Genomic DNA, 72089 nt, shown 5'->3' with positions numbered 1-72089 from the left:
GCCCTTCAGAATCTCGGATGCCGGTCCTGGACATGACCATAGACATGAAAAAGTAAATCTTAAGACAAGCAATAATCTCTCATAGCTCCACAGCTCAGGGTCGAGTGGATCGGTAGGGAAGCAGACTGAATCAGTAGGGCAGCACACGGGCAGGCTGCATCAGCACGGTGGTTCGGTGGCTCAGCGGATAGCAATGCAGCCTTGCGGTAACGTCATTCTGGGTTCGAATCCCGCCATGGGTTGATGATTTAATGGTCCGTTCTGACGTTGAAGATGATCTCCTGCATGGCCGTATACCTCTTGTTCAACCGTCAGACTTTTAACTTTCCTTTACACCCATTACAAACATTTGTCCTAACTATACAGGTCAGAGCAGCACCGAGAAGTAGTCAGCTAGCACGGTGGCTCAGTGGATAACAGCGCAGCCTTACAACGCTGGGGTCGTGAGTTCGAATCCCGCCGTGGGGAGCGGTTCGGTAAGTTGATGTCGGTACAGGGAAGCGCTCTGACTGTAAGAGGGGTCGATGGAGTGGTTCGATGGGCATTGTCTGAAGAGTTGGGTGCCTTAGAGGCGCTCATTGGGAGCAGCCAGTAAGATGGGGGGGTGGGTCTATAGGGGTTCAGACGTGGCGAGAGGACTGTAAGAAGGTACCCTGTGACATAGAAGCGAACCTTGGGGCGTAGCCTGTGTGGAAGGGGTAAATTGTGGGGAGAAGCCAGGAAGGTAGGCTAAGCCGTAGGGGTGTGGACGCGACGGAGGTGGCCCATAGCAACGAGGACTGGGACATGTGGGTAAGACAGAGGACGGCTATGGGTGGGGAGTGAGAAGGCACCCTGTGAGATAGAGGAGAAGCTTGGGTGAATGGTCGGAAGTAGCCTGTAAAATAGGCTGAGCCGTCAGGGTGTAGATGCCGTAATGGAGATGGCCAAGAGGAAGGCACTGTGTGAGATAGAGGAGGACCTTGGAAGATAGGGAGCAGGAGCAAGCGTGGGAGCAGACTGTAAAAGAGGCTGGTCTGGGACAGAAGTACTGAGTGTACAATGGGGAAGCCTTGTTCACGCCCCCGTCACAGGATCATCGTCAATCACGCCGCCCTACAGACTCAGCCTCCTCGACTATTTTCCTCTATCGCTGACTCAGCCACGTCGCCAACCTCACCACCCGCCCACACTATTGCCTTCTAGCGCTCCCTTCCGGACTACGCCGCATCTCTTAGCTCAACCACGTTGCTCACCCACACCATGGTCCCCTATCGTTCTCCCCACCTCCACCACCCTACCTCAGGAACATCGCCAACCTAATCTCCCCCTAATTTTTCCTCTCCCCTATCGCTTCCCCCAGACCAGGCACATCATCTTTCACTTACTTTTTCTCATGGAACGTTCTTAGTGTCTCTCCACCCAATTTGTCGCTCTTTCACGCAGTAGTCTCCTTGGCGGGATTCGAACTCAGGACGCCGGCGTTGTAAGACGGAGCTGCTATCCTCTGAGCCACCGCGCTAGCTGAGGAATCTTCTGGACAAGACAATATACATCAAAAAAGTCCTATACAAGCAATAGTCTATCCGAACTATCCAGCTCAGGGATCAGTAGGGCAGCTCATTGAATCAGTAGCTCAGCACATTGACTAAGGAAAGGAGAAAGGCACAGCGGTTTAGTGGCTCGGTGGACAGCAGCGCAGCTCAGCTGCGACGGGGTCTTTGGTTCGAAACCCAGCCCACAAACCACCTGCCAACCATCAGACTTTGAGCTTTATTTTTAGCCCTTCACAATCTCAGATGCCGGTCCTGGACATGACCATAGACATGAAAAAGTAAATCTTAAGACAAGCAATAATCTATCATAACTCGACAGCTCAGGGTCGAGTGGATCGGTAGGGAAGCAGACCGAATCGGTAGGGAAGCAAACTGAATCAGTAGGGCAGCACACGGGCAGGTAGCACCAGCACGGTGGCTCGGCGGCTCAGCGGATAGCAACGCAGCCTAGCGACGCCGCCATCCTGGGTTCGAATCCCGGCAAGGCGTTTGCGACGAAAGTGTATTTTGGCAAAATCCATCCGTTTACCCATCAGACTTGGAACTTTATTTTTAGCCCTTCAGAATCTCGGATGCCGGTCCTGGACATGACCATAGACATGAAAAAGTAAATCTTAAGACAAGCAATAATCTCTCATAGCTCCACAGCTCAGGGTCGAGTGGATCGGTAAGGAAGCAGACTGAATCAGTAATGCATGCATAACGGAAACCCAGGTTAGGGCATTGTCTCGGCGGCTCAGCGGATAGCAGCGCAGCCTAGCGCCGCCGCCAACCTGGGTTCGAATCCCGGCAATGCGTTTGCGACGAAAGTGTGTTTTGGCAAAATCCATCCGTTTACCCAACAGACTTGGAACTTTATTTTTCGCCCTTCAGAATCTCGGATGCCGGTCCTGGACATGACCATAGACATGAAAAAGTAAATCTTAAGACAAGCAATAATCTCTCATAGCTCCCCAGCTCAGGGTCGAGTGGATCGGTAGGGAAGCAGACTGAATCAGTAATGCATGCATAACGGAAAGCCAGGTCAGGGCATTGTCTCGGCGGCTCAGCGGATAGCAACGCAGCCTAGCGCCGCCGCCACCCTGGGTTCGAATCCCGGCAAGGCGTTTGCGACGAAAGTATGTTTTGGCAAAATCCATCCGTTTACCCAACAGACTTGGAACTTTATTTTTCGCCCTTCAGAATCTCGGATGCCGGTCCTGGACATGACCATAGACATGAAAAAGTAAATCTTAAGACAAGCAATAATCTCTCATAGCTCCACAGCTCAGGGTCGAGGGGATCGGTAGGGAAGCAGACTGAATCAGTAATGCATGCATAACGGAAAGCCAGGTCAGGGCATTGTCTCGGCGGCTCAGCGGATAGCAACGCAGCCTAGCGCCGCCGCCACCCTGGGTTCGAATCCCGGCAAGGCGTTTGCGACGAAAGTGTGTTTTGGCAAAATCCATCCGTTTACCCAACAGACTTGGAACTTTATTTTTCGCCCTTCAGAATCTCGGATGCCGGTCCTGGACATGACCATAGACATGAAAAAGTAAATCTTAAGACAAGCAATAATCTCTCATAGCTCCACAGCTCAGGGTCGAGTGGATCGGTAGGGAAGCAGACTGAATCAGTAGGGCAGCACACGGGCAGGCTGCATCAGCACGGTGGTTCGGTGGCTCAGCGGATAGCAATGCAGCCTTGCGGTAACGTCATTCTGGGTTCGAATCCCGCCATGGGTTGATGATTTAATGGTCCGTTCTGACGTTGAAGATGATCTCCTGCATGGCCGTATACCTCTTGTTCAACCGTCAGACTTTTAACTTTCCTTTACACCCATTACAAACATTTGTCCTAACTATACAGGTCAGAGCAGCACCGAGAAGTAGTCAGCTAGCACGGTGGCTCAGTGGATAACAGCGCAGCCTTACAACGCTGGGGTCGTGAGTTCGAATCCCGCCGTGGGGAGCGGTTCGGTAAGTTGATGTCGGTACAGGGAAGCGCTCTGACTGTAAGAGGGGTCGATGGAGTGGTTCGATGGGCATTGTCTGAAGAGTTGGGTGCCTTAGAGGCGCTCATTGGGAGCAGCCAGTAAGATGGGGGGGTGGGTCTATAGGGGTTCAGACGTGGCGAGAGGACTGTAAGAAGGTACCCTGTGACATAGAAGCGAACCTTGGGGCGTAGCCTGTGTGGAAGGGGTAAATTGTGGGGAGAAGCCAGGAAGGTAGGCTAAGCCGTAGGGGTGTGGACGCGACGGAGGTGGCCCATAGCAACGAGGACTGGGACATGTGGGTAAGACAGAGGACGGCTATGGGTGGGGAGTGAGAAGGCACCCTGTGAGATAGAGGAGAAGCTTGGGTGAATGGTCGGAAGTAGCCTGTAAAATAGGCTGAGCCGTCAGGGTGTAGATGCCGTAATGGAGATGGCCAAGAGGAAGGCACTGTGTGAGATAGAGGAGGACCTTGGAAGATAGGGAGCAGGAGCAAGCGTGGGAGCAGACTGTAAAAGAGGCTGGTCTGGGACAGAAGTACTGAGTGTACAATGGGGAAGCCTTGTTCACGCCCCCGTCACAGGATCATCGTCAATCACGCCGCCCTACAGACTCAGCCTCCTCGACTATTTTCCTCTATCGCTGACTCAGCCACGTCGCCAACCTCACCACCCGCCCACACTATTGCCTTCTAGCGCTCCCTTCCGGACTACGCCGCATCTCTTAGCTCAACCACGTTGCTCACCCACACCATGGTCCCCTATCGTTCTCCCCACCTCCACCACCCTACCTCAGGAACATCGCCAACCTAATCTCCCCCTAATTTTTCCTCTCCCCTATCGCTTCCCCCAGACCAGGCACATCATCTTTCACTTACTTTTTCTCATGGAACGTTCTTAGTGTCTCTCCACCCAATTTGTCGCTCTTTCACGCAGTAGTCTCCTTGGCGGGATTCGAACTCAGGACGCCGGCGTTGTAAGACGGAGCTGCTATCCTCTGAGCCACCGCGCTAGCTGAGGAATCTTCTGGACAAGACAATATACATCAAAAAAGTCCTATACAAGCAATAGTCTATCCGAACTATCCAGCTCAGGGATCAGTAGGGCAGCTCATTGAATCAGTAGCTCAGCACATTGACTAAGGAAAGGAGAAAGGCACAGCGGTTTAGTGGCTCGGTGGACAGCAGCGCAGCTCAGCTGCGACGGGGTCTTTGGTTCGAAACCCAGCCCACAAACCACCTGCCAACCATCAGACTTTGAACTTTATTTTTAGCCCTTCACAATCTCAGATGCCGGTCCTGGACATGACCATAGACATGAAAAAGTAAATCTTAAGACAAGCAATAATCTATCATAACTCGACAGCTCAGGGTCGAGTGGATCGGTAGGGAAGCAGACCGAATCGGTAGGGAAGCAAACTGAATCAGTAGGGCAGCACACGGGCAGGTAGCACCAGCACGGTGGCTCGGCGGCTCAGCGGATAGCAACGCAGCCTAGCGACGCCGCCATCCTGGGTTCGAATCCCGGCAAGGCGTTTGCGACGAAAGTGTATTTTGGCAAAATCCATCCGTTTACCCATCAGACTTGGAACTTTATTTTTAGCCCTTCAGAATCTCGGATGCCGGTCCTGGACATGACCATAGACATGAAAAAGTAAATCTTAAGACAAGCAATAATCTCTCATAGCTCCACAGCTCAGGGTCGAGTGGATCGGTAAGGAAGCAGACTGAATCAGTAATGCATGCATAACGGAAACCCAGGTCAGGGCATTGTCTCGGCGGCTCAGCGGATAGCAGCGCAGCCTAGCGCCGCCGCCAACCTGGGTTCGAATCCCGGCAATGCGTTTGCGACGAAAGTGTGTTTTGGCAAAATCCATCCGTTTACCCAACAGACTTGGAACTTTATTTTTCGCCCTTCAGAATCTCGGATGCCGGTCCTGGACATGACCATAGACATGAAAAAGTAAATCTTAAGACAAGCAATAATCTCTCATAGCTCCCCAGCTCAGGGTCGAGTGGATCGGTAGGGAAGCAGACTGAATCAGTAATGCATGCATAACGGAAAGCCAGGTCAGGGCATTGTCTCGGCGGCTCAGCGGATAGCAACGCAGCCTAGCGCCGCCGCCACCCTGGGTTCGAATCCCGGCAAGGCGTTTGCGACGAAAGTATGTTTTGGCAAAATCCATCCGTTTACCCAACAGACTTGGAACTTTATTTTTCGCCCTTCAGAATCTCGGATGCCGGTCCTGGACATGACCATAGACATGAAAAAGTAAATCTTAAGACAAGCAATAATCTCTCATAGCTCCACAGCTCAGGGTCGAGGGGATCGGTAGGGAAGCAGACTGAATCAGTAATGCATGCATAACGGAAAGCCAGGTCAGGGCATTGTCTCGGCGGCTCAGCGGATAGCAACGCAGCCTAGCGCCGCCGCCACCCTGGGTTCGAATCCCGGCAAGGCGTTTGCGACGAAAGTGTGTTTTGGCAAAATCCATCCGTTTACCCAACAGACTTGGAACTTTATTTTTCGCCCTTCAGAATCTCGGATGCCGGTCCTGGACATGACCATAGACATGAAAAAGTAAATCTTAAGACAAGCAATAATCTCTCATAGCTCCACAGCTCAGGGTCGAGTGGATCGGTAGGGAAGCAGACTGAATCAGTAGGGCAGCACACGGGCAGGCTGCATCAGCACGGTGGTTCGGTGGCTCAGCGGATAGCAATGCAGCCTTGCGGTAACGTCATTCTGGGTTCGAATCCCGCCATGGGTTGATGATTTAATGGTCCGTTCTGACGTTGAAGATGATCTCCTGCATGGCCGTATACCTCTTGTTCAACCGTCAGACTTTTAACTTTCCTTTACACCCATTACAAACATTTGTCCTAACTATACAGGTCAGAGCAGCACCGAGAAGTAGTCAGCTAGCACGGTGGCTCAGTGGATAACAGCGCAGCCTTACAACGCTGGGGTCGTGAGTTCGAATCCCGCCGTGGGGAGCGGTTCGGTAAGTTGATGTCGGTACAGGGAAGCGCTCTGACTGTAAGAGGGGTCGATGGAGTGGTTCGATGGGCATTGTCTGAAGAGTTGGGTGCCTTAGAGGCGCTCATTGGGAGCAGCCAGTAAGATGGGGGGGTGGGTCTATAGGGGTTCAGACGTGGCGAGAGGACTGTAAGAAGGTACCCTGTGACATAGAAGCAAACCTTGGGGCGTAGCCTGTGTGGAAGGGGTAAATTGTGGGGAGAAGCCAGGAAGGTAGACTAAGCCGTAGGGGTGTGGACGCGACGGAGGTGGCCCATAGCAACGAGGACTGGGACATGTGGGTAAGACAGAGGACGGCTATGGGTGGGGAGTGAGAAGGCACCCTGTGAGATAGAGGAGAAGCTTGGGTGAATGGTCGGAAGTAGCCTGTAAAATAGGCTGAGCCGTCAGGGTGTAGATGCCGTAATGGAGATGGCCAAGAGGAAGGCACTGTGTGAGATAGAGGAGGACCTTGGAAGATAGGGAGCAGGAGCAAGCGTGGGAGCAGACTGTAAAAGAGGCTGGTCTGGGACAGAAGTACTGAGTGTACAATGGGGAAGCCTTGTTCACGCCCCCGTCACAGGATCATCGTCAATCACACCGCCCTACAGACTCAGCCTCCTCGACTATTTTCCTCTATCGCTGACTCAGCCACGTCGCCAACCTCACCACCCGCCCACACTATTGCCTTCTAGCGCTCCCTTCCGGACTACGCCGCATCTCTTAGCTCAACCACGTTGCTCACCCACACCATGGTCCCCTATCGTTCTCCCCACCTCCACCACCCTACCTCAGGAACATCGCCAACCTAATCTCCCCCTAATTTTTCCTCTCCCCTATCGCTTCCCCCAGACCAGGCACATCATCTTTCACTTACTTTTTCTCATGGAACGTTCTTAGTGTCTCTCCACCCAATTTGTCGCTCTTTCACGCAGTAGTCTCCTTGGCGGGATTCGAACTCAGGACGCCGGCGTTGTAAGACGGAGCTGCTATCCTCTGAGCCACCGCGCTAGCTGAGGAATCTTCTGGACAAGACAATATACATCAAAAAAGTCCTATACAAGCAATAGTCTATCCGAACTATCCAGCTCAGGGATCAGTAGGGCAGCTCATTGAATCAGTAGCTCAGCACATTGACTAAGGAAAGGAGAAAGGCACAGCGGTTTAGTGGCTCGGTGGACAGCAGCGCAGCTCAGCTGCGACGGGGTCTTTGGTTCGAAACCCAGCCCACAAACCACCTGCCAACCATCAGACTTTGAACTTTATTTTTAGCCCTTCACAATCTCAGATGCCGGTCCTGGACATGACCATAGACATGAAAAAGTAAATCTTAAGACAAGCAATAATCTATCATAACTCGACAGCTCAGGGTCGAGTGGATCGGTAGGGAAGCAGACCGAATCGGTAGGGAAGCAAACTGAATCAGTAGGGCAGCACACGGGCAGGTAGCACCAGCACGGTGGCTCGGCGGCTCAGCGGATAGCAACGCAGCCTAGCGACGCCGCCATCCTGGGTTCGAATCCCGGCAAGGCGTTTGCGACGAAAGTGTATTTTGGCAAAATCCATCCGTTTACCCATCAGACTTGGAACTTTATTTTTAGCCCTTCAGAATCTCGGATGCCGGTCCTGGACATGACCATAGACATGAAAAAGTAAATCTTAAGACAAGCAATAATCTCTCATAGCTCCACAGCTCAGGGTCGAGTGGATCGGTAAGGAAGCAGACTGAATCAGTAATGCATGCATAACGGAAACCCAGGTCAGGGCATTGTCTCGGCGGCTCAGCGGATAGCAGCGCAGCCTAGCGCCGCCGCCAACCTGGGTTCGAATCCCGGCAATGCGTTTGCGACGAAAGTGTGTTTTGGCAAAATCCATCCGTTTACCCAACAGACTTGGAACTTTATTTTTCGCCCTTCAGAATCTCGGATGCCGGTCCTGGACATGACCATAGACATGAAAAAGTAAATCTTAAGACAAGCAATAATCTCTCATAGCTCCCCAGCTCAGGGTCGAGTGGATCGGTAGGGAAGCAGACTGAATCAGTAATGCATGCATAACGGAAAGCCAGGTCAGGGCATTGTCTCGGCGGCTCAGCGGATAGCAACGCAGCCTAGCGCCGCCGCCACCCTGGGTTCGAATCCCGGCAAGGCGTTTGCGACGAAAGTATGTTTTGGCAAAATCCATCCGTTTACCCAACAGACTTGGAACTTTATTTTTCGCCCTTCAGAATCTCGGATGCCGGTCCTGGACATGACCATAGACATGAAAAAGTAAATCTTAAGACAAGCAATAATCTCTCATAGCTCCACAGCTCAGGGTCGAGGGGATCGGTAGGGAAGCAGACTGAATCAGTAATGCATGCATAACGGAAAGCCAGGTCAGGGCATTGTCTCGGCGGCTCAGCGGATAGCAACGCAGCCTAGCGCCGCCGCCACCCTGGGTTCGAATCCCGGCAAGGCGTTTGCGACGAAAGTGTGTTTTGGCAAAATCCATCCGTTTACCCAACAGACTTGGAACTTTATTTTTCGCCCTTCAGAATCTCGGATGCCGGTCCTGGACATGACCATAGACATGAAAAAGTAAATCTTAAGACAAGCAATAATCTCTCATAGCTCCACAGCTCAGGGTCGAGTGGATCGGTAGGGAAGCAGACTGAATCAGTAGGGCAGCACACGGGCAGGCTGCATCAGCACGGTGGTTCGGTGGCTCAGCGGATAGCAATGCAGCCTTGCGGTAACGTCATTCTGGGTTCGAATCCCGCCATGGGTTGATGATTTAATGGTCCGTTCTGACGTTGAAGATGATCTCCTGCATGGCCGTATACCTCTTGTTCAACCGTCAGACTTTTAACTTTCCTTTACACCCATTACAAACATTTGTCCTAACTATACAGGTCAGAGCAGCACCGAGAAGTAGTCAGCTAGCACGGTGGCTCAGTGGATAACAGCGCAGCCTTACAACGCTGGGGTCGTGAGTTCGAATCCCGCCGTGGGGAGCGGTTCGGTAAGTTGATGTCGGTACAGGGAAGCGCTCTGACTGTAAGAGGGGTCGATGGAGTGGTTCGATGGGCATTGTCTGAAGAGTTGGGTGCCTTAGAGGCGCTCATTGGGAGCAGCCAGTAAGATGGGGGGGTGGGTCTATAGGGGTTCAGACGTGGCGAGAGGACTGTAAGAAGGTACCCTGTGACATAGAAGCGAACCTTGGGGCGTAGCCTGTGTGGAAGGGGTAAATTGTGGGGAGAAGCCAGGAAGGTAGGCTAAGCCGTAGGGGTGTGGACGCGACGGAGGTGGCCCATAGCAACGAGGACTGGGACATGTGGGTAAGACAGAGGACGGCTATGGGTGGGGAGTGAGAAGGCACCCTGTGAGATAGAGGAGAAGCTTGGGTGAATGGTCGGAAGTAGCCTGTAAAATAGGCTGAGCCGTCAGGGTGTAGATGCCGTAATGGAGATGGCCAAGAGGAAGGCACTGTGTGAGATAGAGGAGGACCTTGGAAGATAGGGAGCAGGAGCAAGCGTGGGAGCAGACTGTAAAAGAGGCTGGTCTGGGACAGAAGTACTGAGTGTACAATGGGGAAGCCTTGTTCACGCCCCCGTCACAGGATCATCGTCAATCACGCCGCCCTACAGACTCAGCCTCCTCGACTATTTTCCTCTATCGCTGACTCAGCCACGTCGCCAACCTCACCACCCGCCCACACTATTGCCTTCTAGCGCTCCCTTCCGGACTACGCCGCATCTCTTAGCTCAACCACGTTGCTCACCCACACCATGGTCCCCTATCGTTCTCCCCACCTCCACCACCCTACCTCAGGAACATCGCCAACCTAATCTCCCCCTAATTTTTCCTCTCCCCTATCGCTTCCCCCAGACCAGGCACATCATCTTTCACTTACTTTTTCTCATGGAACGTTCTTAGTGTCTCTCCACCCAATTTGTCGCTCTTTCACGCAGTAGTCTCCTTGGCGGGATTCGAACTCAGGACGCCGGCGTTGTAAGACGGAGCTGCTATCCTCTGAGCCACCGCGCTAGCTGAGGAATCTTCTGGACAAGACAATATACATCAAAAAAGTCCTATACAAGCAATAGTCTATCCGAACTATCCAGCTCAGGGATCAGTAGGGCAGCTCATTGAATCAGTAGCTCAGCACATTGACTAAGGAAAGGAGAAAGGCACAGCGGTTTAGTGGCTCGGTGGACAGCAGCGCAGCTCAGCTGCGACGGGGTCTTTGGTTCGAAACCCAGCCCACAAACCACCTGCCAACCATCAGACTTTGAACTTTATTTTTAGCCCTTCACAATCTCAGATGCCGGTCCTGGACATGACCATAGACATGAAAAAGTAAATCTTAAGACAAGCAATAATCTATCATAACTCGACAGCTCAGGGTCGAGTGGATCGGTAGGGAAGCAGACCGAATCGGTAGGGAAGCAAACTGAATCAGTAGGGCAGCACACGGGCAGGTAGCACCAGCACGGTGGCTCGGCGGCTCAGCGGATAGCAACGCAGCCTAGCGACGCCGCCATCCTGGGTTCGAATCCCGGCAAGGCGTTTGCGACGAAAGTGTATTTTGGCAAAATCCATCCGTTTACCCATCAGACTTGGAACTTTATTTTTAGCCCTTCAGAATCTCGGATGCCGGTCCTGGACATGACCATAGACATGAAAAAGTAAATCTTAAGACAAGCAATAATCTCTCATAGCTCCACAGCTCAGGGTCGAGTGGATCGGTAAGGAAGCAGACTGAATCAGTAATGCATGCATAACGGAAACCCAGGTCAGGGCATTGTCTCGGCGGCTCAGCGGATAGCAGCGCAGCCTAGCGCCGCCGCCAACCTGGGTTCGAATCCCGGCAATGCGTTTGCGACGAAAGTGTGTTTTGGCAAAATCCATCCGTTTACCCAACAGACTTGGAACTTTATTTTTCGCCCTTCAGAATCTCGGATGCCGGTCCTGGACATGACCATAGACATGAAAAAGTAAATCTTAAGACAAGCAATAATCTCTCATAGCTCCCCAGCTCAGGGTCGAGTGGATCGGTAGGGAAGCAGACTGAATCAGTAATGCATGCATAACGGAAAGCCAGGTCAGGGCATTGTCTCGGCGGCTCAGCGGATAGCAACGCAGCCTAGCGACGCCGCCATCCTGGGTTCGAATCCCGGCAAGGCGTTTGCGACGAAAGTGTATTTTGGCAAAATCCATCCGTTTACCCATCAGACTTGGAACTTTATTTTTAGCCCTTCAGAATCTCGGATGCCGGTCCTGGACATGACCATAGACATGAAAAAGTAAATCTTAAGACAAGCAATAATCTCTCATAGCTCCACAGCTCAGGGTCGAGTGGATCGGTAAGGAAGCAGACTGAATCAGTAATGCATGCATAACGGAAACCCAGGTCAGGGCATTGTCTCGGCGGCTCAGCGGATAGCAGCGCAGCCTAGCGCCGCCGCCAACCTGGGTTCGAATCCCGGCAATGCGTTTGCGACGAAAGTGTGTTTTGGCAAAATCCATCCGTTTACCCAACAGACTTGGAACTTTATTTTTCGCCCTTCAGAATCTCGGATGCCGGTCCTGGACATGACCATAGACATGAAAAAGTAAATCTTAAGACAAGCAATAATCTCTCATAGCTCCCCAGCTCAGGGTCGAGTGGATCGGTAGGGAAGCAGACTGAATCAGTAATGCATGCATAACGGAAAGCCAGGTCAGGGCATTGTCTCGGCGGCTCAGCGGATAGCAACGCAGCCTAGCGCCGCCGCCACCCTGGGTTCGAATCCCGGCAAGGCGTTTGCGACGAAAGTATGTTTTGGCAAAATCCATCCGTTTACCCAACAGACTTGGAACTTTATTTTTCGCCCTTCAGAATCTCGGATGCCGGTCCTGGACATGACCATAGACATGAAAAAGTAAATCTTAAGACAAGCAATAATCTCTCATAGCTCCACAGCTCAGGGTCGAGGGGATCGGTAGGGAAGCAGACTGAATCAGTAATGCATGCATAACGGAAAGCCAGGTCAGGGCATTGTCTCGGCGGCTCAGCGGATAGCAACGCAGCCTAGCGCCGCCGCCACCCTGGGTTCGAATCCCGGCAAGGCGTTTGCGACGAAAGTGTGTTTTGGCAAAATCCATCCGTTTACCCAACAGACTTGGAACTTTATTTTTCGCCCTTCAGAATCTCGGATGCCGGTCCTGGACATGACCATAGACATGAAAAAGTAAATCTTAAGACAAGCAATAATCTCTCATAGCTCCACAGCTCAGGGTCGAGTGGATCGGTAGGGAAGCAGACTGAATCAGTAGGGCAGCACACGGGCAGGCTGCATCAGCACGGTGGTTCGGTGGCTCAGCGGATAGCAATGCAGCCTTGCGGTAACGTCATTCTGGGTTCGAATCCCGCCATGGGTTGATGATTTAATGGTCCGTTCTGACGTTGAAGATGATCTCCTGCATGGCCGTATACCTCTTGTTCAACCGTCAGACTTTTAACTTTCCTTTACACCCATTACAAACATTTGTCCTAACTATACAGGTCAGAGCAGCACCGAGAAGTAGTCAGCTAGCACGGTGGCTCAGTGGATAACAGCGCAGCCTTACAACGCTGGGGTCGTGAGTTCGAATCCCGCCGTGGGGAGCGGTTCGGTAAGTTGATGTCGGTACAGGGAAGCGCTCTGACTGTAAGAGGGGTCGATGGAGTGGTTCGATGGGCATTGTCTGAAGAGTTGGGTGCCTTAGAGGCGCTCATTGGGAGCAGCCAGTAAGATGGGGGGTGGGTCTATAGGGGTTCAGACGTGGCGAGAGGACTGTAAGAAGGTACCCTGTGACATAGAAGCGAACCTTGGGGCGTAGCCTGTGTGGAAGGGGTAAATTGTGGGGAGAAGCCAGGAAGGTAGGCTAAGCCGTAGGGGTGTGGACGCGACGGAGGTGGCCCATAGCAACGAGGACTGGGACATGTGGGTAAGACAGAGGACGGCTATGGGTGGGGAGTGAGAAGGCACCCTGTGAGATAGAGGAGAAGCTTGGGTGAATGGTCGGAAGTAGCCTGTAAAATAGGCTGAGCCGTCAGGGTGTAGATGCCGTAATGGAGATGGCCAAGAGGAAGGCACTGTGTGAGATAGAGGAGGACCTTGGAAGATAGGGAGCAGGAGCAAGCGTGGGAGCAGACTGTAAAAGAGGCTGGTCTGGGACAGAAGTACTGAGTGTACAATGGGGAAGCCTTGTTCACGACCCCGTCACAGGATCATCGTCAATCACGCCGCCCTACAGACTCAGCCTCCTCGACTATTTTCCTCTATCGCTGACTCAGCCACGTCGCCAACCTCACCACCCGCCCACACTATTGCCTTCTAGCGCTCCCTTCCGGACTACGCCGCATCTCTTAGCTCAACCACGTTGCTCACCCACACCATGGTCCCCTATCGTTCTCCCCACCTCCACCACCCTACCTCAGGAACATCGCCAACCTAATCTCCCCCTAATTTTTCCTCTCCCCTATCGCTTCCCCCAGACCAGGCACATCATCTTTCACTTACTTTTTCTCATGGAACGTTCTTAGTGTCTCTCCACCCAATTTGTCGCTCTTTCACGCAGTAGTCTCCTTGGCGGGATTCGAACTCAGGACGCCGGCGTTGTAAGACGGAGCTGCTATCCTCTGAGCCATCGCGCTAGCTGAGGAATCTTCTGGACAAGACAATATACATCAAAAAAGTCCTATACAAGCAATAGTCTATCCGAACTATCCAGCTCAGGGATCAGTAGGGCAGCTCATTGAATCAGTAGCTCAGCACATTGACTAAGGAAAGGAGAAAGGCACAGCGGTTTAGTGGCTCGGTGGACAGCAGCGCAGCTCAGCTGCGACGGGGTCTTTGGTTCGAAACCCAGCCCACAAACCACCTGCCAACCATCAGACTTTGAACTTTATTTTTAGCCCTTCACAATCTCAGATGCCGGTCCTGGACATGACCATAGACATGAAAAAGTAAATCTTAAGACAAGCAATAATCTATCATAACTCGACAGCTCAGGGTCGAGTGGATCGGTAGGGAAGCAGACCGAATCGGTAGGGAAGCAAACTGAATCAGTAGGGCAGCACACGGGCAGGTAGCACCAGCACGGTGGCTCGGCGGCTCAGCGGATAGCAACGCAGCCTAGCGACGCCGCCATCCTGGGTTCGAATCCCGGCAAGGCGTTTGCGACGAAAGTGTATTTTGGCAAAATCCATCCGTTTACCCATCAGACTTGGAACTTTATTTTTAGCCCTTCAGAATCTCGGATGCCGGTCCTGGACATGACCATAGACATGAAAAAGTAAATCTTAAGACAAGCAATAATCTCTCATAGCTCCACAGCTCAGGGTCGAGTGGATCGGTAAGGAAGCAGACTGAATCAGTAATGCATGCATAACGGAAACCCAGGTCAGGGCATTGTCTCGGCGGCTCAGCGGATAGCAGCGCAGCCTAGCGCCGCCGCCAACCTGGGTTCGAATCCCGGCAATGCGTTTGCGACGAAAGTGTGTTTTGGCAAAATCCATCCGTTTACCCAACAGACTTGGAACTTTATTTTTCGCCCTTCAGAATCTCGGATGCCGGTCCTGGACATGACCATAGACATGAAAAAGTAAATCTTAAGACAAGCAATAATCTCTCATAGCTCCCCAGCTCAGGGTCGAGTGGATCGGTAGGGAAGCAGACTGAATCAGTAATGCATGCATAACGGAAAGCCAGGTCAGGGCATTGTCTCGGCGGCTCAGCGGATAGCAACGCAGCCTAGCGCCGCCGCCACCCTGGGTTCGAATCCCGGCAAGGCGTTTGCGACGAAAGTATGTTTTGGCAAAATCCATCCGTTTACCCAACAGACTTGGAACTTTATTTTTCGCCCTTCAGAATCTCGGATGCCGGTCCTGGACATGACCATAGACATGAAAAAGTAAATCTTAAGACAAGCAATAATCTCTCATAGCTCCACAGCTCAGGGTCGAGGGGATCGGTAGGGAAGCAGACTGAATCAGTAATGCATGCATAACGGAAAGCCAGGTCAAGGCATTGTCTCGGCGGCTCAGCGGATAGCAACGCAGCCTAGCGCCGCCGCCACCCTGGGTTCGAATCCCGGCAAGGCGTTTGCGACGAAAGTGTGTTTTGGCAAAATCCATCCGTTTACCCAACAGACTTGGAACTTTATTTTTCGCCCTTCAGAATCTCGGATGCCGGTCCTGGACATGACCATAGACATGAAAAAGTAAATCTTAAGACAAGCAATAATCTCTCATAGCTCCACAGCTCAGGGTCGAGTGGATCGGTAGGGAAGCAGACTGAATCAGTAGGGCAGCACACGGGCAGGCTGCATCAGCACGGTGGTTCGGTGGCTCAGCGGATAGCAATGCAGCCTTGCGGTAACGTCATTCTGGGTTCGAATCCCGCCATGGGTTGATGATTTAATGGTCCGTTCTGACGTTGAAGATGATCTCCTGCATGGCCGTATACCTCTTGTTCAACCGTCAGACTTTTAACTTTCCTTTACACCCATTACAAACATTTGTCCTAACTATACAGGTCAGAGCAGCACCGAGAAGTAGTCAGCTAGCACGGTGGCTCAGTGGATAACAGCGCAGCCTTACAACGCTGGGGTCGTGAGTTCGAATCCCGCCGTGGGGAGCGGTTCGGTAAGTTGATGTCGGTACAGGGAAGCGCTCTGACTGTAAGAGGGGTCGATGGAGTGGTTCGATGGGCATTGTCTGAAGAGTTGGGTGCCTTAGAGGCGCTCATTGGGAGCAGCCAGTAAGATGGGGGGGGTGGGTCTATAGGGGTTCAGACGTGGCGAGAGGACTGTAAGAAGGTACCCTGTGACATAGAAGCGAACCTTGGGGCGTAGCCTGTGTGGAAGGGGTAAATTGTGGGGAGAAGCCAGGAAGGTAGGCTAAGCCGTAGGGGTGTGGACGCGACGGAGGTGGCCCATAGCAACGAGGACTGGGACATGTGGGTAAGACAGAGGACGGCTATGGGTGGGGAGTGAGAAGGCACCCTGTGAGATAGAGGAGAAGCTTGGGTGAATGGTCGGAAGTAGCCTGTAAAATAGGCTGAGCCGTCAGGGTGTAGATGCCGTAATGGAGATGGCCAAGAGGAAGGCACTGTGTGAGATAGAGGAGGACCTTGGAAGATAGGGAGCAGGAGCAAGCGTGGGAGCAGACTGTAAAAGAGGCTGGTCTGGGACAGAAGTACTGAGTGTACAATGGGGAAGCCTTGTTCACGCCCCCGTCACAGGATCATCGTCAATCACGCCGCCCTACAGACTCAGCCTCCTCGACTATTTTCCTCTATCGCTGACTCAGCCACGTCGCCAACCTCACCACCCGCCCACACTATTGCCTTCTAGCGCTCCCTTCCGGACTACGCCGCATCTCTTAGCTCAACCACGTTGCTCCCCCACACCATGGTCCCCTATCGTTCTCCCCACCTCCACCACCCTACCTCAGGAACATCGCCAACCTAATCTCCCCCTAATTTTTCCTCTCCCCTATCGCTTCCCCCAGACCAGGCACATCATCTTTCACTTACTTTTTCTCATGGAACGTTCTTAGTGTCTCTCCACCCAATTTGTCGCTCTTTCACGCAGTAGTCTCCTTGGCGGGATTCGAACTCAGGACGCCGGCGTTGTAAGACGGAGCTGCTATCCTCTGAGCCACCGCGCTAGCTGAGGAATCTTCTGGACAAGACAATATACATCAAAAAAGTCCTATACAAGCAATAGTCTATCCGAACTATCCAGCTCAGGGATCAGTAGGGCAGCTCATTGAATCAGTAGCTCAGCACATTGACTAAGGAAAGGAGAAAGGCACAGCGGTTTAGTGGCTCGGTGGACAGCAGCGCAGCTCAGCTGCGACGGGGTCTTTGGTTCGAAACCCAGCCCACAAACCACCTGCCAACCATCAGACTTTGAACTTTATTTTTAGCCCTTCACAATCTCAGATGCCGGTCCTGGACATGACCATAGACATGAAAAAGTAAATCTTAAGACAAGCAATAATCTATCATAACTCGACAGCTCAGGGTCGAGTGGATCGGTAGGGAAGCAGACCGAATCGGTAGGGAAGCAAACTGAATCAGTAGGGCAGCACACGGGCAGGTAGCACCAGCACGGTGGCTCGGCGGCTCAGCGGATAGCAACGCAGCCTAGCGACGCCGCCATCCTGGGTTCGAATCCCGGCAAGGCGTTTGCGACGAAAGTGTATTTTGGCAAAATCCATCCGTTTACCCATCAGACTTGGAACTTTATTTTTAGCCCTTCAGAATCTCGGATGCCGGTCCTGGACATGACCATAGACATGAAAAAGTAAATCTTAAGACAAGCAATAATCTCTCATAGCTCCACAGCTCAGGGTCGAGTGGATCGGTAAGGAAGCAGACTGAATCAGTAATGCATGCATAACGGAAACCCAGGTCAGGGCATTGTCTCGGCGGCTCAGCGGATAGCAGCGCAGCCTAGCGCCGCCGCCAACCTGGGTTCGAATCCCGGCAATGCGTTTGCGACGAAAGTTTGTTTTGGCAAAATCCATCCGTTTACCCAACAGACTTGGAACTTTATTTTTCGCCCTTCAGAATCTCGGATGCCGGTCCTGGACATGACCATAGACATGAAAAAGTAAATCTTAAGACAAGCAATAATCTCTCATAGCTCCCCAGCTCAGGGTCGAGTGGATCGGTAGGGAAGCAGACTGAATCAGTAATGCATGCATAACGGAAAGCCAGGTCAGGGCATTGTCTCGGCGGCTCAGCGGATAGCAACGCAGCCTAGCGCCGCCGCCACCCTGGGCTCGAATCCCGGCAAGGCGTTTGCGACGAAAGTATGTTTTGGCAAAATCCATCCGTTTACCCAACAGACTTGGAACTTTATTTTTCGCCCTTCAGAATCTCGGATGCCGGTCCTGGACATGACCATAGACATGAAAAAGTAAATCTTAAGACAAGCAATAATCTCTCATAGCTCCACAGCTCAGGGTCGAGGGGATCGGTAGGGAAGCAGACTGAATCAGTAATGCATGCATAACGGAAAGCCAGGTCAGGGCATTGTCTCGGCGGCTCAGCGGATAGCAACGCAGCCTAGCGCCGCCGCCACCCTGGGTTCGAATCCCGGCAAGGCGTTTGCGACGAAAGTGTGTTTTGGCAAAATCCATCCGTTTACCCAACAGACTTGGAACTTTATTTTTCGCCCTTCAGAATCTCGGATGCCGGTCCTGGACATGACCATAGACTGAAGAGTTGGGTGCCTTAGAGGCGCTCATTGGGAGCAGCCAGTAAGATGGGGGGGTGGGTCTATAGGGGTTCAGACGTGGCGAGAGGACTGTAAGAAGGTACCCTGTGACATAGAAGCGAACCTTGGGGCGTAGCCTGTGTGGAAGGGGTAAATTGTGGGGAGAAGCCAGGAAGGTAGGCTAAGCCGTAGGGGTGTGGACGCGACGGAGGTGGCCCATAGCAACGAGGACTGGGACATGTGGGTAAGACAGAGGACGGCTATGGGTGGGGAGTGAGAAGGCACCCTGTGAGATAGAGGAGAAGCTTGGGTGAATGGTCGGAAGTAGCCTGTAAAATAGGCTGAGCCGTCAGGGTGTAGATGCCGTAATGGAGATGGCCAAGAGGAAGGCACTGTGTGAGATAGAGGAGGACCTTGGAAGATAGGGAGCAGGAGCAAGCGTGGGAGCAGACTGTAAAAGAGGCTGGTCTGGGACAGAAGTACTGAGTGTACAATGGGGAAGCCTTGTTCACGCCCCCGTCACAGGATCATCGTCAATCACGCCGCCCTACAGACTCAGCCCCCTCGACTATTTTCCTCTATCGCTGACTCAGCCACGTCGCCAACCTCACCACCCGCCCACACTATTGCCTTCTAGCGCTCCCTTCCGGACTACGCCGCATCTCTTAGCTCAACCACGTTGCTCACCCACACCATGGTCCCCTATCGTTCTCCCCACCTCCACCACCCTACCTCAGGAACATCGCCAACCTAATCTCCCCCTAATTTTTCCTCTCCCCTATCGCTTCCCCCAGACCAGGCACATCATCTTTCACTTACTTTTTCTCATGGAACGTTCTTAGTGTCTCTCCACCCAATTTGTCGCTCTTTCACGCAGTAGTCTCCTTGGCGGGATTCGAACTCAGGACGCCGGCGTTGTAAGACGGAGCTGCTATCCTCTGAGCCACCGCGCTAGCTGAGGAATCTTCTGGACAAGACAATATACATCAAAAAAGTCCTATACAAGCAATAGTCTATCCGAACTATCCAGCTCAGGGATCAGTAGGGCAGCTCATTGAATCAGTAGCTCAGCACATTGACTAAGGAAAGGAGAAAGGCACAGCGGTTTAGTGGCTCGGTGGACAGCAGCGCAGCTCAGCTGCGACGGGGTCTTTGGTTCGAAACCCAGCCCACAAACCACCTGCCAACCATCAGACTTTGAACTTTATTTTTAGCCCTTCACAATCTCAGATGCCGGTCCTGGACATGACCATAGACATGAAAAAGTAAATCTTAAGACAAGCAATAATCTATCATAACTCGACAGCTCAGGGTCGAGTGGATCGGTAGGGAAGCAGACCGAATCGGTAGGGAAGCAAACTGAATCAGTAGGGCAGCACACGGGCAGGTAGCACCAGCACGGTGGCTCGGCGGCTCAGCGGATAGCAACGCAGCCTAGCAACGCCGCCATCCTGGGTTCGAATCCCGGCAAGGCGTTTGCGACGAAAGTGTATTTTGGCAAAATCCATCCGTTTACCCATCAGACTTGGAACTTTATTTTTAGCCCTTCAGAATCTCGGATGCCGGTCCTGGACATGACCATAGACATGAAAAAGTAAATCTTAAGACAAGCAATAATCTCTCATAGCTCCACAGCTCAGGGTCGAGTGGATCGGTAAGGAAGCAGACTGAATCAGTAATGCATGCATAACGGAAACCCAGGTCAGGGCATTGTCTCGGCGGCTCAGCGGATAGCAGCGCAGCCTAGCGCCGCCGCCAACCTGGGTTCGAATCCCGGCAATGCGTTTGCGACGAAAGTGTGTTTTGGCAAAATCCATCCGTTTACCCAACAGACTTGGAACTTTATTTTTCGCCCTTCAGAATCTCGGATGCCGGTCCTGGACATGACCATAGACATGAAAAAGTAAATCTTAAGACAAGCAATAATCTCTCATAGCTCCCCAGCTCAGGGTCGAGTGGATCGGTAGGGAAGCAGACTGAATCAGTAATGCATGCATAACGGAAAGCCAGGTCAGGGCATTGTCTCGGCGGCTCAGCGGATAGCAACGCAGCCTAGCGCCGCCGCCACCCTGGGTTCGAATCCCGGCAAGGCGTTTGCGACGAAAGTATGTTTTGGCAAAATCCATCCGTTTACCCAACAGACTTGGAACTTTATTTTTCGCCCTTCAGAATCTCGGATGCCGGTCCTGGACATGACCATAGACATGAAAAAGTAAATCTTAAGACAAGCAATAATCTCTCATAGCTCCACAGCTCAGGGTCGAGGGGATCGGTAGGGAAGCAGACTGAATCAGTAATGCATGCATAACGGAAAGCCAGGTCAGGGCATTGTCTCGGCGGCTCAGCGGATAGCAACGCAGCCTAGCGCCGCCGCCACCCTGGGTTCGAATCCCGGCAAGGCGTTTGCGACGAAAGTGTGTTTTGGCAAAATCCATCCGTTTACCCAACAGACTTGGAACTTTATTTTTCGCCCTTCAGAATCTCGGATGCCGGTCCTGGACATGACCATAGACATGAAAAAGTAAATCTTAAGACAAGCAATAATCTCTCATAGCTCCACAGCTCAGGGTCGAGTGGATCGGTAGGGAAGCAGACTGAATCAGTAGGGCAGCACACGGGCAGGCTGCATCAGCACGGTGGTTCGGTGGCTCAGCGGATAGCAATGCAGCCTTGCGGTAACGTCATTCTGGGTTCGAATCCCGCCATGGGTTGATGATTTAATGGTCCGTTCTGACGTTGAAGATGATCTCCTGCATGGCCGTATACCTCTTGTTCAACCGTCAGACTTTTAACTTTCCTTTACACCCATTACAAACATTTGTCCTAACTATACAGGTCAGAGCAGCACCGAGAAGTAGTCAGCTAGCACGGTGGCTCAGTGGATAACAGCGCAGCCTTACAACGCTGGGGTCGTGAGTTCGAATCCCGCCGTGGGGAGCGGTTCGGTAAGTTGATGTCGGTACAGGGAAGCGCTCTGACTGTAAGAGGGGTCGATGGAGTGGTTCGATGGGCATTGTCTGAAGAGTTGGGTGCCTTAGAGGCGCTCATTGGGAGCAGCCAGTAAGATGGGGGGGTGGGTCTATAGGGGTTCAGACGTGGCGAGAGGACTGTAAGAAGGTACCCTGTGACATAGAAGCGAACCTTGGGGCGTAGCCTGTGTGGAAGGGGTAAATTGTGGGGAGAAGCCAGGAAGGTAGGCTAAGCCGTAGGGGTGTGGACGCGACGGAGGTGGCCCATAGCAACGAGGACTGGGACATGTGGGTAAGACAGAGGACGGCTATGGGTGGGGAGTGAGAAGGCACCCTGTGAGATAGAGGAGAAGCTTGGGTGAATGGTCGGAAGTAGCCTGTAAAATAGGCTGAGCCGTCAGGGTGTAGATGCCGTAATGGAGATGGCCAAGAGGAAGGCACTGTGTGAGATAGAGGAGGACCTTGGAAGATAGGGAGCAGGAGCAAGCGTGGGAGCAGACTGTAAAAGAGGCTGGTCTGGGACAGAAGTACTGAGTGTACAATGGGGAAGCCTTGTTCACGCCCCCGTCACAGGATCATCGTCAATCACGCCGCCCTACAGACTCAGCCCCCTCGACTATTTTCCTCTATCGCTGACTCAGCCACGTCGCCAACCTCACCACCCGCCCACACTATTGCCTTCTAGCGCTCCCTTCCGGACTACGCCGCATCTCTTAGCTCAACCACGTTGCTCACCCACACCATGGTCCCCTATCGTTCTCCCCACCTCCACCACCCTACCTCAGGAACATCGCCAACCTAATCTCCCCCTAATTTTTCCTCTCCCCTATCGCTTCCCCCAGACCAGGCACATCATCTTTCACTTACTTTTTCTCATGGAACGTTCTTAGTGTCTCTCCACCCAATTTGTCGCTCTTTCACGCAGTAGTCTCCTTGGCGGGATTCGAACTCAGGACGCCGGCGTTGTAAGACGGAGCTGCTATCCTCTGAGCCACCGCGCTAGCTGAGGAATCTTCTGGACAAGACAATATACATCAAAAAAGTCCTATACAAGCAATAGTCTATCCGAACTATCCAGCTCAGGGATCAGTAGGGCAGCTCATTGAATCAGTAGCTCAGCACATTGACTAAGGAAAGGAGAAAGGCACAGCGGTTTAGTGGCTCGGTGGACAGCAGCGCAGCTCAGCTGCGACGGGGTCTTTGGTTCGAAACCCAGCCCACAAACCACCTGCCAACCATCAGACTTTGAACTTTATTTTTAGCCCTTCACAATCTCAGATGCCGGTCCTGGACATGACCATAGACATGAAAAAGTAAATCTTAAGACAAGCAATAATCTATCATAACTCGACAGCTCAGGGTCGAGTGGATCGGTAGGGAAGCAGACCGAATCGGTAGGGAAGCAAACTGAATCAGTAGGGCAGCACACGGGCAGGTAGCACCAGCACGGTGGCTCGGCGGCTCAGCGGATAGCAACGCAGCCTAGCGACGCCGCCATCCTGGGTTCGAATCCCGGCAAGGCGTTTGCGCCGAAAGTGTATTTTGGCAAAATCCATCCGTTTACCCATCAGACTTGGAACTTTATTTTTAGCCCTTCAGAATCTCGGATGCCGGTCCTGGACATGACCATAGACATGAAAAAGTAAATCTTAAGACAAGCAATAATCTCTCATAGCTCCACAGCTCAGGGTCGAGTGGATCGGTAAGGAAGCAGACTGAATCAGTAATGCATGCATAACGGAAACCCAGGTCAGGGCATTGTCTCGGCGGCTCAGCGGATAGCAGCGCAGCCTAGCGCCGCCGCCAACCTGGGTTCGAATCCCGGCAATGCGTTTGCGACGAAAGTGTGTTTTGGCAAAATCCATCCGTTTACCCAACAGACTTGGAACTTTATTTTTCGCCCTTCAGAATCTCGGATGCCGGTCCTGGACATGACCATAGACATGAAAAAGTAAATCTTAAGACAAGCAATAATCTCTCATAGCTCCCCAGCTCAGGGTCGAGTGGATCGGTAGGGAAGCAGACTGAATCAGTAATGCATGCATAACGGAAAGCCAGGTCAGGGCATTGTCTCGGCGGCTCAGCGGATAGCAACGCAGCCTAGCGCCGCCGCCACCCTGGGTTCGAATCCCGGCAAGGCGTTTGCGACGAAAGTATGTTTTGGCAAAATCCATCCGTTTACCCAACAGACTTGGAACTTTATTTTTCGCCCTTCAGAATCTCGGATGCCGGTCCTGGACATGACCATAGACATGAAAAAGTAAATCTTAAGACAAGCAATAATCTCTCATAGCTCCACAGCTCAGGGTCGAGTGGATCGGTAGGGAAGCAGACTGAATCAGTAGGGCAGCACACGGGCAGGCTGCATCAGCACGGTGGTTCGGTGGCTCAGCGGATAGCAATGCAGCCTTGCGGTAACGTCATTCTGGGTTCGAATCCCGCCATGGGTTGATGATTTAATGGTCCGTTCTGACGTTGAAGATGATCTCCTGCATGGCCGTATACCTCTTGTTCAACCGTCAGACTTTTAACTTTCCTTTACACCCATTACAAACATTTGTCCTAACTATACAGGTCAGAGCAGCACCGAGAAGTAGTCAGCTAGCACGGTGGCTCAGTGGATAACAGCGCAGCCTTACAACGCTGGGGTCGTGAGTTCGAATCCCGCCGTGGGGAGCGGTTCGGTAAGTTGATGTCGGTACAGGGAAGCGCTCTGACTGTAAGAGGGGTCGATGGAGTGGTTCGATGGGCATTGTCTGAAGAGTTGGGTGCCTTAGAGGCGCTCATTGGGAGCAGCCAGTAAGATGGGGGGGTGGGTCTATAGGGGTTCAGACGTGGCGAGAGGACTGTAAGAAGGTACCCTGTGACATAGAAGCGAACCTTGGGGCGTAGCCTGTGTGGAAGGGGTAAATTGTGGGGAGAAGCCAGGAAGGTAGGCTAAGCCGTAGGGGTGTGGACGCGACGGAGGTGGCCCATAGCAACGAGGACTGGGACATGTGGGTAAGACAGAGGACGGCTATGGGTGGGGAGTGAGAAGGCACCCTGTGAGATAGAGGAGAAGCTTGGGTGAATGGTCGGAAGTAGCCTGTAAAATAGGCTGAGCCGTCAGGGTGTAGATGCCGTAATGGAGATGGCCAAGAGGAAGGCACTGTGTGAGATAGAGGAGGACCTTGGAAGATAGGGAGCAGGAGCAAGCGTGGGAGCAGACTGTAAAAGAGGCTGGTCTGGGACAGAAGTACTGAGTGTACAATGGGGAAGCCTTGTTCACGCCCCCATCACAGGATCATCGTCAATCACGCCGCCCTACAGACTCAGCCCCCTCGACTATTTTCCTCTATCGCTGACTCAGCCACGTCGTCAACCTCACCACCCGCCCACACTATTGCCTTCTAGCGCTCCCTTCCGGACTACGCCGCATCTCTTAGCTCAACCACGTTGCTCACCCACACCATGGTCCCCTATCGTTCTCCCCACCTCCACCACCCTACCTCAGGAACATCGCCAACCTAATCTCCCCCTAATTTTTCCTCTCCCCTATCGCTTCCCCCAGACCGGGCACATCATCTTTCACTTACTTTTTCTCATGGAACGTTCTTAGTGTCTCTCCACCCAATTTGTCGCTCTTTCACGCAGTAGTCTCCTTGGCGGGATTCGAACTCAGGACGCCGGCGTTGTAAGACGGAGCTGCTATCCTCTGAGCCACCGCGCTAGCTGAGGAATCTTCTGGACAAGACAATATACATCAAAAAAGTCCTATACAAGCAATAGTCTATCCGAACTATCCAGCTCAGGGATCAGTAGGGCAGCTCATTGAATCAGTAGCTCAGCACATTGACTAAGGAAAGGAGAAAGGCACAGCGGTTTAGTGGCTCGGTGGACAGCAGCGCAGCTCAGCTGCGACGGGGTCTTTGGTTCGAAACCCAGCCCACAAACCACCTGCCAACCATCAGACTTTGAACTTTATTTTTAGCCCTTCACAATCTCAGATGCCGGTCCTGGACATGACCATAGACATGAAAAAGTAAATCTTAAGACAAGCAATAATCTATCATAACTCGACAGCTCAGGGTCGAGTGGATCGGTAGGGAAGCAGACCGAATCGGTAGGGAAGCAAACTGAATCAGTAGGGCAGCACACGGGCAGGTAGCACCAGCACGGTGGCTCGGCGGCTCAGCGGATAGCAACGCAGCCTAGCGACGCCGCCATCCTGGGTTCGAATCCCGGCAAGGCGTTTGCGCCGAAAGTGTATTTTGGCAAAATCCATCCGTTTACCCATCAGACTTGGAACTTTATTTTTAGCCCTTCAGAATCTCGGATGCCGGTCCTGGACATGACCATAGACATGAAAAAGTAAATCTTAAGACAAGCAATAATCTCTCATAGCTCCACAGCTCAGGGTCGAGTGGATCGGTAAGGAAGCAGACTGAATCAGTAATGCATGCATAACGGAAACCCAGGTCAGGGCATTGTCTCGGCGGCTCAGCGGATAGCAGCGCAGCCTAGCGCCGCCGCCAACCTGGGTTCGAATCCCGGCAATGCGTTTGCGACGAAAGTGTGTTTTGGCAAAATCCATCCGTTTACCCAACAGACTTGGAACTTTATTTTTCGCCCTTCAGAATCTCGGATGCCGGTCCTGGACATGACCATAGACATGAAAAAGTAAATCTTAAGACAAGCAATAATCTCTCATAGCTCCCCAGCTCAGGGTCGAGTGGATCGGTAGGGAAGCAGACTGAATCAGTAATGCATGCATAACGGAAAGCCAGGTCAGGGCATTGTCTCGGCGGCTCAGCGGATAGCAACGCAGCCTAGCGCCGCCGCCACCCTGGGTTCGAATCCCGGCAAGGCGTTTGCGACGAAAGTATGTTTTGGCAAAATCCATCCGTTTACCCAACAGACTTGGAACTTTATTTTTCGCCCTTCAGAATCTCGGATGCCGGTCCTGGACATGACCATAGACATGAAAAAGTAAATCTTAAGACAAGCAATAATCTCTCATAGCTCCACAGCTCAGGGTCGAGGGGATCGGTAGGGAAGCAGACTGAATCAGTAATGCATGCATAACGGAAAGCCAGGTCAGGGCATTGTCTCGGCGGCTCAGCGGATAGCAACGCAGCCTAGCGCCGCCGCCACCCTGGGTTCGAAGCCCGGCAAGGCGTTTGCGACGAAAGTGTGTTTTGGCAAAATCCATCCGTTTACCCAACAGACTTGGAACTTTATTTTTCGCCCTTCAGAATCTCGGATGCCGGTCCTGGACATGACCATAGACATGAAAAAGTAAATCTTAAGACAAGCAATAATCTCTCATAGCTCCACAGCTCAGGGTCGAGTGGATCGGTAGGGAAGCAGACTGAATCAGTAGGGCAGCACACGGGCAGGCTGCATCAGCACGGTGGTTCGGTGGCTCAGCGGATAGCAATGCAGCCTTGCGGTAACGTCATTCTGGGTTCGAATCCCGCCATGGGTTGATGATTTAATGGTCCGTTCTGACGTTGAAGATGATCTCCTGCATGGCCGTATACCTCTTGTTCAACCGTCAGACTTTTAACTTTCCTTTACACCCATTACAAACATTTGTCCTAACTATACAGGTCAGAGCAGCACCGAGAAGTAGTCAGCTAGCACGGTGGCTCAGTGGATAACAGCGCAGCCTTACAACGCTGGGGTCGTGAGTTCGAATCCCGCCGTGGGGAGCGGTTCGGTAAGTTGATGTCGGTACAGGGAAGCGCTCTGACTGTAAGAGGGGTCGATGGAGTGGTTCGATGGGCATTGTCTGAAGAGTTGGGTGCCTTAGAGGCGCTCATTGGGAGCAGCCAGTAAGATGGGGGGGTGGGTCTATAGGGGTTCAGACGTGGCGAGAGGACTGTAAGAAGGTACCCTGTGACATAGAAGCGAACCTTGGGGCGTAGCCTGTGTGGAAGGGGTAAATTGTGGGGAGAAGCCAGGAAGGTAGGCTAAGCCGTAGGGGTGTGGACGCGACGGAGGTGGCCCATAGCAACGAGGACTGGGACATGTGGGTAAGACAGAGGACGGCTATGGGTGGGGAGTGAGAAGGCACCCTGTGAGATAGAGGAGAAGCTTGGGTGAATGGTCGGAAGTAGCCTGTAAAATAGGCTGAGCCGTCAGGGTGTAGATGCCGTAATGGAGATGGCCAAGAGGAAGGCACTGTGTGAGATAGAGGAGGACCTTGGAAGATAGGGAGCAGGAGCAAGCGTGGGAGCAGACTGTAAAAGAGGCTGGTCTGGGACAGAAGTACTGAGTGTACAATGGGGAAGCCTTGTTCACGCCCCCGTCACAGGATCATCGTCAATCACGCCGCCCTACAGACTCAGCCCCCTCGACTATTTTCCTCTATCGCTGACTCAGCCACGTCGCCAACCTCACCACCCGCCCACACTATTGCCTTCTAGCGCTCCCTTCCGGACTACGCCGCATCTCTTAGCTCAACCACGTTGCTCACCCACACCATGGTCCCCTATCGTTCTCCCCACCTCCACCACCCTACCTCAGGAACATCGCCAACCTAATCTCCCCCTAATTTTTCCTCTCCCCTATCGCTTCCCCCAGACCGGGCACATCATCTTTCACTTACTTTTTCTCATGGAACGTTCTTAGTGTCTCTCCACCCAATTTGTCGCTCTTTCACGCAGTAGTCTCCTTGGCGGGATTCGAACTCAGGACGCCGGCGTTGTAAGACGGAGCTGCTATCCTCTGAGCCACCGCGCTAGCTGAGGAATCTTCTGGACAAGACAATATACATCAAAAAAGTCCTATACAAGCAATAGTCTATCCGAACTATCCAGCTCAGGGATCAGTAGGGCAGCTCATTGAATCAGTAGCTCAGCACATTGACTAAGGAAAGGAGAAAGGCACAGCGGTTTAGTGGCTCGGTGGACAGCAGCGCAGCTCAGCTGCGACGGGGTCTTTGGTTCGAAACCCAGCCCACAAACCACCTGCCAACCATCAGACTTTGAACTTTATTTTTAGCCCTTCACAATCTCAGATGCCGGTCCTGGACATGACCATAGACATGAAAAAGTAAATCTTAAGACAAGCAATAATCTATCATAACTCGACAGCTCAGGGTCGAGTGGATCGGTAGGGAAGCAGACCGAATCGGTAGGGAAGCAAACTGAATCAGTAGGGCAGCACACGGGCAGGTAGCACCAGCACGGTGGCTCGGCGGCTCAGCGGATAGCAACGCAGCCTAGCGACGCCGCCATCCTGGGTTCGAATCCCGGCAAGGCGTTTGCGCCGAAAGTGTATTTTGGCAAAATCCATCCGTTTACCCATCAGACTTGGAACTTTATTTTTAGCCCTTCAGAATCTCGGATGCCGGTCCTGGACATGACCATAGACATGAAAAAGTAAATCTTAAGACAAGCAATAATCTCTCATAGCTCCACAGCTCAGGGTCGAGTGGATCGGTAAGGAAGCAGACTGAATCAGTAATGCATGCATAACGGAAACCCAGGTCAGGGCATTGTCTCGGCGGCTCAGCGGATAGCAGCGCAGCCTAGCGCCGCCGCCAACCTGGGTTCGAATCCCGGCAATGCGTTTGCGACGAAAGTGTGTTTTGGCAAAATCCATCCGTTTACCCAACAGACTTGGAACTTTATTTTTCGCCCTTCAGAATCTCGGATGCCGGTCCTGGACATGACCATAGACATGAAAAAGTAAATCTTAAGACAAGCAATAATCTCTCATAGCTCCCCAGCTCAGGGTCGAGTGGATCGGTAGGGAAGCAGACTGAATCAGTAATGCATGCATAACGGAAAGCCAGGTCAGGGCATTGTCTCGGCGGCTCAGCGGATAGCAACGCAGCCTAGCGCCGCCGCCACCCTGGGTTCGAATCCCGGCAAGGCGTTTGCGACGAAAGTATGTTTTGGCAAAATCCATCCGTTTACCCAACAGACTTGGAACTTTATTTTTCGCCCTTCAGAATCTCGGATGCCGGTCCTGGACATGACCATAGACATGAAAAAGTAAATCTTAAGACAAGCAATAATCTCTCATAGCTCCACAGCTCAGGGTCGAGGGGATCGGTAGGGAAGCAGACTGAATCAGTAATGCATGCATAACGGAAAGCCAGGTCAGGGCATTGTCTCGGCGGCTCAGCGGATAGCAACGCAGCCTAGCGCCGCCGCCACCCTGGGTTCGAAGCCCGGCAAGGCGTTTGCGACGAAAGTGTGTTTTGGCAAAATCCATCCGTTTACCCAACAGACTTGGAACTTTATTTTTCGCCCTTCAGAATCTCGGATGCCGGTCCTGGACATGACCATAGACATGAAAAAGTAAATCTTAAGACAAGCAATAATCTCTCATAGCTCCACAGCTCAGGGTCGAGTGGATCGGTAGGGAAGCAGACTGAATCAGTAGGGCAGCACACGGGCAGGCTGCATCAGCACGGTGGTTCGGTGGCTCAGCGGATAGCAATGCAGCCTTGCGGTAACGTCATTCTGGGTTCGAATCCCGCCATGGGTTGATGATTTAATGGTCCGTTCTGACGTTGAAGATGATCTCCTGCATGGCCGTATACCTCTTGTTCAACCGTCAGACTTTTAACTTTCCTTTACACCCATTACAAACATTTGTCCTAACTATACAGGTCAGAGCAGCACCGAGAAGTAGTCAGCTAGCACGGTGGCTCAGTGGATAACAGCGCAGCCTTACAACGCTGGGGTCGTGAGTTCGAATCCCGCCGTGGGGAGCGGTTCGGTAAGTTGATGTCGGTACAGGGAAGCGCTCTGACTGTAAGAGGGGTCGATGGAGTGGTTCGATGGGCATTGTCTGAAGAGTTGGGTGCCTTAGAGGCGCTCATTGGGAGCAGCCAGTAAGATGGGGGGGTGGGTCTATAGGGGTTCAGACGTGGCGAGAGGACTGTAAGAAGGTACCCTGTGACATAGAAGCGAACCTTGGGGCGTAGCCTGTGTGGAAGGGGTAAATTGTGGGGAGAAGCCAGGAAGGTAGGCTAAGCCGTAGGGGTGTGGACGCGACGGAGGTGGCCCATAGCAACGAGGACTGGGACATGTGGGTAAGACAGAGGACGGCTATGGGTGGGGAGTGAGAAGGCACCCTGTGAGATAGAGGAGAAGCTTGGGTGAATGGTCGGAAGTAGCCTGTAAAATAGGCTGAGCCGTCAGGGTGTAGATGCCGTAATGGAGATGGCCAAGAGGAAGGCACTGTGTGAGATAGAGGAGGACCTTGGAAGATAGGGAGCAGGAGCAAGCGTGGGAGCAGACTGTAAAAGAGGCTGGTCTGGGACAGAAGTACTGAGTGTACAATGGGGAAGCCTTGTTCACGCCCCCGTCACAGGATCATCGTCAATCACGCCGCCCTACAGACTCAGCCCCCTCGACTATTTTCCTCTATCGCTGACTCAGCCACGTCGCCAACCTCACCACCCGCCCACACTATTGCCTTCTAGCGCTCCCTTCCGGACTACGCCGCATCTCTTAGCTCAACCACGTTGCTCACCCACACCATGGTCCCCTATCGTTCTCCCCACCTCCACCACCCTACCTCAGGAACATCGCCAACCTAATCTCCCCCTAATTTTTCCTCTCCCCTATCGCTTCCCCCAGACCAGGCACATCATCTTTCACTTACTTTTTCTCATGGAACGTTCTTAGTGTCTCTCCACCCAATTTGTCGCTCTTTCACGCAGTAGTCTCCTTGGCGGGATTCGAACTCAGGACGCCGGCGTTGTAAGACGGAGCTGCTATCCTCTGAGCCACCGCGCTAGCTGAGGAATCTTCTGGACAAGACAATATACATCAAAAAAGTCCTATACAAGCAATAGTCTATCCGAACTATCCAGCTCAGGGATCAGTAGGGCAGCTCATTGAATCAGTAGCTCAGCACATTGACTAAGGAAAGGAGAAAGGCACAGCGGTTTAGTGGCTCGGTGGACAGCAGCGCAGCTCAGCTGCGACGGGGTCTTTGGTTCGAAACCCAGCCCACAAACCACCTGCCAACCATCAGACTTTGAACTTTATTTTTAGCCCTTCACAATCTCAGATGCCGGTCCTGGACATGACCATAGACATGAAAAAGTAAATCTTAAGACAAGCAATAATCTATCATAACTCGACAGCTCAGGGTCGAGTGGATCGGTAGGGAAGCAGACCGAATCGGTAGGGAAGCAAACTGAATCAGTAGGGCAGCACACGGGCAGGTAGCACCAGCACGGTGGCTCGGCGGCTCAGCGGATAGCAACGCAGCCTAGCGACGCCGCCATCCTGGGTTCGAATCCCGGCAAGGCGTTTGCGCCGAAAGTGTATTTTGGCAAAATCCATCCGTTTACCCATCAGACTTGGAACTTTATTTTTAGCCCTTCAGAATCTCGGATGCCGGTCCTGGACATGACCATAGACATGAAAAAGTAAATCTTAAGACAAGCAATAATCTCTCATAGCTCCACAGCTCAGGGTCGAGTGGATCGGTAAGGAAGCAGACTGAATCAGTAATGCATGCATAACGGAAACCCAGGTCAGGGCATTGTCTCGGCGGCTCAGCGGATAGCAGCGCAGCCTAGCGCCGCCGCCAACCTGGGTTCGAATCCCGGCAATGCGTTTGCGACGAAAGTGTGTTTTGGCAAAATCCATCCGTTTACCCAACAGACTTGGAACTTTATTTTTCGCCCTTCAGAATCTCGGATGCCGGTCCTGGACATGACCATAGACATGAAAAAGTAAATCTTAAGACAAGCAATAATCTCTCATAGCTCCCCAGCTCAGGGTCGAGTGGATCGGTAGGGAAGCAGACTGAATCAGTAATGCATGCATAACGGAAAGCCAGGTCAGGGCATTGTCTCGGCGGCTCAGCGGATAGCAACGCAGCCTAGCGCCGCCGCCACCCTGGGTTCGAATCCCGGCAAGGCGTTTGCGACGAAAGTATGTTTTGGCAAAATCCATCCGTTTACCCAACAGACTTGGAACTTTATTTTTCGCCCTTCAGAATCTCGGATGCCGGTCCTGGACATGACCATAGACATGAAAAAGTAAATCTTAAGACAAGCAATAATCTCTCATAGCTCCACAGCTCAGGGTCGAGGGGATCGGTAGGGAAGCAGACTGAATCAGTAATGCATGCATAACGGAAAGCCAGGTCAGGGCATTGTCTCGGCGGCTCAGCGGATAGCAACGCAGCCTAGCGCCGCCGCCACCCTGGGTTCGAAGCCCGGCAAGGCGTTTGCGACGAAAGTGTGTTTTGGCAAAATCCATCCGTTTACCCAACAGACTTGGAACTTTATTTTTCGCCCTTCAGAATCTCGGATGCCGGTCCTGGACATGACCATAGACATGAAAAAGTAAATCTTAAGACAAGCAATAATCTCTCATAGCTCCACAGCTCAGGGTCGAGTGGATCGGTAGGGAAGCAGACTGAATCAGTAGGGCAGCACACGGGCAGGCTGCATCAGCACGGTGGTTCGGTGGCTCAGCGGATAGCAATGCAGCCTTGCGGTAACGTCATTCTGGGTTCGAATCCCGCCATGGGTTGATGATTTAATGGTCCGTTCTGACGTTGAAGATGATCTCCTGCATGGCCGTATACCTCTTGTTCAACCGTCAGACTTTTAACTTTCCTTTACACCCATTACAAACATTTGTCCTAACTATACAGGTCAGAGCAGCACCGAGAAGTAGTCAGCTAGCACGGTGGCTCAGTGGATAACAGCGCAGCCTTACAACGCTGGGGTCGTGAGTTCGAATCCCGCCGTGGGGAGCGGTTCGGTAAGTTGATGTCGGTACAGGGAAGCGCTCTGACTGTAAGAGGGGTCGATGGAGTGGTTCGATGGGCATTGTCTGAAGAGTTGGGTGCCTTAGAGGCGCTCATTGGGAGCAGCCAGTAAGATGGGGGGGTGGGTCTATAGGGGTTCAGACGTGGCGAGAGGACTGTAAGAAGGTACCCTGTGACATAGAAGCGAACCTTGGGGCGTAGCCTGTGTGGAAGGGGTAAATTGTGGGGAGAAGCCAGGAAGGTAGGCTAAGCCGTAGGGGTGTGGACGCGACGGAGGTGGCCCATAGCAACGAGGACTGGGACATGTGGGTAAGACAGAGGACGGCTATGGGTGGGGAGTGAGAAGGCACCCTGTGAGATAGAGGAGAAGCTTGGGTGAATGGTCGGAAGTAGCCTGTAAAATAGGCTGAGCCGTCAGGGTGTAGATGCCGTAATGGAGATGGCCAAGAGGAAGGCACTGTGTGAGATAGAGGAGGACCTTGGAAGATAGGGAGCAGGAGCAAGCGTGGGAGCAGACTGTAAAAGAGGCTGGTCTGGGACAGAAGTACTGAGTGTACAATGGGGAAGCCTTGTTCACGCCCCCGTCACAGGATCATCGTCAATCACGCCGCCCTACAGACTCAGCCCCCTCGACTATTTTCCTCTATCGCTGACTCAGCCACGTCGCCAACCTCACCACCCGCCCACACTATTGCCTTCTAGCGCTCCCTTCCGGACTACGCCGCATCTCTTAGCTCAACCACGTTGCTCACCCACACCATGGTCCCCTATCGTTCTCCCCACCTCCACCACCCTACCTCAGGAACATCGCCAACCTAATCTCCCCCTAATTTTTCCTCTCCCCTATCGCTTCCCCCAGACCGGGCACATCATCTTTCACTTACTTTTTCTCATGGAACGTTCTTAGTGTCTCTCCACCCAATTTGTCGCTCTTTCACGCAGTAGTCTCCTTGGCGGGATTCGAACTCAGGACGCCGGCGTTGTAAGACGGAGCTGCTATCCTCTGAGCCACCGCGCTAGCTGAGGAATCTTCTGGACAAGACAATATACATCAAAAAAGTCCTATACAAGCAATAGTCTATCCGAACTATCCAGCTCAGGGATCAGTAGGGCAGCTCATTGAATCAGTAGCTCAGCACATTGACTAAGGAAAGGAGAAAGGCACAGCGGTTTAGTGGCTCGGTGGACAGCAGCGCAGCTCAGCTGCGACGGGGTCTTTGGTTCGAAACCCAGCCCACAAACCACCTGCCAACCATCAGACTTTGAACTTTATTTTTAGCCCTTCACAATCTCAGATGCCGGTCCTGGACATGACCATAGACATGAAAAAGTAAATCTTAAGACAAGCAATAATCTATCATAACTCGACAGCTCAGGGTCGAGTGGATCGGTAGGGAAGCAGACCGAATCGGTAGGGAAGCAAACTGAATCAGTAGGGCAGCACACGGGCAGGTAGCACCAGCACGGTGGCTCGGCGGCTCAGCGGATAGCAACGCAGCCTAGCGACGCCGCCATCCTGGGTTCGAATCCCGGCAAGGCGTTTGCGCCGAAAGTGTATTTTGGCAAAATCCATCCGTTTACCCATCAGACTTGGAACTTTATTTTTAGCCCTTCAGAATCTCGGATGCCGGTCCTGGACATGACCATAGACATGAAAAAGTAAATCTTAAGACAAGCAATAATCTCTCATAGCTCCACAGCTCAGGGTCGAGTGGATCGGTAAGGAAGCAGACTGAATCAGTAATGCATGCATAACGGAAACCCAGGTCAGGGCATTGTCTCGGCGGCTCAGCGGATAGCAGCGCAGCCTAGCGCCGCCGCCAACCTGGGTTCGAATCCCGGCAATGCGTTTGCGACGAAAGTGTGTTTTGGCAAAATCCATCCGTTTACCCAACAGACTTGGAACTTTATTTTTCGCCCTTCAGAATCTCGGATGCCGGTCCTGGACATGACCATAGACATGAAAAAGTAAATCTTAAGACAAGCAATAATCTCTCATAGCTCCCCAGCTCAGGGTCGAGTGGATCGGTAGGGAAGCAGACTGAATCAGTAATGCATGCATAACGGAAAGCCAGGTCAGGGCATTGTCTCGGCGGCTCAGCGGATAGCAACGCAGCCTAGCGCCGCCGCCACCCTGGGTTCGAATCCCGGCAAGGCGTTTGCGACGAAAGTATGTTTTGGCAAAATCCATCCGTTTACCCAACAGACTTGGAACTTTATTTTTCGCCCTTCAGAATCTCGGATGCCGGTCCTGGACATGACCATAGACATGAAAAAGTAAATCTTAAGACAAGCAATAATCTCTCATAGCTCCACAGCTCAGGGTCGAGGGGATCGGTAGGGAAGCAGACTGAATCAGTAATGCATGCATAACGGAAAGCCAGGTCAGGGCATTGTCTCGGCGGCTCAGCGGATAGCAACGCAGCCTAGCGCCGCCGCCACCCTGGGTTCGAATCCCGGCAAGGCGTTTGCGACGAAAGTGTGTTTTGGCAAAATCCATCCGTTTACCCAACAGACTTGGAACTTTATTTTTCGCCCTTCAGAATCTCGGATGCCGGTCCTGGACATGACCATAGACATGAAAAAGTAAATCTTAAGACAAGCAATAATCTCTCATAGCTCCACAGCTCAGGGTCGAGTGGATCGGTAGGGAAGCAGACTGAATCAGTAGGGCAGCACACGGGCAGGCTGCATCAGCACGGTGGTTCGGTGGCTCAGCGGATAGCAATGCAGCCTTGCGGTAACGTCATTCTGGGTTCGAATCCCGCCATGGGTTGATGATTTAATGGTCCGTTCTGACGTTGAAGATGATCTCCTGCATGGCCGTATACCTCTTGTTCAACCGTCAGACTTTTAACTTTCCTTTACACCCATTACAAACATTTGTCCTAACTATACAGGTCAGAGCAGCACCGAGAAGTAGTCAGCTAGCACGGTGGCTCAGTGGATAACAGCGCAGCCTTACAACGCTGGGGTCGTGAGTTCGAATCCCGCCGTGGGGAGCGGTTCGGTAAGTTGATGTCGGTACAGGGAAGCGCTCTGACTGTAAGAGGGGTCGATGGAGTGGTTCGATGGGCATTGTCTGAAGAGTTGGGTGCCTTAGAGGCGCTCATTGGGAGCAGCCAGTAAGATGGGGGGGTGGGTCTATAGGGGTTCAGACGTGGCGAGAGGACTGTAAGAAGGTACCCTGTGACATAGAAGCGAACCTTGGGGCGTAGCCTGTGTGGAAGGGGTAAATTGTGGGGAGAAGCCAGGAAGGTAGGCTAAGCCGTAGGGGTGTGGACGCGACGGAGGTGGCCCATAGCAACGAGGACTGGGACATGTGGGTAAGACAGAGGACGGCTATGGGTGGGGAGTGAGAAGGCACCCTGTGAGATAGAGGAGAAGCTTGGGTGAATGGTCGGAAGTAGCCTGTAAAATAGGCTGAGCCGTCAGGGTGTAGATGCCGTAATGGAGATGGCCAAGAGGAAGGCACTGTGTGAGATAGAGGAGGACCTTGGAAGATAGGGAGCAGGAGCAAGCGTGGGAGCAGACTGTAAAAGAGGCTGGTCTGGGACAGAAGTACTGAGTGTACAATGGGGAAGCCTTGTTCACGCCCCCGTCACAGGATCATCGTCAATCACGCCGCCCTACAGACTCAGCCCCCTCGACTATTTTCCTCTATCGCTGACTCAGCCACGTCGCCAACCTCACCACCCGCCCACACTATTGCCTTCTAGCGCTCCCTTCCGGACTACGCCGCATCTCTTAGCTCAACCACGTTGCTCACCCACACCATGGTCCCCTATCGTTCTCCCCACCTCCACCACCCTACCTCAGGAACATCGCCAACCTAATCTCCCCCTAATTTTTCCTCTCCCCTATCGCTTCCCCCAGACCAGGCACATCATCTTTCACTTACTTTTTCTCATGGAACGTTCTTAGTGTCTCTCCACCCAATTTGTCGCTCTTTCACGCAGTAGTCTCCTTGGCGGGATTCGAACTCAGGACGCCGGCGTTGTAAGACGGAGCTGCTATCCTCTGAGCCACCGCGCTAGCTGAGGAATCTTCTGGACAAGACAATATACATCAAAAAAGTCCTATACAAGCAATAGTCTATCCGAACTATCCAGCTCAGGGATCAGTAGGGCAGCTCATTGAATCAGTAGCTCAGCACATTGACTAAGGAAAGGAGAAAGGCACAGCGGTTTAGTGGCTCGGTGGACAGCAGCGCAGCTCAGCTGCGACGGGGTCTTTGGTTCGAAACCCAGCCCACAAACCACCTGCCAACCATCAGACTTTGAACTTTATTTTTAGCCCTTCACAATCTCAGATGCCGGTCCTGGACATGACCATAGACATGAAAAAGTAAATCTTAAGACAAGCAATAATCTATCATAACTCGACAGCTCAGGGTCGAGTGGATCGGTAGGGAAGCAGACCGAATCGGTAGGGAAGCAAACTGAATCAGTAGGGCAGCACACGGGCAGGTAGCACCAGCACGGTGGCTCGGCGGCTCAGCGGATAGCAACGCAGCCTAGCGACGCCGCCCTCCTGGGTTCGAATCCCGGCAAGGCGTTTGCGCCGAAAGTGTATTTTGGCAAAATCCATCCGTTTACCCATCAGACTTGGAACTTTATTTTTAGCCCTTCAGAATCTCGGATGCCGGTCCTGGACATGACCATAGACATGAAAAAGTAAATCTTAAGACAAGCAATAATCTCTCATAGCTCCACAGCTCAGGGTCGAGTGGATCGGTAAGGAAGCAGACTGAATCAGTAATGCATGCATAACGGAAACCCAGGTCAGGGCATTGTCTCGGCGGCTCAGCGGATAGCAGCGCAGCCTAGCGCCGCCGCCAACCTGGGTTCGAATCCCGGCAATGCGTTTGCGACGAAAGTGTGTTTTGGCAAAATCCATCCGTTTACCCAACAGACTTGGAACTTTATTTTTCGCCCTTCAGAATCTCGGATGCCGGTCCTGGACATGACCATAGACATGAAAAAGTAAATCTTAAGACAAGCAATAATCTCTCATAGCTCCCCAGCTCAGGGTCGAGTGGATCGGTAGGGAAGCAGACTGAATCAGTAATGCATGCATAACGGAAAGCCAGGTCAGGGCATTGTCTCGGCGGCTCAGCGGATAGCAACGCAGCCTAGCGCCGCCGCCACCCTGGGTTCGAATCCCGGCAAGGCGTTTGCGACGAAAGTATGTTTTGGCAAAATCCATCCGTTTACCCAACAGACTTGGAACTTTATTTTTCGCCCTTCAGAATCTCGGATGCCGGTCCTGGACATGACCATAGACATGAAAAAGTAAATCTTAAGACAAGCAATAATCTCTCATAGCTCCACAGCTCAGGGTCGAGGGGATCGGTAGGGAAGCAGACTGAATCAGTAATGCATGCATAACGGAAAGCCAGGTCAGGGCATTGTCTCGGCGGCTCAGCGGATAGCAACGCAGCCTAGCGCCGCCGCCACCCTGGGTTCGAATCCCGGCAAGGCGTTTGCGACGAAAGTGTGTTTTGGCAAAATCCATCCGTTTACCCAACAGACTTGGAACTTTATTTTTCGCCCTTCAGAATCTCGGATGCCGGTCCTGGACATGACCATAGACATGAAAAAGTAAATCTTAAGACAAGCAATAATCTCTCATAGCTCCACAGCTCAGGGTCGAGTGGATCGGTAGGGAAGCAGACTGAATCAGTAGGGCAGCACACGGGCAGGCTGCATCAGCACGGTGGTTCGGTGGCTCAGCGGATAGCAATGCAGCCTTGCGGTAACGTCATTCTGGGTTCGAATCCCGCCATGGGTTGATGATTTAATGGTCCGTTCTGACGTTGAAGATGATCTCCTGCATGGCCGTATACCTCTTGTTCAACCGTCAGACTTTTAACTTTCCTTTACACCCATTACAAACATTTGTCCTAACTATACAGGTCAGAGCAGCACCGAGAAGTAGTCAGCTAGCACGGTGGCTCAGTGGATAACAGCGCAGCCTTACAACGCTGGGGTCGTGAGTTCGAATCCCGCCGTGGGGAGCGGTTCGGTAAGTTGATGTCGGTACAGGGAAGCGCTCTGACTGTAAGAGGGGTCGATGGAGTGGTTCGATGGGCATTGTCTGAAGAGTTGGGTGCCTTAGAGGCGCTCATTGGGAGCAGCCAGTAAGATGGGGGGGTGGGTCTATAGGGGTTCAGACGTGGCGAGAGGACTGTAAGAAGGTACCCTGTGACATAGAAGCGAACCTTGGGGCGTAGCCTGTGTGGAAGGGGTAAATTGTGGGGAGAAGCCAGGAAGGTAGGCTAAGCCGTAGGGGTGTGGACGCGACGGAGGTGGCCCATAGCAACGAGGACTGGGACATGTGGGTAAGACAGAGGACGGCTATGGGTGGGGAGTGAGAAGGCACCCTGTGAGATAGAGGAGAAGCTTGGGTGAATGGTCGGAAGTAGCCTGTAAAATAGGCTGAGCCGTCAGGGTGTAGATGCCGTAATGGAGATGGCCAAGAGGAAGGCACTGTGTGAGATAGAGGAGGACCTTGGAAGATAGGGAGCAGGAGCAAGCGTGGGAGCAGACTGTAAAAGAGGCTGGTCTGGGACAGAAGTACTGAGTGTACAATGGGGAAGCCTTGTTCACGCCCCCGTCACAGGATCATCGTCAATCACGCCGCCCTACAGACTCAGCCCCCTCGACTATTTTCCTCTATCGCTGACTCAGCCACGTCGCCAACCTCACCACCCGCCCACACTATTGCCTTCTAGCGCTCCCTTCCGGACTACGCCGCATCTCTTAGCTCAACCACGTTGCTCACCCACACCATGGTCCCCTATCGTTCTCCCCACCTCCACCACCCTACCTCAGGAACATCGCCAACCTAATCTCCCCCTAATTTTTCCTCTCCCCTATCGCTTCCCCCAGACCAGGCACATCATCTTTCACTTACTTTTTCTCATGGAACGTTCTTAGTGTCTCTCCACCCAATTTGTCGCTCTTTCACGCAGTAGTCTCCTTGGCGGGATTCGAACTCAGGACGCCGGCGTTGTAAGACGGAGCTGCTATCCTCTGAGCCACCGCGCTAGCTGAGGAATCTTCTGGACAAGACAATATACATCAAAAAAGTCCTATACAAGCAATAGTCTATCCGAACTATCCAGCTCAGGGATCAGTAGGGCAGCTCATTGAATCAGTAGCTCAGCACATTGACTAAGGAAAGGAGAAAGGCACAGCGGTTTAGTGGCTCGGTGGACAGCAGCGCAGCTCAGCTGCGACGGGGTCTTTGGTTCGAAACCCAGCCCACAAACCACCTGCCAACCATCAGACTTTGAACTTTATTTTTAGCCCTTCACAATCTCAGATGCCGGTCCTGGACATGACCATAGACATGAAAAAGTAAATCTTAAGACAAGCAATAATCTATCATAACTCGACAGCTCAGGGTCGAGTGGATCGGTAGGGAAGCAGACCGAATCGGTAGGGAAGCAAACTGAATCAGTAGGGCAGCACACGGGCAGGTAGCACCAGCACGGTGGCTCGGCGGCTCAGCGGATAGCAACGCAGCCTAGCGACGCCGCCCTCCTGGGTTCGAATCCCGGCAAGGCGTTTGCGCCGAAAGTGTATTTTGGCAAAATCCATCCGTTTACCCATCAGACTTGGAACTTTATTTTTAGCCCTTCAGAATCTCGGATGCCGGTCCTGGACATGACCATAGACATGAAAAAGTAAATCTTAAGACAAGCAATAATCTCTCATAGCTCCACAGCTCAGGGTCGAGTGGATCGGTAAGGAAGCAGACTGAATCAGTAATGCATGCATAACGGAAACCCAGGTCAGGGCATTGTCTCGGCGGCTCAGCGGATAGCAGCGCAGCCTAGCGCCGCCGCCAACCTGGGTTCGAATCCCGGCAATGCGTTTGCGACGAAAGTGTGTTTTGGCAAAATCCATCCGTTTACCCAACAGACTTGGAACTTTATTTTTCGCCCTTCAGAATCTCGGATGCCGGTCCTGGACATGACCATAGACATGAAAAAGTAAATCTTAAGACAAGCAATAATCTCTCATAGCTCCCCAGCTCAGGGTCGAGTGGATCGGTAGGGAAGCAGACTGAATCAGTAATGCATGCATAACGGAAAGCCAGGTCAGGGCATTGTCTCGGCGGCTCAGCGGATAGCAACGCAGCCTAGCGCCGCCGCCACCCTGGGTTCGAATCCCGGCAAGGCGTTTGCGACGAAAGTATGTTTTGGCAAAATCCATCCGTTTACCCAACAGACTTGGAACTTTATTTTTCGCCCTTCAGAATCTCGGATGCCGGTCCTGGACATGACCATAGACATGAAAAAGTAAATCTTAAGACAAGCAATAATCTCTCATAGCTCCACAGCTCAGGGTCGAGGGGATCGGTAGGGAAGCAGACTGAATCAGTAATGCATGCATAACGGAAAGCCAGGTCAGGGCATTGTCTCGGCGGCTCAGCGGATAGCAACGCAGCCTAGCGCCGCCGCCACCCTGGGTTCGAATCCCGGCAAGGCGTTTGCGACGAAAGTATGTTTTGGCAAAATCCATCCGTTTACCCAACAGACTTGGAACTTTATTTTTCGCCCTTCAGAATCTCGGATGCCGGTCCTGGACATGACCATAGACATGAAAAAGTAAATCTTAAGACAAGCAATAATCTCTCATAGCTCCACAGCTCAGGGTCGAGGGGATCGGTAGGGAAGCAGACTGAATCAGTAATGCATGCATAACGGAAAGCCAGGTCAGGGCATTGTCTCGGCGGCTCAGCGGATAGCAACGCAGCCTAGCGCCGCCGCCACCCTGGGTTCGAATCCCGGCAAGGCGTTTGCGACGAAAGTGTGTTTTGGCAAAATCCATCCGTTTACCCAACAGACTTGGAACTTTATTTTTCGCCCTTCAGAATCTCGGATGCCGGTCCTGGACATGACCATAGACATGAAAAAGTAAATCTTAAGACAAGCAATAATCTCTCATAGCTCCACAGCTCAGGGTCGAGTGGATCGGTAGGGAAGCAGACTGAATCAGTAGGGCAGCACACGGGCAGGCTGCATCAGCACGGTGGTTCGGTGGCTCAGCGGATAGCAATGCAGCCTTGCGGTAACGTCATTCTGGGTTCGAATCCCGCCATGGGTTGATGATTTAATGGTCCGTTCTGACGTTGAAGATGATCTCCTGCATGGCCGTATACCTCTTGTTCAACCGTCAGACTTTTAACTTTCCTTTACACCCATTACAAACATTTGTCCTAACTATACAGGTCAGAGCAGCACCGAGAAGTAGTCAGCTAGCACGGTGGCTCAGTGGATAACAGCGCAGCCTTACAACGCTGGGGTCGTGAGTTCGAATCCCGCCGTGGGGAGCGGTTCGGTAAGTTGATGTCGGTACAGGGAAGCGCTCTGACTGTAAGAGGGGTCGATGGAGTGGTTCGATGGGCATTGTCTGAAGAGTTGGGTGCCTTAGAGGCGCTCATTGGGAGCAGCCAGTAAGATGGGGGGGTGGGTCTATAGGGGTTCAGACGTGGCGAGAGGACTGTAAGAAGGTACCCTGTGACATAGAAGCGAACCTTGGGGCGTAGCCTGTGTGGAAGGGGTAAATTGTGGGGAGAAGCCAGGAAGGTAGGCTAAGCCGTAGGGGTGTGGACGCGACGGAGGTGGCCCATAGCAACGAGGACTGGGACATGTGGGTAAGACAGAGGACGGCTATGGGTGGGGAGTGAGAAGGCACCCTGTGAGATAGAGGAGAAGCTTGGGTGAATGGTCGGAAGTAGCCTGTAAAATAGGCTGAGCCGTCAGGGTGTAGATGCCGTAATGGAGATGGCCAAGAGGAAGGCACTGTGTGAGATAGAGGAGGACCTTGGAAGATAGGGAGCAGGAGCAAGCGTGGGAGCAGACTGTAAAAGAGGCTGGTCTGGGACAGAAGTACTGAGTGTACAATGGGGAAGCCTTGTTCACGCCCCCGTCACAGGATCATCGTCAATCACGCCGCCCTACAGACTCAGCCCCCTCGACTATTTTCCTCTATCGCTGACTCAGCCACGTCGCCAACCTCACCACCCGCCCACACTATTGCCTTCTAGCGCTCCCTTCCGGACTACGCCGCATCTCTTAGCTCAACCACGTTGCTCACCCACACCATGGTCCCCTATCGTTCTCCCCACCTCCACCACCCTACCTCAGGAACATCGCCAACCTAATCTCCCCCTAATTTTTCCTCTCCCCTATCGCTTCCCCCAGACCAGGCACATCATCTTTCACTTACTTTTTCTCATGGAACGTTCTTAGTGTCTCTCCACCCAATTTGTCGCTCTTTCACGCAGTAGTCTCCTTGGCGGGATTCGAACTCAGGACGCCGGCGTTGTAAGACGGAGCTGCTATCCTCTGAGCCACCGCGCTAGCTGAGGAATCTTCTGGACAAGACAATATACATCAAAAAAGTCCTATACAAGCAATAGTCTATCCGAACTATCCAGCTCAGGGATCAGTAGGGCAGCTCATTGAATCAGTAGCTCAGCACATTGACTAAGGAAAGGAGAAAGGCACAGCGGTTTAGTGGCTCGGTGGACAGCAGCGCAGCTCAGCTGCGACGGGGTCTTTGGTTCGAAACCCAGCCCACAAACCACCTGCCAACCATCAGACTTTGAACTTTATTTTTAGCCCTTCACAATCTCAGATGCCGGTCCTGGACATGACCATAGACATGAAAAAGTAAATCTTAAGACAAGCAATAATCTATCATAACTCGACAGCTCAGGGTCGAGTGGATCGGTAGGGAAGCAGACCGAATCGGTAGGGAAGCAAACTGAATCAGTAGGGCAGCACACGGGCAGGTAGCACCAGCACGGTGGCTCGGCGGCTCAGCGGATAGCAACGCAGCCTAGCGACGCCGCCCTCCTGGGTTCGAATCCCGGCAAGGCGTTTGCGCCGAAAGTGTATTTTGGCAAAATCCATCCGTTTACCCATCAGACTTGGAACTTTATTTTTAGCCCTTCAGAATCTCGGATGCCGGTCCTGGACATGACCATAGACATGAAAAAGTAAATCTTAAGACAAGCAATAATCTCTCATAGCTCCACAGCTCAGGGTCGAGTGGATCGGTAAGGAAGCAGACTGAATCAGTAATGCATGCATAACGGAAACCCAGGTCAGGGCATTGTCTCGGCGGCTCAGCGGATAGCAGCGCAGCCTAGCGCCGCCGCCAACCTGGGTTCGAATCCCGGCAATGCGTTTGCGACGAAAGTGTGTTTTGGCAAAATCCATCCGTTTACCCAACAGACTTGGAACTTTATTTTTCGCCCTTCAGAATCTCGGATGCCGGTCCTGGACATGACCATAGACATGAAAAAGTAAATCTTAAGACAAGCAATAATCTCTCATAGCTCCCCAGCTCAGGGTCGAGTGGATCGGTAGGGAAGCAGACTGAATCAGTAATGCATGCATAACGGAAAGCCAGGTCAGGGCATTGTCTCGGCGGCTCAGCGGATAGCAACGCAGCCTAGCGCCGCCGCCACCCTGGGTTCGAATCCCGGCAAGGCGTTTGCGACGAAAGTATGTTTTGGCAAAATCCATCCGTTTACCCAACAGACTTGGAACTTTATTTTTCGCCCTTCAGAATCTCGGATGCCGGTCCTGGACATGACCATAGACATGAAAAAGTAAATCTTAAGACAAGCAATAATCTCTCATAGCTCCACAGCTCAGGGTCGAGGGGATCGGTAGGGAAGCAGACTGAATCAGTAATGCATGCATAACGGAAAGCCAGGTCAGGGCATTGTCTCGGCGGCTCAGCGGATAGCAACGCAGCCTAGCGCCGCCGCCACCCTGGGTTCGAATCCCGGCAAGGCGTTTGCGACGAAAGTGTGTTTTGGCAAAATCCATCCGTTTACCCAACAGACTTGGAACTTTATTTTTCGCCCTTCAGAATCTCGGATGCCGGTCCTGGACATGACCATAGACATGAAAAAGTAAATCTTAAGACAAGCAATAATCTCTCATAGCTCCACAGCTCAGGGTCGAGTGGATCGGTAGGGAAGCAGACTGAATCAGTAGGGCAGCACACGGGCAGGCTGCATCAGCACGGTGGTTCGGTGGCTCAGCGGATAGCAATGCAGCCTTGCGGTAACGTCATTCTGGGTTCGAATCCCGCCATGGGTTGATGATTTAATGGTCCGTTCTGACGTTGAAGATGATCTCCTGCATGGCCGTATACCTCTTGTTCAACCGTCAGACTTTTAACTTTCCTTTACACCCATTACAAACATTTGTCCTAACTATACAGGTCAGAGCAGCACCGAGAAGTAGTCAGCTAGCACGGTGGCTCAGTGGATAACAGCGCAGCCTTACAACGCTGGGGTCGTGAGTTCGAATCCCGCCGTGGGGAGCGGTTCGGTAAGTTGATGTCGGTACAGGGAAGCGCTCTGACTGTAAGAGGGGTCGATGGAGTGGTTCGATGGGCATTGTCTGAAGAGTTGGGTGCCTTAGAGGCGCTCATTGGGAGCAGCCAGTAAGATGGGGGGGTGGGTCTATAGGGGTTCAGACGTGGCGAGAGGACTGTAAGAAGGTACCCTGTGACATAGAAGCGAACCTTGGGGCGTAGCCTGTGTGGAAGGGGTAAATTGTGGGGAGAAGCCAGGAAGGTAGGCTAAGCCGTAGGGGTGTGGACGCGACGGAGGTGGCCCATAGCAACGAGGACTGGGACATGTGGGTAAGACAGAGGACGGCTATGGGTGGGGAGTGAGAAGGCACCCTGTGAGATAGAGGAGAAGCTTGGGTGAATGGTCGGAAGTAGCCTGTAAAATAGGCTGAGCCGTCAGGGTGTAGATGCCGTAATGGAGATGGCCAAGAGGAAGGCACTGTGTGAGATAGAGGAGGACCTTGGAAGATAGGGAGCAGGAGCAAGCGTGGGAGCAGACTGTAAAAGAGGCTGGTCTGGGACAGAAGTACTGAGTGTACAATGGGGAAGCCTTGTTCACGCCCCCGTCACAGGATCATCGTCAATCACGCCGCCCTACAGACTCAGCCCCCTCGACTATTTTCCTCTATCGCTGACTCAGCCACGTCGCCAACCTCACCACCCGCCCACACTATTGCCTTCTAGCGCTCCCTTCCGGACTACGCCGCATCTCTTAGCTCAACCACGTTGCTCACCCACACCATGGTCCCCTATCGTTCTCCCCACCTCCACCACCCTACCTCAGGAACATCGCCAACCTAATCTCCCCCTAATTTTTCCTCTCCCCTATCGCTTCCCCCAGACCAGGCACATCATCTTTCACTTACTTTTTCTCATGGAACGTTCTTAGTGTCTCTCCACCCAATTTGTCGCTCTTTCACGCAGTAGTCTCCTTGGCGGGATTCGAACTCAGGACGCCGGCGTTGTAAGACGGAGCTGCTATCCTCTGAGCCACCGCGCTAGCTGAGGAATCTTCTGGACAAGACAATATACATCAAAAAAGTCCTATACAAGCAATAGTCTATCCGAACTATCCAGCTCAGGGATCAGTAGGGCAGCTCATTGAATCAGTAGCTCAGCACATTGACTAAGGAAAGGAGAAAGGCACAGCGGTTTAGTGGCTCGGTGGACAGCAGCGCAGCTCAGCTGCGACGGGGTCTTTGGTTCGAAACCCAGCCCACAAACCACCTGCCAACCATCAGACTTTGAACTTTATTTTTAGCCCTTCACAATCTCAGATGCCGGTCCTGGACATGACCATAGACATGAAAAAGTAAATCTTAAGACAAGCAATAATCTATCATAACTCGACAGCTCAGGGTCGAGTGGATCGGTAGGGAAGCAGACCGAATCGGTAGGGAAGCAAACTGAATCAGTAGGGCAGCACACGGGCAGGTAGCACCAGCACGGTGGCTCGGCGGCTCAGCGGATAGCAACGCAGCCTAGCGACGCCGCCATCCTGGGTTCGAATCCCGGCAAGGCGTTTGCGCCGAAAGTGTATTTTGGCAAAATCCATCCGTTTACCCATCAGACTTGGAACTTTATTTTTAGCCCTTCAGAATCTCGGATGCCGGTCCTGGACATGACCATAGACATGAAAAAGTAAATCTTAAGACAAGCAATAATCTCTCATAGCTCCACAGCTCAGGGTCGAGTGGATCGGTAAGGAAGCAGACTGAATCAGTAATGCATGCATAACGGAAACCCAGGTCAGGGCATTGTCTCGGCGGCTCAGCGGATAGCAGCGCAGCCTAGCGCCGCCGCCAACCTGGGTTCGAATCCCGGCAATGCGTTTGCGACGAAAGTGTGTTTTGGCAAAATCCATCCGTTTACCCAACAGACTTGGAACTTTATTTTTCGCCCTTCAGAATCTCGGATGCCGGTCCTGGACATGACCATAGACATGAAAAAGTAAATCTTAAGACAAGCAATAATCTCTCATAGCTCCCCAGCTCAGGGTCGAGTGGATCGGTAGGGAAGCAGACTGAATCAGTAATGCATGCATAACGGAAAGCCAGGTCAGGGCATTGTCTCGGCGGCTCAGCGGATAGCAACGCAGCCTAGCGCCGCCGCCACCCTGGGTTCGAATCCCGGCAAGGCGTTTGCGACGAAAGTATGTTTTGGCAAAATCCATCCGTTTACCCAACAGACTTGGAACTTTATTTTTCGCCCTTCAGAATCTCGGATGCCGGTCCTGGACATGACCATAGACATGAAAAAGTAAATCTTAAGACAAGCAATAATCTCTCATAGCTCCACAGCTCAGGGTCGAGGGGATCGGTAGGGAAGCAGACTGAATCAGTAATGCATGCATAACGGAAAGCCAGGTCAGGGCATTGTCTCGGCGGCTCAGCGGATAGCAACGCAGCCTAGCGCCGCCGCCACCCTGGGTTCGAATCCCGGCAAGGCGTTTGCGACGAAAGTGTGTTTTGGCAAAATCCATCCGTTTACCCAACAGACTTGGAACTTTATTTTTCGCCCTTCAGAATCTCGGATGCCGGTCCTGGACATGACCATAGACATGAAAAAGTAAATCTTAAGACAAGCAATAATCTCTCATAGCTCCACAGCTCAGGGTCGAGTGGATCGGTAGGGAAGCAGACTGAATCAGTAGGGCAGCACACGGGCAGGCTGCATCAGCACGGTGGTTCGGTGGCTCAGCGGATAGCAATGCAGCCTTGCGGTAACGTCATTCTGGGTTCGAATCCCGCCATGGGTTGATGATTTAATGGTCCGTTCTGACGTTGAAGATGATCTCCTGCATGGCCGTATACCTCTTGTTCAACCGTCAGACTTTTAACTTTCCTTTACACCCATTACAAACATTTGTCCTAACTATACAGGTCAGAGCAGCACCGAGAAGTAGTCAGCTAGCACGGTGGCTCAGTGGATAACAGCGCAGCCTTACAACGCTGGGGTCGTGAGTTCGAATCCCGCCGTGGGGAGCGGTTCGGTAAGTTGATGTCGGTACAGGGAAGCGCTCTGACTGTAAGAGGGGTCGATGGAGTGGTTCGATGGGCATTGTCTGAAGAGTTGGGTGCCTTAGAGGCGCTCATTGGGAGCAGCCAGTAAGATGGGGGGGTGGGTCTATAGGGGTTCAGACGTGGCGAGAGGACTGTAAGAAGGTACCCTGTGACATAGAAGCGAACCTTGGGGCGTAGCCTGTGTGGAAGGGGTAAATTGTGGGGAGAAGCCAGGAAGGTAGGCTAAGCCGTAGGGGTGTGGACGCGACGGAGGTGGCCCATAGCAACGAGGACTGGGACATGTGGGTAAGACAGAGGACGGCTATGGGTGGGGAGTGAGAAGGCACCCTGTGAGATAGAGGAGAAGCTTGGGTGAATGGTCGGAAGTAGCCTGTAAAATAGGCTGAGCCGTCAGGGTGTAGATGCCGTAATGGAGATGGCCAAGAGGAAGGCACTGTGTGAGATAGAGGAGGACCTTGGAAGATAGGGAGCAGGAGCAAGCGTGGGAGCAGACTGTAAAAGAGGCTGGTCTGGGACAGAAGTACTGAGTGTACAATGGGGAAGCCTTGTTCACGCCCCCGTCACAGGATCATCGTCAATCACGCCGCCCTACAGACTCAGCCCCCTCGACTATTTTCCTCTATCGCTGACTCAGCCACGTCGCCAACCTCACCACCCGCCCACACTATTGCCTTCTAGCGCTCCCTTCCGGACTACGCCGCATCTCTTAGCTCAACCACGCTGCTCACCCACACCATGGTCCCCTATCGTTCTCCCCACCTCCACCACCCTACCTCAGGAACATCGCCAACCTAATCTCCCCCTAATTTTTCCTCTCCCCTATCGCTTCCCCCAGACCAGGCACATCATCTTTCACTTACTTTTTCTCATGGAACGTTCTTAGTGTCTCTCCACCCAATTTGTCGCTCTTTCACGCAGTAGTCTCCTTGGCGGGATTCGAACTCAGGACGCCGGCGTTGTAAGACGGAGCTGCTATCCTCTGAGCCACCGCGCTAGCTGAGGAATCTTCTGGACAAGACAATATACATCAAAAAAGTCCTATACAAGCAATAGTCTATCCGAACTATCCAGCTCAGGGATCAGTAGGGCAGCTCATTGAATCAGTAGCTCAGCACATTGACTAAGGAAAGGAGAAAGGCACAGCGGTTTAGTGGCTCGGTGGACAGCAGCGCAGCTCAGCTGCGACGGGGTCTTTGGTTCGAAACCCAGCCCACAAACCACCTGCCAACCATCAGACTTTGAACTTTATTTTTAGCCCTTCACAATCTCAGATGCCGGTCCTGGACATGACCATAGACATGAAAAAGTAAATCTTAAGACAAGCAATAATCTATCATAACTCGACAGCTCAGGGTCGAGTGGATCGGTAGGGAAGCAGACCGAATCGGTAGGGAAGCAAACTGAATCAGTAGGGCAGCACACGGGCAGGTAGCACCAGCACGGTGGCTCGGCGGCTCAGCGGATAGCAACGCAGCCTAGCGACGCCGCCATCCTGGGTTCGAATCCCGGCAAGGCGTTTGCGCCGAAAGTGTATTTTGGCAAAATCCATCCGTTTACCCATCAGACTTGGAACTTTATTTTTAGCCCTTCAGAATCTCGGATGCCGGTCCTGGACATGACCATAGACATGAAAAAGTAAATCTTAAGACAAGCAATAATCTCTCATAGCTCCACAGCTCAGGGTCGAGTGGATCGGTAAGGAAGCAGACTGAATCAGTAATGCATGCATAACGGAAACCCAGGTCAGGGCATTGTCTCGGCGGCTCAGCGGATAGCAGCGCAGCCTAGCGCCGCCGCCAACCTGGGTTCGAATCCCGGCAATGCGTTTGCGACGAAAGTGTGTTTTGGCAAAATCCATCCGTTTACCCAACAGACTTGGAACTTTATTTTTCGCCCTTCAGAATCTCGGATGCCGGTCCTGGACATGACCATAGACATGAAAAAGTAAATCTTAAGACAAGCAATAATCTCTCATAGCTCCCCAGCTCAGGGTCGAGTGGATCGGTAGGGAAGCAGACTGAATCAGTAATGCATGCATAACGGAAAGCCAGGTCAGGGCATTGTCTCGGCGGCTCAGCGGATAGCAACGCAGCCTAGCGCCGCCGCCACCCTGGGTTCGAATCCCGGCAAGGCGTTTGCGACGAAAGTATGTTTTGGCAAAATCCATCCGTTTACCCAACAGACTTGGAACTTTATTTTTCGCCCTTCAGAATCTCGGATGCCGGTCCTGGACATGACCATAGACATGAAAAAGTAAATCTTAAGACAAGCAATAATCTCTCATAGCTCCACAGCTCAGGGTCGAGGGGATCGGTAGGGAAGCAGACTGAATCAGTAATGCATGCATAACGGAAAGCCAGGTCAGGGCATTGTCTCGGCGGCTCAGCGGATAGCAACGCAGCCTAGCGCCGCCGCCACCCTGGGTTCGAATCCCGGCAAGGCGTTTGCGACGAAAGTGTGTTTTGGCAAAATCCATCCGTTTACCCAACAGACTTGGAACTTTATTTTTCGCCCTTCAGAATCTCGGATGCCGGTCCTGGACATGACCATAGACATGAAAAAGTAAATCTTAAGACAAGCAATAATCTCTCATAGCTCCACAGCTCAGGGTCGAGTGGATCGGTAGGGAAGCAGACTGAATCAGTAGGGCAGCACACGGGCAGGCTGCATCAGCACGGTGGTTCGGTGGCTCAGCGGATAGCAATGCAGCCTTGCGGTAACGTCATTCTGGGTTCGAATCCCGCCATGGGTTGATGATTTAATGGTCCGTTCTGACGTTGAAGATGATCTCCTGCATGGCCGTATACCTCTTGTTCAACCGTCAGACTTTTAACTTTCCTTTACACCCATTACAAACATTTGTCCTAACTATACAGGTCAGAGCAGCACCGAGAAGTAGTCAGCTAGCACGGTGGCTCAGTGGATAACAGCGCAGCCTTACAACGCTGGGGTCGTGAGTTCGAATCCCGCCGTGGGGAGCGGTTCGGTAAGTTGATGTCGGTACAGGGAAGCGCTCTGACTGTAAGAGGGGTCGATGGAGTGGTTCGATGGGCATTGTCTGAAGAGTTGGGTGCCTTAGAGGCGCTCATTGGGAGCAGCCAGTAAGATGGGGGGGTGGGTCTATAGGGGTTCAGACGTGGCGAGAGGACTGTAAGAAGGTACCCTGTGACATAGAAGCGAACCTTGGGGCGTAGCCTGTGTGGAAGGGGTAAATTGTGGGGAGAAGCCAGGAAGGTAGGCTAAGCCGTAGGGGTGTGGACGCGACGGAGGTGGCCCATAGCAACGAGGACTGGGACATGTGGGTAAGACAGAGGACGGCTATGGGTGGGGAGTGAGAAGGCACCCTGTGAGATAGAGGAGAAGCTTGGGTGAATGGTCGGAAGTAGCCTGTAAAATAGGCTGAGCCGTCAGGGTGTAGATGCCGTAATGGAGATGGCCAAGAGGAAGGCACTGTGTGAGATAGAGGAGGACCTTGGAAGATAGGGAGCAGGAGCAAGCGTGGGAGCAGACTGTAAAAGAGGCTGGTCTGGGACAGAAGTACTGAGTGTACAATGGGGAAGCCTTGTTCACGCCCCCGTCACAGGATCATCGTCAATCACGCCGCCCTACAGACTCAGCCCCCTCGACTATTTTCCTCTATCGCTGACTCAGCCACGTCGCCAACCTCACCACCCGCCCACACTATTGCCTTCTAGCGCTCCCTTCCGGACTACGCCGCATCTCTTAGCTCAACCACGTTGCTCACCCACACCATGGTCCCCTATCGTTCTCCCCACCTCCACCACCCTACCTCAGGAACATCGCCAACCTAATCTCCCCCTAATTTTTCCTCTCCCCTATCGCTTCCCCCAGACCAGGCACATCATCTTTCACTTACTTTTTCTCATGGAACGTTCTTAGTGTCTCTCCACCCAATTTGTCGCTCTTTCACGCAGTAGTCTCCTTGGCGGGATTCGAACTCAGGACGCCGGCGTTGTAAGACGGAGCTGCTATCCTCTGAGCCACCGCGCTAGCTGAGGAATCTTCTGGACAAGACAATATACATCAAAAAAGTCCTATACAAGCAATAGTCTATCCGAACTATCCAGCTCAGGGATCAGTAGGGCAGCTCATTGAATCAGTAGCTCAGCACATTGACTAAGGAAAGGAGAAAGGCACAGCGGTTTAGTGGCTCGGTGGACAGCAGCGCAGCTCAGCTGCGACGGGGTCTTTGGTTCGAAACCCAGCCCACAAACCACCTGCCAACCATCAGACTTTGAACTTTATTTTTAGCCCTTCACAATCTCAGATGCCGGTCCTGGACATGACCATAGACATGAAAAAGTAAATCTTAAGACAAGCAATAATCTATCATAACTCGACAGCTCAGGGTCGAGTGGATCGGTAGGGAAGCAGACCGAATCGGTAGGGAAGCAAACTGAATCAGTAGGGCAGCACACGGGCAGGTAGCACCAGCACGGTGGCTCGGCGGCTCAGCGGATAGCAACGCAGCCTAGCGACGCCGCCCTCCTGGGTTCGAATCCCGGCAAGGCGTTTGCGCCGAAAGTGTATTTTGGCAAAATCCATCCGTTTACCCATCAGACTTGGAACTTTATTTTTAGCCCTTCAGAATCTCGGATGCCGGTCCTGGACATGACCATAGACATGAAAAAGTAAATCTTAAGACAAGCAATAATCTCTCATAGCTCCACAGCTCAGGGTCGAGTGGATCGGTAAGGAAGCAGACTGAATCAGTAATGCATGCATAACGGAAACCCAGGTCAGGGCATTGTCTCGGCGGCTCAGCGGATAGCAGCGCAGCCTAGCGCCGCCGCCAACCTGGGTTCGAATCCCGGCAATGCGTTTGCGACGAAAGTGTGTTTTGGCAAAATCCATCCGTTTACCCAACAGACTTGGAACTTTATTTTTCGCCCTTCAGAATCTCGGATGCCGGTCCTGGACATGACCATAGACATGAAAAAGTAAATCTTAAGACAAGCAATAATCTCTCATAGCTCCCCAGCTCAGGGTCGAGTGGATCGGTAGGGAAGCAGACTGAATCAGTAATGCATGCATAACGGAAAGCCAGGTCAGGGCATTGTCTCGGCGGCTCAGCGGATAGCAACGCAGCCTAGCGCCGCCGCCACCCTGGGTTCGAATCCCGGCAAGGCGTTTGCGACGAAAGTATGTTTTGGCAAAATCCATCCGTTTACCCAACAGACTTGGAACTTTATTTTTCGCCCTTCAGAATCTCGGATGCCGGTCCTGGACATGACCATAGACATGAAAAAGTAAATCTTAAGACAAGCAATAATCTCTCATAGCTCCACAGCTCAGGGTCGAGGGGATCGGTAGGGAAGCAGACTGAATCAGTAATGCATGCATAACGGAAAGCCAGGTCAGGGCATTGTCTCGGCGGCTCAGCGGATAGCAACGCAGCCTAGCGCCGCCGCCACCCTGGGTTCGAATCCCGGCAAGGCGTTTGCGACGAAAGTGTGTTTTGGCAAAATCCATCCGTTTACCCAACAGACTTGGAACTTTATTTTTCGCCCTTCAGAATCTCGGATGCCGGTCCTGGACATGACCATAGACATGAAAAAGTAAATCTTAAGACAAGCAATAATCTCTCATAGCTCCACAGCTCAGGGTCGAGTGGATCGGTAGGGAAGCAGACTGAATCAGTAGGGCAGCACACGGGCAGGCTGCATCAGCACGGTGGTTCGGTGGCTCAGCGGATAGCAATGCAGCCTTGCGGTAACGTCATTCTGGGTTCGAATCCCGCCATGGGTTGATGATTTAATGGTCCGTTCTGACGTTGAAGATGATCTCCTGCATGGCCGTATACCTCTTGTTCAACCGTCAGACTTTTAACTTTCCTTTACACCCATTACAAACATTTGTCCTAACTATACAGGTCAGAGCAGCACCGAGAAGTAGTCAGCTAGCACGGTGGCTCAGTGGATAACAGCGCAGCCTTACAACGCTGGGGTCGTGAGTTCGAATCCCGCCGTGGGGAGCGGTTCGGTAAGTTGATGTCGGTACAGGGAAGCGCTCTGACTGTAAGAGGGGTCGATGGAGTGGTTCGATGGGCATTGTCTGAAGAGTTGGGTGCCTTAGAGGCGCTCATTGGGAGCAGCCAGTAAGATGGGGGGGTGGGTCTATAGGGGTTCAGACGTGGCGAGAGGACTGTAAGAAGGTACCCTGTGACATAGAAGCGAACCTTGGGGCGTAGCCTGTGTGGAAGGGGTAAATTGTGGGGAGAAGCCAGGAAGGTAGGCTAAGCCGTAGGGGTGTGGACGCGACGGAGGTGGCCCATAGCAACGAGGACTGGGACATGTGGGTAAGACAGAGGACGGCTATGGGTGGGGAGTGAGAAGGCACCCTGTGAGATAGAGGAGAAGCTTGGGTGAATGGTCGGAAGTAGCCTGTAAAATAGGCTGAGCCGTCAGGGTGTAGATGCCGTAATGGAGATGGCCAAGAGGAAGGCACTGTGTGAGATAGAGGAGGACCTTGGAAGATAGGGAGCAGGAGCAAGCGTGGGAGCAGACTGTAAAAGAGGCTGGTCTGGGACAGAAGTACTGAGTGTACAATGGGGAAGCCTTGTTCACGCCCCCGTCACAGGATCATCGTCAATCACGCCGCCCTACAGACTCAGCCCCCTCGACTATTTTCCTCTATCGCTGACTCAGCCACGTCGCCAACCTCACCACCCGCCCACACTATTGCCTTCTAGCGCTCCCTTCCGGACTACGCCGCATCTCTTAGCTCAACCACGTTGCTCACCCACACCATGGTCCCCTATCGTTCTCCCCACCTCCACCACCCTACCTCAGGAACATCGCCAACCTAATCTCCCCCTAATTTTTCCTCTCCCCTATCGCTTCCCCCAGACCAGGCACATCATCTTTCACTTACTTTTTCTCATGGAACGTTCTTAGTGTCTCTCCACCCAATTTGTCGCTCTTTCACGCAGTAGTCTCCTTGGCGGGATTCGAACTCAGGACGCCGGCGTTGTAAGACGGAGCTGCTATCCTCTGAGCCACCGCGCTAGCTGAGGAATCTTCTGGACAAGACAATATACATCAAAAAAGTCCTATACAAGCAATAGTCTATCCGAACTATCCAGCTCAGGGATCAGTAGGGCAGCTCATTGAATCAGTAGCTCAGCACATTGACTAAGGAAAGGAGAAAGGCACAGCGGTTTAGTGGCTCGGTGGACAGCAGCGCAGCTCAGCTGCGACGGGGTCTTTGGTTCGAAACCCAGCCCACAAACCACCTGCCAACCATCAGACTTTGAACTTTATTTTTAGCCCTTCACAATCTCAGATGCCGGTCCTGGACATGACCATAGACATGAAAAAGTAAATCTTAAGACAAGCAATAATCTATCATAACTCGACAGCTCAGGGTCGAGTGGATCGGTAGGGAAGCAGACCGAATCGGTAGGGAAGCAAACTGAATCAGTAGGGCAGCACACGGGCAGGTAGCACCAGCACGGTGGCTCGGCGGCTCAGCGGATAGCAACGCAGCCTAGCGACGCCGCCCTCCTGGGTTCGAATCCCGGCAAGGCGTTTGCGCCGAAAGTGTATTTTGGCAAAATCCATCCGTTTACCCATCAGACTTGGAACTTTATTTTTAGCCCTTCAGAATCTCGGATGCCGGTCCTGGACATGACCATAGACATGAAAAAGTAAATCTTAAGACAAGCAATAATCTCTCATAGCTCCACAGCTCAGGGTCGAGTGGATCGGTAAGGAAGCAGACTGAATCAGTAATGCATGCATAACGGAAACCCAGGTCAGGGCATTGTCTCGGCGGCTCAGCGGATAGCAGCGCAGCCTAGCGCCGCCGCCAACCTGGGTTCGAATCCCGGCAATGCGTTTGCGACGAAAGTGTGTTTTGGCAAAATCCATCCGTTTACCCAACAGACTTGGAACTTTATTTTTCGCCCTTCAGAATCTCGGATGCCGGTCCTGGACATGACCATAGACATGAAAAAGTAAATCTTAAGACAAGCAATAATCTCTCATAGCTCCCCAGCTCAGGGTCGAGTGGATCGGTAGGGAAGCAGACTGAATCAGTAATGCATGCATAACGGAAAGCCAGGTCAGGGCATTGTCTCGGCGGCTCAGCGGATAGCAACGCAGCCTAGCGCCGCCGCCACCCTGGGTTCGAATCCCGGCAAGGCGTTTGCGACGAAAGTATGTTTTGGCAAAATCCATCCGTTTACCCAACAGACTTGGAACTTTATTTTTCGCCCTTCAGAATCTCGGATGCCGGTCCTGGACATGACCATAGACATGAAAAAGTAAATCTTAAGACAAGCAATAATCTCTCATAGCTCCACAGCTCAGGGTCGAGGGGATCGGTAGGGAAGCAGACTGAATCAGTAATGCATGCATAACGGAAAGCCAGGTCAGGGCATTGTCTCGGCGGCTCAGCGGATAGCAACGCAGCCTAGCGCCGCCGCCACCCTGGGTTCGAATCCCGGCAAGGCGTTTGCGACGAAAGTGTGTTTTGGCAAAATCCATCCGTTTACCCAACAGACTTGGAACTTTATTTTTCGCCCTTCAGAATCTCGGATGCCGGTCCTGGACATGACCATAGACATGAAAAAGTAAATCTTAAGACAAGCAATAATCTCTCATAGCTCCACAGCTCAGGGTCGAGTGGATCGGTAGGGAAGCAGACTGAATCAGTAGGGCAGCACACGGGCAGGCTGCATCAGCACGGTGGTTCGGTGGCTCAGCGGATAGCAATGCAGCCTTGCGGTAACGTCATTCTGGGTTCGAATCCCGCCATGGGTTGATGATTTAATGGTCCGTTCTGACGTTGAAGATGATCTCCTGCATGGCCGTATACCTCTTGTTCAACCGTCAGACTTTTAACTTTCCTTTACACCCATTACAAACATTTGTCCTAACTATACAGGTCAGAGCAGCACCGAGAAGTAGTCAGCTAGCACGGTGGCTCAGTGGATAACAGCGCAGCCTTACAACGCTGGGGTCGTGAGTTCGAATCCCGCCGTGGGGAGCGGTTCGGTAAGTTGATGTCGGTACAGGGAAGCGCTCTGACTGTAAGAGGGGTCGATGGAGTGGTTCGATGGGCATTGTCTGAAGAGTTGGGTGCCTTAGAGGCGCTCATTGGGAGCAGCCAGTAAGATGGGGGGGTGGGTCTATAGGGGTTCAGACGTGGCGAGAGGACTGTAAGAAGGTACCCTGTGACATAGAAGCGAACCTTGGGGCGTAGCCTGTGTGGAAGGGGTAAATTGTGGGGAGAAGCCAGGAAGGTAGGCTAAGCCGTAGGGGTGTGGACGCGACGGAGGTGGCCCATAGCAACGAGGACTGGGACATGTGGGTAAGACAGAGGACGGCTATGGGTGGGGAGTGAGAAGGCACCCTGTGAGATAGAGGAGAAGCTTGGGTGAATGGTCGGAAGTAGCCTGTAAAATAGGCTGAGCCGTCAGGGTGTAGATGCCGTAATGGAGATGGCCAAGAGGAAGGCACTGTGTGAGATAGAGGAGGACCTTGGAAGATAGGGAGCAGGAGCAAGCGTGGGAGCAGACTGTAAAAGAGGCTGGTCTGGGACAGAAGTACTGAGTGTACAATGGGGAAGCCTTGTTCACGCCCCCGTCACAGGATCATCGTCAATCACGCCGCCCTACAGACTCAGCCCCCTCGACTATTTTCCTCTATCGCTGACTCAGCCACGTCGCCAACCTCACCACCCGCCCACACTATTGCCTTCTAGCGCTCCCTTCCGGACTACGCCGCATCTCTTAGCTCAACCACGTTGCTCACCCACACCATGGTCCCCTATCGTTCTCCCCACCTCCACCACCCTACCTCAGGAACATCGCCAACCTAATCTCCCCCTAATTTTTCCTCTCCCCTATCGCTTCCCCCAGACCAGGCACATCATCTTTCACTTACTTTTTCTCATGGAACGTTCTTAGTGTCTCTCCACCCAATTTGTCGCTCTTTCACGCAGTAGTCTCCTTGGCGGGATTCGAACTCAGGACGCCGGCGTTGTAAGACGGAGCTGCTATCCTCTGAGCCACCGCGCTAGCTGAGGAATCTTCTGGACAAGACAATATACATCAAAAAAGTCCTATACAAGCAATAGTCTATCCGAACTATCCAGCTCAGGGATCAGTAGGGCAGCTCATTGAATCAGTAGCTCAGCACATTGACTAAGGAAAGGAGAAAGGCACAGCGGTTTAGTGGCTCGGTGGACAGCAGCGCAGCTCAGCTGCGACGGGGTCTTTGGTTCGAAACCCAGCCCACAAACCACCTGCCAACCATCAGACTTTGAACTTTATTTTTAGCCCTTCACAATCTCAGATGCCGGTCCTGGACATGACCATAGACATGAAAAAGTAAATCTTAAGACAAGCAATAATCTATCATAACTCGACAGCTCAGGGTCGAGTGGATCGGTAGGGAAGCAGACCGAATCGGTAGGGAAGCAAACTGAATCAGTAGGGCAGCACACGGGCAGGTAGCACCAGCACGGTGGCTCGGCGGCTCAGCGGATAGCAACGCAGCCTAGCGACGCCGCCCTCCTGGGTTCGAATCCCGGCAAGGCGTTTGCGCCGAAAGTGTATTTTGGCAAAATCCATCCGTTTACCCATCAGACTTGGAACTTTATTTTTAGCCCTTCAGAATCTCGGATGCCGGTCCTGGACATGACCATAGACATGAAAAAGTAAATCTTAAGACAAGCAATAATCTCTCATAGCTCCACAGCTCAGGGTCGAGTGGATCGGTAAGGAAGCAGACTGAATCAGTAATGCATGCATAACGGAAACCCAGGTCAGGGCATTGTCTCGGCGGCTCAGCGGATAGCAGCGCAGCCTAGCGCCGCCGCCAACCTGGGTTCGAATCCCGGCAATGCGTTTGCGACGAAAGTGTGTTTTGGCAAAATCCATCCGTTTACCCAACAGACTTGGAACTTTATTTTTCGCCCTTCAGAATCTCGGATGCCGGTCCTGGACATGACCATAGACATGAAAAAGTAAATCTTAAGACAAGCAATAATCTCTCATAGCTCCCCAGCTCAGGGTCGAGTGGATCGGTAGGGAAGCAGACTGAATCAGTAATGCATGCATAACGGAAAGCCAGGTCAGGGCATTGTCTCGGCGGCTCAGCGGATAGCAACGCAGCCTAGCGCCGCCGCCACCCTGGGTTCGAATCCCGGCAAGGCGTTTGCGACGAAAGTATGTTTTGGCAAAATCCATCCGTTTACCCAACAGACTTGGAACTTTATTTTTCGCCCTTCAGAATCTCGGATGCCGGTCCTGGACATGACCATAGACATGAAAAAGTAAATCTTAAGACAAGCAATAATCTCTCATAGCTCCACAGCTCAGGGTCGAGGGGATCGGTAGGGAAGCAGACTGAATCAGTAATGCATGCATAACGGAAAGCCAGGTCAGGGCATTGTCTCGGCGGCTCAGCGGATAGCAACGCAGCCTAGCGCCGCCGCCACCCTGGGTTCGAATCCCGGCAAGGCGTTTGCGACGAAAGTGTGTTTTGGCAAAATCCATCCGTTTACCCAACAGACTTGGAACTTTATTTTTCGCCCTTCAGAATCTCGGATGCCGGTCCTGGACATGACCATAGACATGAAAAAGTAAATCTTAAGACAAGCAATAATCTCTCATAGCTCCACAGCTCAGGGTCGAGTGGATCGGTAGGGAAGCAGACTGAATCAGTAGGGCAGCACACGGGCAGGCTGCATCAGCACGGTGGTTCGGTGGCTCAGCGGATAGCAATGCAGCCTTGCGGTAACGTCATTCTGGGTTCGAATCCCGCCATGGGTTGATGATTTAATGGTCCGTTCTGACGTTGAAGATGATCTCCTGCATGGCCGTATACCTCTTGTTCAACCGTCAGACTTTTAACTTTCCTTTACACCCATTACAAACATTTGTCCTAACTATACAGGTCAGAGCAGCACCGAGAAGTAGTCAGCTAGCACGGTGGCTCAGTGGATAACAGCGCAGCCTTACAACGCTGGGGTCGTGAGTTCGAATCCCGCCGTGGGGAGCGGTTCGGTAAGTTGATGTCGGTACAGGGAAGCGCTCTGACTGTAAGAGGGGTCGATGGAGTGGTTCGATGGGCATTGTCTGAAGAGTTGGGTGCCTTAGAGGCGCTCATTGGGAGCAGCCAGTAAGATGGGGGGGTGGGTCTATAGGGGTTCAGACGTGGCGAGAGGACTGTAAGAAGGTACCCTGTGACATAGAAGCGAACCTTGGGGCGTAGCCTGTGTGGAAGGGGTAAATTGTGGGGAGAAGCCAGGAAGGTAGGCTAAGCCGTAGGGGTGTGGACGCGACGGAGGTGGCCCATAGCAACGAGGACTGGGACATGTGGGTAAGACAGAGGACGGCTATGGGTGGGGAGTGAGAAGGCACCCTGTGAGATAGAGGAGAAGCTTGGGTGAATGGTCGGAAGTAGCCTGTAAAATAGGCTGAGCCGTCAGGGTGTAGATGCCGTAATGGAGATGGCCAAGAGGAAGGCACTGTGTGAGATAGAGGAGGACCTTGGAAGATAGGGAGCAGGAGCAAGCGTGGGAGCAGACTGTAAAAGAGGCTGGTCTGGGACAGAAGTACTGAGTGTACAATGGGGAAGCCTTGTTCACGCCCCCGTCACAGGATCATCGTCAATCACGCCGCCCTACAGACTCAGCCCCCTCGACTATTTTCCTCTATCGCTGACTCAGCCACGTCGCCAACCTCACCACCCACCCACACTATTGCCTTCTAGCGCTCCCTTCCGGACTACGCCGCATCTCTTAGCTCAACCACGCTGCTCACCCACACCATGGTCCCCTATCGTTCTCCCCACCTCCACCACCCTACCTCAGGAACATCGCCAACCTAATCTCCCCCTAATTTTTCCTCTCCCCTATCGCTTCCCCCAGACCAGGCACATCATCTTTCACTTACTTTTTCTCATGGAACGTTCTTAGTGTCTCTCCACCCAATTTGTCGCTCTTTCACGCAGTAGTCTCCTTGGCGGGATTCGAACTCAGGACGCCGGCGTTGTAAGACGGAGCTGCTATCCTCTGAGCCACCGCGCTAGCTGAGGAATCTTCTGGACAAGACAATATACATCAAAAAAGTCCTATACAAGCAATAGTCTATCCGAACTATCCAGCTCAGGGATCAGTAGGGCAGCTCATTGAATCAGTAGCTCAGCACATTGACTAAGGAAAGGAGAAAGGCACAGCGGTTTAGTGGCTCGGTGGACAGCAGCGCAGCTCAGCTGCGACGGGGTCTTTGGTTCGAAACCCAGCCCACAAACCACCTGCCAACCATCAGACTTTGAACTTTATTTTTAGCCCTTCACAATCTCAGATGCCGGTCCTGGACATGACCATAGACATGAAAAAGTAAATCTTAAGACAAGCAATAATCTATCATAACTCGACAGCTCAGGGTCGAGTGGATCGGTAGGGAAGCAGACCGAATCGGTAGGGAAGCAAACTGAATCAGTAGGGCAGCACACGGGCAGGTAGCACCAGCACGGTGGCTCGGCGGCTCAGCGGATAGCAACGCAGCCTAGCGACGCCGCCATCCTGGGTTCGAATCCCGGCAAGGCGTTTGCGCCGAAAGTGTATTTTGGCAAAATCCATCCGTTTACCCATCAGACTTGGAACTTTATTTTTAGCCCTTCAGAATCTCGGATGCCGGTCCTGGACATGACCATAGACATGAAAAAGTAAATCTTAAGACAAGCAATAATCTCTCATAGCTCCACAGCTCAGGGTCGAGTGGATCGGTAAGGAAGCAGACTGAATCAGTAATGCATGCATAACGGAAACCCAGGTCAGGGCATTGTCTCGGCGGCTCAGCGGATAGCAGCGCAGCCTAGCGCCGCCGCCAACCTGGGTTCGAATCCCGGCAATGCGTTTGCGACGAAAGTGTGTTTTGGCAAAATCCATCCGTTTACCCAACAGACTTGGAACTTTATTTTTCGCCCTTCAGAATCTCGGATGCCGGTCCTGGACATGACCATAGACATGAAAAAGTAAATCTTAAGACAAGCAATAATCTCTCATAGCTCCCCAGCTCAGGGTCGAGTGGATCGGTAGGGAAGCAGACTGAATCAGTAATGCATGCATAACGGAAAGCCAGGTCAGGGCATTGTCTCGGCGGCTCAGCGGATAGCAACGCAGCCTAGCGCCGCCGCCACCCTGGGTTCGAATCCCGGCAAGGCGTTTGCGACGAAAGTATGTTTTGGCAAAATCCATCCGTTTACCCAACAGACTTGGAACTTTATTTTTCGCCCTTCAGAATCTCGGATGCCGGTCCTGGACATGACCATAGACATGAAAAAGTAAATCTTAAGACAAGCAATAATCTCTCATAGCTCCACAGCTCAGGGTCGAGGGGATCGGTAGGGAAGCAGACTGAATCAGTAATGCATGCATAACGGAAAGCCAGGTCAGGGCATTGTCTCGGCGGCTCAGCGGATAGCAACGCAGCCTAGCGCCGCCGCCACCCTGGGTTCGAATCCCGGCAAGGCGTTTGCGACGAAAGTGTGTTTTGGCAAAATCCATCCGTTTACCCAACAGACTTGGAACTTTATTTTTCGCCCTTCAGAATCTCGGATGCCGGTCCTGGACATGACCATAGACATGAAAAAGTAAATCTTAAGACAAGCAATAATCTCTCATAGCTCCACAGCTCAGGGTCGAGTGGATCGGTAGGGAAGCAGACTGAATCAGTAGGGCAGCACACGGGCAGGCTGCATCAGCACGGTGGTTCGGTGGCTCAGCGGATAGCAATGCAGCCTTGCGGTAACGTCATTCTGGGTTCGAATCCCGCCATGGGTTGATGATTTAATGGTCCGTTCTGACGTTGAAGATGATCTCCTGCATGGCCGTATACCTCTTGTTCAACCGTCAGACTTTTAACTTTCCTTTACACCCATTACAAACATTTGTCCTAACTATACAGGTCAGAGCAGCACCGAGAAGTAGTCAGCTAGCACGGTGGCTCAGTGGATAACAGCGCAGCCTTACAACGCTGGGGTCGTGAGTTCGAATCCCGCCGTGGGGAGCGGTTCGGTAAGTTGATGTCGGTACAGGGAAGCGCTCTGACTGTAAGAGGGGTCGATGGAGTGGTTCGATGGGCATTGTCTGAAGAGTTGGGTGCCTTAGAGGCGCTCATTGGGAGCAGCCAGTAAGATGGGGGGGTGGGTCTATAGGGGTTCAGACGTGGCGAGAGGACTGTAAGAAGGTACCCTGTGACATAGAAGCGAACCTTGGGGCGTAGCCTGTGTGGAAGGGGTAAATTGTGGGGAGAAGCCAGGAAGGTAGGCTAAGCCGTAGGGGTGTGGACGCGACGGAGGTGGCCCATAGCAACGAGGACTGGGACATGTGGGTAAGACAGAGGACGGCTATGGGTGGGGAGTGAGAAGGCACCCTGTGAGATAGAGGAGAAGCTTGGGTGAATGGTCGGAAGTAGCCTGTAAAATAGGCTGAGCCGTCAGGGTGTAGATGCCGTAATGGAGATGGCCAAGAGGAAGGCACTGTGTGAGATAGAGGAGGACCTTGGAAGATAGGGAGCAGGAGCAAGCGTGGGAGCAGACTGTAAAAGAGGCTGGTCTGGGACAGAAGTACTGAGTGTACAATGGGGAAGCCTTGTTCACGCCCCCGTCACAGGATCATCGTCAATCACGCCGCCCTACAGACTCAGCCCCCTCGACTATTTTCCTCTATCGCTGACTCAGCCACGTCGCCAACCTCACCACCCGCCCACACTATTGCCTTCTAGCGCTCCCTTCCGGACTACGCCGCATCTCTTAGCTCAACCACGTTGCTCACCCACACCATGGTCCCCTATCGTTCTCCCCACCTCCACCACCCTACCTCAGGAACATCGCCAACCTAATCTCCCCCTAATTTTTCCTCTCCCCTATCGCTTCCCCCAGACCAGGCACATCATCTTTCACTTACTTTTTCTCATGGAACGTTCTTAGTGTCTCTCCACCCAATTTGTCGCTCTTTCACGCAGTAGTCTCCTTGGCGGGATTCGAACTCAGGACGCCGGCGTTGTAAGACGGAGCTGCTATCCTCTGAGCCACCGCGCTAGCTGAGGAATCTTCTGGACAAGACAATATACATCAAAAAAGTCCTATACAAGCAATAGTCTATCCGAACTATCCAGCTCAGGGATCAGTAGGGCAGCTCATTGAATCAGTAGCTCAGCACATTGACTAAGGAAAGGAGAAAGGCACAGCGGTTTAGTGGCTCGGTGGACAGCAGCGCAGCTCAGCTGCGACGGGGTCTTTGGTTCGAAACCCAGCCCACAAACCACCTGCCAACCATCAGACTTTGAACTTTATTTTTAGCCCTTCACAATCTCAGATGCCGGTCCTGGACATGACCATAGACATGAAAAAGTAAATCTTAAGACAAGCAATAATCTATCATAACTCGACAGCTCAGGGTCGAGTGGATCGGTAGGGAAGCAGACCGAATCGGTAGGGAAGCAAACTGAATCAGTAGGGCAGCACACGGGCAGGTAGCACCAGCACGGTGGCTCGGCGGCTCAGCGGATAGCAACGCAGCCTAGCGACGCCGCCCTCCTGGGTTCGAATCCCGGCAAGGCGTTTGCGCCGAAAGTGTATTTTGGCAAAATCCATCCGTTTACCCATCAGACTTGGAACTTTATTTTTAGCCCTTCAGAATCTCGGATGCCGGTCCTGGACATGACCATAGACATGAAAAAGTAAATCTTAAGACAAGCAATAATCTCTCATAGCTCCACAGCTCAGGGTCGAGTGGATCGGTAAGGAAGCAGACTGAATCAGTAATGCATGCATAACGGAAACCCAGGTCAGGGCATTGTCTCGGCGGCTCAGCGGATAGCAGCGCAGCCTAGCGCCGGCGCCAACCTGGGTTCGAATCCCGGCAATGCGTTTGCGACGAAAGTGTGTTTTGGCAAAATCCATCCGTTTACCCAACAGACTTGGAACTTTATTTTTCGCCCTTCAGAATCTCGGATGCCGGTCCTGGACATGACCATAGACATGAAAAAGTAAATCTTAAGACAAGCAATAATCTCTCATAGCTCCCCAGCTCAGGGTCGAGTGGATCGGTAGGGAAGCAGACTGAATCAGTAATGCATGCATAACGGAAAGCCAGGTCAGGGCATTGTCTCGGCGGCTCAGCGGATAGCAACGCAGCCTAGCGCCGCCGCCACCCTGGGTTCGAATCCCGGCAAGGCGTTTGCGACGAAAGTATGTTTTGGCAAAATCCATCCGTTTACCCAACAGACTTGGAACTTTATTTTTCGCCCTTCAGAATCTCGGATGCCGGTCCTGGACATGACCATAGACATGAAAAAGTAAATCTTAAGACAAGCAATAATCTCTCATAGCTCCACAGCTCAGGGTCGAGGGGATCGGTAGGGAAGCAGACTGAATCAGTAATGCATGCATAACGGAAAGCCAGGTCAGGGCATTGTCTCGGCGGCTCAGCGGATAGCAACGCAGCCTAGCGCCGCCGCCACCCTGGGTTCGAATCCCGGCAAGGCGTTTGCGACGAAAGTGTGTTTTGGCAAAATCCATCCGTTTACCCAACAGACTTGGAACTTTATTTTTCGCCCTTCAGAATCTCGGATGCCGGTCCTGGACATGACCATAGACATGAAAAAGTAAATCTTAAGACAAGCAATAATCTCTCATAGCTCCACAGCTCAGGGTCGAGTGGATCGGTAGGGAAGCAGACTGAATCAGTAGGGCAGCACACGGGCAGGCTGCATCAGCACGGTGGTTCGGTGGCTCAGCGGATAGCAATGCAGCCTTGCGGTAACGTCATTCTGGGTTCGAATCCCGCCATGGGTTGATGATTTAATGGTCCGTTCTGACGTTGAAGATGATCTCCTGCATGGCCGTATACCTCTTGTTCAACCGTCAGACTTTTAACTTTCCTTTACACCCATTACAAACATTTGTCCTAACTATACAGGTCAGAGCAGCACCGAGAAGTAGTCAGCTAGCACGGTGGCTCAGTGGATAACAGCGCAGCCTTACAACGCTGGGGTCGTGAGTTCGAATCCCGCCGTGGGGAGCGGTTCGGTAAGTTGATGTCGGTACAGGGAAGCGCTCTGACTGTAAGAGGGGTCGATGGAGTGGTTCGATGGGCATTGTCTGAAGAGTTGGGTGCCTTAGAGGCGCTCATTGGGAGCAGCCAGTAAGATGGGGGGGTGGGTCTATAGGGGTTCAGACGTGGCGAGAGGACTGTAAGAAGGTACCCTGTGACATAGAAGCGAACCTTGGGGCGTAGCCTGTGTGGAAGGGGTAAATTGTGGGGAGAAGCCAGGAAGGTAGGCTAAGCCGTAGGGGTGTGGACGCGACGGAGGTGGCCCATAGCAACGAGGACTGGGACATGTGGGTAAGACAGAGGACGGCTATGGGTGGGGAGTGAGAAGGCACCCTGTGAGATAGAGGAGAAGCTTGGGTGAATGGTCGGAAGTAGCCTGTAAAATAGGCTGAGCCGTCAGGGTGTAGATGCCGTAATGGAGATGGCCAAGAGGAAGGCACTGTGTGAGATAGAGGAGGACCTTGGAAGATAGGGAGCAGGAGCAAGCGTGGGAGCAGACTGTAAAAGAGGCTGGTCTGGGACAGAAGTACTGAGTGTACAATGGGGAAGCCTTGTTCACACCCCCGTCACAGGATCATCGTCAATCACGCCGCCCTACAGACTCAGCCCCCTCGACTATTTTCCTCTATCGCTGACTCAGCCACGTCGCCAACCTCACCACCCGCCCACACTATTGCCTTCTAGCGCTCCCTTCCGGACTACGCCGCATCTCTTAGCTCAACCACGTTGCTCACCCACACCATGGTCCCCTATCGTTCTCCCCACCTCCACCACCCTACCTCAGGAACATCGCCAACCTAATCTCCCCCTAATTTTTCCTCTCCCCTATCGCTTCCCCCAGACCAGACCAGGCACATCATCTTTCACTTACTTTTTCTCATGGAACGTTCTTAGTGTCTCTCCACCCAATTTGTCGCTCTTTCACGCAGTAGTCTCCTTGGCGGGATTCGAACTCAGGACGCCGGCGTTGTAAGACGGAGCTGCTATCCTCTGAGCCACCGCGCTAGCTGAGGAATCTTCTGGACAAGACAATATACATCAAAAAAGTCCTATACAAGCAATAGTCTATCCGAACTATCCAGCTCAGGGATCAGTAGGGCAGCTCATTGAATCAGTAGCTCAGCACATTGACTAAGGAAAGGAGAAAGGCACAGCGGTTTAGTGGCTCGGTGGACAGCAGCGCAGCTCAGCTGCGACGGGGTCTTTGGTTCGAAACCCAGCCCACAAACCACCTGCCAACCATCAGACTTTGAACTTTATTTTTAGCCCTTCACAATCTCAGATGCCGGTCCTGGACATGACCATAGACATGAAAAAGTAAATCTTAAGACAAGCAATAATCTATCATAACTCGACAGCTCAGGGTCGAGTGGATCGGTAGGGAAGCAGACCGAATCGGTAGGGAAGCAAACTGAATCAGTAGGGCAGCACACGGGCAGGTAGCACCAGCACGGTGGCTCGGCGGCTCAGCGGATAGCAACGCAGCCTAGCGACGCCGCCCTCCTGGGTTCGAATCCCGGCAAGGCGTTTGCGCCGAAAGTGTATTTTGGCAAAATCCATCCGTTTACCCATCAGACTTGGAACTTTATTTTTAGCCCTTCAGAATCTCGGATGCCGGTCCTGGACATGACCATAGACATGAAAAAGTAAATCTTAAGACAAGCAATAATCTCTCATAGCTCCACAGCTCAGGGTCGAGTGGATCGGTAAGGAAGCAGACTGAATCAGTAATGCATGCATAACGGAAACCCAGGTCAGGGCATTGTCTCGGCGGCTCAGCGGATAGCAGCGCAGCCTAGCGCCGCCGCCAACCTGGGTTCGAATCCCGGCAATGCGTTTGCGACGAAAGTGTGTTTTGGCAAAATCCATCCGTTTACCCAACAGACTTGGAACTTTATTTTTCGCCCTTCAGAATCTCGGATGCCGGTCCTGGACATGACCATAGACATGAAAAAGTAAATCTTAAGACAAGCAATAATCTCTCATAGCTCCCCAGCTCAGGGTCGAGTGGATCGGTAGGGAAGCAGACTGAATCAGTAATGCATGCATAACGGAAAGCCAGGTCAGGGCATTGTCTCGGCGGCTCAGCGGATAGCAACGCAGCCTAGCGCCGCCGCCACCCTGGGTTCGAATCCCGGCAAGGCGTTTGCGACGAAAGTATGTTTTGGCAAAATCCATCCGTTTACCCAACAGACTTGGAACTTTATTTTTCGCCCTTCAGAATCTCGGATGCCGGTCCTGGACATGACCATAGACATGAAAAAGTAAATCTTAAGACAAGCAATAATCTCTCATAGCTCCACAGCTCAGGGTCGAGGGGATCGGTAGGGAAGCAGACTGAATCAGTAATGCATGCATAACGGAAAGCCAGGTCAGGGCATTGTCTCGGCGGCTCAGCGGATAGCAACGCAGCCTAGCGCCGCCGCCACCCTGGGTTCGAATCCCGGCAAGGCGTTTGCGACGAAAGTGTGTTTTGGCAAAATCCATCCGTTTACCCAACAGACTTGGAACTTTATTTTTCGCCCTTCAGAATCTCGGATGCCGGTCCTGGACATGACCATAGACATGAAAAAGTAAATCTTAAGACAAGCAATAATCTCTCATAGCTCCACAGCTCAGGGTCGAGTGGATCGGTAGGGAAGCAGACTGAATCAGTAGGGCAGCACACGGGCAGGCTGCATCAGCACGGTGGTTCGGTGGCTCAGCGGATAGCAATGCAGCCTTGCGGTAACGTCATTCTGGGTTCGAATCCCGCCATGGGTTGATGATTTAATGGTCCGTTCTGACGTTGAAGATGATCTCCTGCATGGCCGTATACCTCTTGTTCAACCGTCAGACTTTTAACTTTCCTTTACACCCATTACAAACATTTGTCCTAACTATACAGGTCAGAGCAGCACCGAGAAGTAGTCAGCTAGCACGGTGGCTCAGTGGATAACAGCGCAGCCTTACAACGCTGGGGTCGTGAGTTCGAATCCCGCCGTGGGGAGCGGTTCGGTAAGTTGATGTCGGTACAGGGAAGCGCTCTGACTGTAAGAGGGGTCGATGGAGTGGTTCGATGGGCATTGTCTGAAGAGTTGGGTGCCTTAGAGGCGCTCATTGGGAGCAGCCAGTAAGATGGGGGGGTGGGTCTATAGGGGTTCAGACGTGGCGAGAGGACTGTAAGAAGGTACCCTGTGACATAGAAGCGAACCTTGGGGCGTAGCCTGTGTGGAAGGGGTAAATTGTGGGGAGAAGCCAGGAAGGTAGGCTAAGCCGTAGGGGTGTGGACGCGACGGAGGTGGCCCATAGCAACGAGGACTGGGACATGTGGGTAAGACAGAGGACGGCTATGGGTGGGGAGTGAGAAGGCACCCTGTGAGATAGAGGAGAAGCTTGGGTGAATGGTCGGAAGTAGCCTGTAAAATAGGCTGAGCCGTCAGGGTGTAGATGCCGTAATGGAGATGGCCAAGAGGAAGGCACTGTGTGAGATAGAGGAGGACCTTGGAAGATAGGGAGCAGGAGCAAGCGTGGGAGCAGACTGTAAAAGAGGCTGGTCTGGGACAGAAGTACTGAGTGTACAATGGGGAAGCCTTGTTCACGCCCCCGTCACAGGATCATCGTCAATCACGCCGCCCTACAGACTCAGCCCCCTCGACTATTTTCCTCTATCGCTGACTCAGCCACGTCGCCAACCTCACCACCCGCCCACACTATTGCCTTCTAGCGCTCCCTTCCGGACTACGCCGCATCTCTTAGCTCAACCACGTTGCTCACCCACACCATGGTCCCCTATCGTTCTCCCCACCTCCACCACCCTACCTCAGGAACATCGCCAACCTAATCTCCCCCTAATTTTTCCTCTCCCCTATCGCTTCCCCCAGACCAGGCACATCATCTTTCACTTACTTTTTCTCATGGAACGTTCTTAGTGTCTCTCCACCCAATTTGTCGCTCTTTCACGCAGTAGTCTCCTTGGCGGGATTCGAACTCAGGACGCCGGCGTTGTAAGACGGAGCTGCTATCCTCTGAGCCACCGCGCTAGCTGAGGAATCTTCTGGACAAGACAATATACATCAAAAAAGTCCTATACAAGCAATAGTCTATCCGAACTATCCAGCTCAGGGATCAGTAGGGCAGCTCATTGAATCAGTAGCTCAGCACATTGACTAAGGAAAGGAGAAAGGCACAGCGGTTTAGTGGCTCGGTGGACAGCAGCGCAGCTCAGCTGCGACGGGGTCTTTGGTTCGAAACCCAGCCCACAAACCACCTGCCAACCATCAGACTTTGAACTTTATTTTTAGCCCTTCACAATCTCAGATGCCGGTCCTGGACATGACCATAGACATGAAAAAGTAAATCTTAAGACAAGCAATAATCTATCATAACTCGACAGCTCAGGGTCGAGTGGATCGGTAGGGAAGCAGACCGAATCGGTAGGGAAGCAAACTGAATCAGTAGGGCAGCACACGGGCAGGTAGCACCAGCACGGTGGCTCGGCGGCTCAGCGGATAGCAACGCAGCCTAGCGACGCCGCCCTCCTGGGTTCGAATCCCGGCAAGGCGTTTGCGCCGAAAGTGTATTTTGGCAAAATCCATCCGTTTACCCATCAGACTTGGAACTTTATTTTTAGCCCTTCAGAATCTCGGATGCCGGTCCTGGACATGACCATAGACATGAAAAAGTAAATCTTAAGACAAGCAATAATCTCTCATAGCTCCACAGCTCAGGGTCGAGTGGATCGGTAAGGAAGCAGACTGAATCAGTAATGCATGCATAACGGAAACCCAGGTCAGGGCATTGTCTCGGCGGCTCAGCGGATAGCAGCGCAGCCTAGCGCCGCCGCCAACCTGGGTTCGAATCCCGGCAATGCGTTTGCGACGAAAGTGTGTTTTGGCAAAATCCATCCGTTTACCCAACAGACTTGGAACTTTATTTTTCGCCCTTCAGAATCTCGGATGCCGGTCCTGGACATGACCATAGACATGAAAAAGTAAATCTTAAGACAAGCAATAATCTCTCATAGCTCCCCAGCTCAGGGTCGAGTGGATCGGTAGGGAAGCAGACTGAATCAGTAATGCATGCATAACGGAAAGCCAGGTCAGGGCATTGTCTCGGCGGC

Source organism: Leptodactylus fuscus, chromosome 1 (genome assembly GCF_031893055.1).
Source record: "Leptodactylus fuscus isolate aLepFus1 chromosome 1, aLepFus1.hap2, whole genome shotgun sequence".
Taxonomy (NCBI): Eukaryota; Metazoa; Chordata; class Amphibia; order Anura; family Leptodactylidae; genus Leptodactylus; species Leptodactylus fuscus.
Note: the sequence above shows the minus strand (reverse complement) of the source record.